Consider the following 72,089-nt stretch of genomic DNA (forward strand, 5'->3'; position numbering starts at 1 on the left):
CTGAGCTGAGTGCCCTCAGAAATATGACATGGTCCTTACAAAAGACCATTAATTTTATAACCCTTGTTAAAGTCCTGGTACATTCGTATCTGGTTTTAGAATCTTTACTGCATTCTGAAGCAATCCTTTTCCCTCAAAGGATTGGTTATTCTGAGCAAAAGGGTCTCTTAAAAAGAAATTCTACTAATTGTCTTCTTTATGAATTTGCAGTCTTTCCAGGTGGCCTTAGATTGGCCATTTTCACTAGCTAGGTTTCAATATAAGGTGGGTTTTTCTGCTCACCACTTAATGTTTATCGCTTTTTTGCTTTTGGTAATCAAATATGTTCATTTGGCCACATATAATATGTATTCCCAGAAAATAGACTACATTAAGATAAGGTTAAGAGTGAGGTACATGTGCTTATACTTTGACCGTAAGCTCCATGGGGCAGGGACTGTTCTTGTTACAGTGCCAAGCACAAGTCCTGATCCATGACTCTCCTAGGCACTACTGCAACCAAATAATAAGTAGGGATAATAAAATGATAGGGAGTGTTAGGATATAGATATTCAGGCCTGTCAGTAAAGGCCTATACTTTAAGAATTTAGGTATATGTTTATCATTTAGCTAGTTATAGAAGTATAAAAGAAAGAATCAAAATCACTGTCTGCCTGTGTAAGGGCCTTTTCTCACTGTGACAGTTTGAGGCCCTGTTCTTAAGCTAAGGCATTTGGCTAAGCAGCGGGAGCAGCCATAAGCTGGAAAGCGTACGGTCACGTCTTTACACATTTCAAACCAGTCATATTGAGATAAGGCAATCTGGGGCTGTTAGAAAGGTGATCCTATTATCACCTCCAGATAAAAGGAAGAGCCTAGAAGATGCAAAAGGAAATTTAGTTTGATAGTTGTCAATAGACATCGTTGGGAAACCCTTGTGTCTTTATAGATGTAGTTGTGAAATCCTCACTTCTGTATTGTTTTGTCATTACAGTTCCCACTTTGCTATTGTTTATTTGCATGGTCTCTGTCTGGTTCTGTGATTGTTTCTGTCTGCTGTATAATTAATTTTGCTGGGTGTAACTAATTAAGGTGGTGTGATATAATTGGTTAGCTAATCATGTTACAATATGTTAGGATTGGTTAGGTAAATTTCAGTAAAATGATTGGTTAAGGTATAGCTAAGAATATTACTATATAAATTAGGGGCAAACAGGAAGTAACTTTATACATATTTTTGCCTATTTTATTTTTTTAATAAGTTTTGCCACAGTTTACATTTTATTTTTATTAAAGCAAGGTCAAAAACCAGCATTTCTGACAATTTTCCCAGCCGCCGAGCACAAGTCCCGCTTCTACAAATCTTGCGCTATTAGCAATAAAGTTAGTTGGGATTCGAAAATAAGGAAAAAGGAACTTGGATTTAAGCTTGCTGGAAGTTCACCCCAATAAACATCGAATTGTTTGCACCATCAGACTTCGGGTATTGTTGGTCTCTGTTCATGCGAGAGGGACCAGGGAAGTGGGAGGGTGAAGGAATAAGTCCTCTAACAGGGTGCTGCAGTTATCCCCATTACAAAGCCAGGAAATTGAGTTAAAGATAAACTTAAAAGAAATCCAAACACATTAAGATATGGAAGTTTTCAGGTAAGACCTACAAAAAACTTTTAACTCTATGCTGTAGTGATACCATGTAATATCAATAAAATTATGATCAATATATTTTCAGGTCTGTGATCCCAGGTTACAGGCAAGTGAGTTTTAAATACACATTAGTTTTGTTCATATTTTTTTCCATACTAAAAAAGCCAGCATCCTCTTTACGATTGAGAGGGCATGGGAAATGCAGTAGGATAACGAATATTAGGTTGCTGGTGGAGAAAAAGTGAGATGATGAGACCAAGAAGGAGTGCAAGGAAATGAAATAGATTTGAGGGGAAAATGGACCCCCAGGGGTAAGGAATAGATTGAAGGATGGATGAGAGGGAATAAATGGTAAGGAGATAATAAAAATGAGAGATGCTGTCTTTGGACAGTAGAGGAAAAAGGAGAGACAGGAATATAGGAAACAAGACAGAACTGAGGAAAAAAGAAAATTATGATATTAGAAGGTGAGAATAAAACTGGGAGATGGAAGGAGAAAGAGAAGAGGGTAAAGACATGAGGAAAGAGTGAGAATAACAGAGATATTAACACAATGTTGAGGTTAGTTCATTTTTCTTTCTGTATTCATGGTGCTACATTTTTATTGTGTATTCCTGACCAAAAAAAAAAAAAAAAAAGGAACTGAGAGAACAAGTGAAAATCCACATAGGCCCATGACAGGCCTGGGATTTATTCCCATCACCTAACCCTTGAAATTCTGATAATTCTGATATATTTACCTTCAGAAAACTGGACAAAGCTAATGAAGAGGAATATAATCATCCTGGGTAACTTTGGCCTCCCTATGACACTAAACACAAGGGCCTAATCCCTTTGCCCCTCTCTCTTTCTCTTCAAATGAGCTCCGATTCACCTTGCAAGCTCTCATAACCACATAAGCTCCTCCCCACTGTGGTACTGGGGACTGGGCCTTTAAGCGCTGAGCTTCCTAGACAGACTTGATTCCCAACTCAAGGAGACAGACCCTACCAAGCTCTGATCAAGCTAGTGTGCTAAAAGTAGACGTGTAGCTGTGGTGCTGTGAGCAGAGGGAGGGGCTAGCTGCTCGGATGCATACCTAGCATCTCGTATGGGATCGTACGTGAGGTGGCTAGCCCCTCCCACCACTTGTGCTGCAGTGGCTACACTGTTATTTTTAGCCTGCTAGCTTGATCACAGCTAGTGCGGTGACGTCTGCTCGAGCTGGAAATCACACTTCCAGCTGGAAGTGTAGATGTACCCAGAGAGTCTGGGTGGAGCACTATTAAGCATTTGTTAGTCTCTAAGGTGCCACAAGTACTCCTGTTCTTTTTATTAAGCTCAGGTTGTTATGGACAATCAACAGGAACCTAACACAGATTAAAAGCAGCACTTGGAAGCACTGAATGATCACTGAACACCATGTGATACCAGGAGTAAAAAGGAGCTAAGAATGTGTCTTGAGGGGAAAAATGAAGTAGTTAGAAGCCCTGACCAGAGCTGAATCTAGAAATGTGGACTGGTGAAAGTTTAAACAGCATTTCATTCTGTATCTGTAAGCAATGGGTGCCAGTGAAAAGGAAGGTACTCAGAGGTTGTCTGATTTCTGACAACAGCTGGTTCTGAAGTACTTGAGGTGTTTAATAGTTTTCAGTTAACTCCGGCAGAGGAGGCTAATTATGCAATTGTACTACAGAAACTTGAGGAGTAATGTACTCCATGTAAAAATTAGATGGAATCATAAGAAATGATTTTAAGCAGCATACAAAAAGAAAGTGAATCCATAAAAGAGTTTGTAACTGATCTAAGGCTGAAGAGCCAGTCTTGCAAATCTGAGGTGAGGAGGAAGGAATATGCAAACTAGATGTAAGGGTAAATAATGAATTGGAAAAGACCCAATTTGTAATTACCAGGGAAAAGAGCATCCATTGTTGGGTTGATAGAGTTGACAATGGAGTCTTACGTTGATGTCGATGTACAAGGATTTAGCAGACACTATAGGTGAATGTGTATATGATAATGCACCTTGCTTCGAAGTGGTTAATGACAACATGGCAAATCTGCCACCACCTTGCTCTTTAGTGGGCTGTTGTTTCATAGTTGGTGGTGTCAACCTCACAAGCTTTTGAGTTTGACTTCAGTGTGTGTTTATATCCATTGTTGGATTAAAAGTCTGTCAAGCCCTTGGTCTCATCAAGAGCGTGCACTGTTTGGAAGGGCAGAGAACCAAAACAATTGAGGGTGAGTTTGAGGACATATCCCAAGGGATAGGCACTGCTCTTAACAGAGTATAGAATAGAGATGAAAAAGGCTAACCAGCCCATTATTCATGCCCCTAGGAAAGTTTCCATTGCCCTCAGGCAGAGGCTAAAAAAAGATATAGATAGGCTCATTGGTCTGAGAATTACAGAGCAAATAGAAGAACCAACAGAGTGGGTATACTCATTTGTCTCTGTAGAAGAATTAAATCAATATGTAGGAAGGGATCACTTTCCATTACCTACAAGGGGAAAAAATTGAAGGGAGTTGGCTGATTCCAAATATTTTTCTACACTTGATGTGTCAGTAGGGTTTTGGCAGATGCCCTTAGGAAAACAGACTACAACTTTGTGCACACTCAGCACCCCTTTAGGAGACAGTTTCCTCAGAGTGTCATTTGGGTTGTGTTTAGCACCTGAGGTATTTCATGGTAAATACAATAATTTTCAATTGTATAAACTTAGCGGATACTATGATTTATATGACATTTTGACCCTGGAAAAAACAGTAAAAGAGCATGACCAGAGGCATCTGAGCAGCTTTGGAAAGAACCAAAGCTAAACAAACAAAAATGTAAATTCTATGTAACAGAAATAACATGTGGGAGAGAAGTTATCCCAGCAAGTATCCCAGTAAGACTGAGGCCATCCCTAACATGCCTGCCCCAACAGACAATGAGAAGTTATAAAGATTCTTGGGAATGGTGACCTATGCAATCACGGAACCACTAGCAATTATCTTTAAGAACTCCCGGAGGACAGATCAGGTCCCTGAAGAATGGAAAAGGGCAAAGATAGTACCTATCTTTAAAAAGGGGAACAAAGATAACCCAGGGAATTATAGACCAGTTAGCCTAACTTTGATACCTGGGAAAATACTGGAACACGTTATTAAACAGTCAGTTTGTAAGCACCTGGAAGATGTTAGGGTTATAATGAATAGCCAGCATGGATTTGTCAAGAGTCTGTGCCAAACCAACCTAATTTCCTTCTTTGACAGGATTACTGGCCTAGTGGATTGGGGGGGGGGGGAGGGAAGGGGAGAGGAAGCAGTAGATGTAATGTATCTTGATTTTAGTAAGGCTTTTGACACTGTCCAGAAACATACATATACATTTTAAGCCAGATATAATTTGGCTATGGGCTCTCTTCTGAGCATACATCTTGGGGTGCAACTTGCTAGCAAATTTGCAGGAGCAATTAGCAGTGAAGAAGGCCAGGTGGGTAAAATCATCCATTCCTTGGCATTTACAAAGAGTGATCATTAAGTGCATTCAGGATTTGTAAATACAGGTCAGCACACTGACAGGCAGCAAGTAATTAAATTCATCTGTTCTGGCACTGCATAGACAATTAAAAGTGTAATCGGTTGTGGATTTTTCTTTTTCAAATCATAGAAGGGATTTTTTTTCTAGTGCTTTGTTTAGTCTAGTTTGAATGTATCTGCAATGGAGCTTCTACCACTTTCTTCTGAAGGTCAAGATTAATACAGCTCCCCATCCAGAAACTTTTCTCAAATTCAGCCAGAGATTTTCTTATTTTAATTCCATTACTCCAAGATATTGCCCTCCCTACTTGTTCCTGATCTAAGTAACTCCTTTCTCTTTGATGTTTATACCCTTCATAAGTATATGGAGGGGATGGTATGATGGGATAGCCTAATTTTGGCAATTAATTGATCTTTGACTATTAGCAGTAAATATGTCCAATGGCCTGTGATGGGATGTTAGATGGGGTGGGATCTGAGTTACTACAGAGAATTCTTTCCTGGGTGTCTGGCTGGTGATCTTGCCCACATGCTCAGGGTTTAGCTGATCGCCATATTTGGGGTTGGGAAGGAATTTTCCTCCAGGGAAGATTGGCAGAGGGCCTGGGGTTTTTTCGCCTTCCTCTGCAGCGTGGGGCACGGGTCACTTGCTGGAGGATTCTCTGCACTTTGAAGTCTTTAAACCACGATTTGAGGACTTGAATAGCTCAGACATAGGTTAGAGGTTTGATACAGGAGTGGGTGGGTGAGATTCTGTTGCCTGCGTTGTGCAGGAGGTCAGACTAGATCAGGGGTCGGCAACCTACGGCACGCGTGCCAAACACGGTACGCGAGCCGATTTTGAGTGGCACGCTGCCTGCCCGGTGAGAGGAGGAGGCGGAGGGGCAGGAAAGCACCACGCTGTGGGAAGAAGCGGGGGAGGGGGGGAAGCTTGGCTGCCGCAGGACCAAGTTTCTGCCTCCTGCCCCCGCAGGGGCGAGCGGTGGCGGGGGGTCCCGGCCCCCAGCCCCACTCAGCCCCCCCGCCCACTGCTCTCCCCTGAGGGGGCAGGAGGCAGAAGCTTGGTCCTGCGGCAGCCAAGCTTCCCCCCTCCCCCGTTTCTTCCCACAGCTTGGTGCATTCTGGCCCCTCCTCCTCCTCCTCCCCCTCCCTCTCCCTGCCGGCGATGGCCCTTGTGAGGGGGAGGGGGAGCGGAGCAGAGCCGAGCGGCAGCGTGCTCGCTGCTCCGTAGAGCAGGCAGAGAGAGGTAGGGACGGGGCCTTGGGGAAGGGGGTGGAACAGGGCATATCCCTTCCAGCCCCCTGCCATGAGCCGCTCAGGGCAGGGGGCTGGGAGCACCCCCACAAGCTGAGCACCCCAGCCCTCTGCCCTGCACCTCCACACCCAGCCTTCTGCCCTGCACCTCCACACACCCCCAGCCCTGTGTCCTGACCTCGAGTCCCCCCCCAACACCCAGCCCTCTGCCCTGCACCCCCCACACCCAGCCTTCTGCCCTGCACCCCCACACACCCCAGCCCTCTGCCGTGAACCCCCCCACACCCAGCCTTGTGCCCTGCACCTCCACACACCCCCAGTCCTCTGCCCTGACCTCAAGTCCCCCCCCCAACACCCAGCCCTCTGCCCTGAACCCCCCCCCACACCCAGCGGGCTGAGCAGGCTGGCGGCATAAGATCAGCATTTTAATTTAATTTTAAATGAAGCTTCTTAAACATTTTGAAAACCTTGTTTACTTTACATACAACAATAGTTTAGTTATATAATATAGACTTAGAGAGAGAGACACCTTCTAAAAAACGTTAACATGTATTACCGGCACGCGAAACCTTAAATTAAAGTGAATAAATGAAGACTCGGCACACCACTTCTGAAAGGTTGACTACCCCTGGACTAGATGATCATAATGGTCCCTTCTGACCTTAAAGTCTATGATTCCATGACATTCTCATAAGCAAACTAGGGAAATGTGGTCTATTTGAAACTACTATAAAGTGGGCATACAATTGGTTGAAAGACTGTACTCAGAGTAGTTATCAGTGGTTCACTGTGAAACTGGGAGGGCATATCTAGTGTGGTCCTGTAGGGGTCAGCTGTGGGTCTGGTACTATTCAATATTAAACTATTGACTTGGGTAATGGAGTGGAGAGTATGCTCATAACATTTTCAGATGATACCAATCTGGGAAAGGTTGCAAGCACTTTGGAGGATTGAATTAGAATTCAGAATGACCTTGATAAATTGTAGAATTGGTCTGAATTAAACAAGCAGGAATACAATAACGACAAATGCAAAGTAGTTCACTTAGGAAGGAAAAAAAGAAATGCACAGCTACAAAATGGGGAATAACTGTCTTAGTTGTAGTAATGCTGAAAAGGATTTAGAGATTGTATTTGATCACACTCCGAAAATGAGTCAGCAATGTGATGCAGAGGTGAAAAGGTCTAAAATAATTCTGGGGGTTATTAACAGGAGTTGTACTGTATGTATGACATGGGAGGTAATTGTTGCACTCCACTTGGCACTGGTGAAGCCTCAGCTGGAGAACTGTGTCCAAATCTGGGTGCCACAGTTTAGGAAAAATGTGGACAAGTTGGAGGAAGTCCAGAGGAGAGCAACAAAAATGACAAAACTGGGCATGTTTAGTCTTGAGAAAAGAAGATGGCAAGAGTAACCCGTTAAGAGTTCAAATATGTAAAGGGCTGTTATAAAGAGGACAGTGATCAGTTGTTCTCCATGACTACTGAAAGTAGGACAAGAAGTAATGGTCTTAATCTGCAGCAGGGGAGATTTAGGTTAGATATTAGGGTAGTTTAACTCTGGAATAGGCTTCCAAGGGAGGTTGTGGAATCTCTATCATTGGGAGTTTTTAAAAAGTAGGTTGGACAAACACCTTTCAGAGACGGTTTAGGTTTACTTGGCACTGCCCAGTGCAGGGGGCTGGACTTGATGACTTCGAGGACCTTCCAGCCCTCTATTTATATGATTCTATGAATTTAAAGAGGAGCTCTCAGTCCTATATGGGATTTTATTTAAAGGCACCAGGAAATGTTGTTAGGGATATAAAGAGGTCATTTAGGGATAAAAAAATCTAAGAAGGGCCAGGGACAATTTATACTGGCCTCAAATAAACAGCAAAATTGAGGAAACGGTTAAGGCTTGTTGCATATGCCAAAAATACAGGCCAAGTCACGTGAAAGAGCCCATGTTGGTGGCATGGGGAAAATTGGCCTCCTGGAACAAAGTAGGCATAGATTTGTTTGTTGTCTGGAAAAAAACTTGTTCTAGACTATTATTCTCTCTTCCCTGAGATAGCCTCACTAAAAGATACTACAGTTAAATAGGTGATTGTGCATATCAAATCTATTTTTGCTAACCTTGGTATACCTGACATAGTAATGTCTGACAATGAGCCACAGTTTAGTGGGCGTGAACCTGAGCTGAAGCAGTTTGCAGCAAAATACAGGTTTAGACATGTCTCCATTATCCCCAGTCCAAGAGGTTGGTGGGAAACAGTATCAAAATAATAAAGCACCTCCTGAAAAAGGATGCAAAGTCGGACTCTGATTCATATTTAGCACTCTCCGATCATGTAACCGCACCAATGAAGTGTGGATTGCATCTGCTGACAATTTGTTGAGCAGAAACTGAGATGTATACCTGCACTATTAGAAACTGATGTCAGAGTCACTGGGGCCTTGCAGATTTACAGAGAGACATATAAGCAAAGCAAAGCAAAACAAAACACAAACAAAAATCAATATGATTTGGATTCCCGGGAGCTGCCACCAATTCATGAAATGCAGATGCAGTGCACAACTTCATGAGATGCAATGATGGGAAACAATGGTTGCAAACAGCAGTGATATGTCAAGAGGTAACCTTGCAGCCCTATGTGACTGTCGATCCAGACGGACAAATACTATGGAGGTATAGGTGACTCCTTCATCAAATCTCAGAAAGAAGGTAGGTAAGAGGAACTGAATCTGCCATTTTGCCAGAGAGGGTCTCAGAAAAGCAACAACCACAACAGGTTGAGACAATGGAGCCTCACGACTGAACAACCTGAAAAAGTGGACATGCTGGCTCCTGACAGCAATAGTGCTGATGTTCCAAGCACCAGCACAGGGCACCCCAAAGACTAAATGACCATTGCTAGTAAGCTCAGTTACTAGATTGGTTAGAAGTGTTTGTGACTGTGTGATATATTAATGTTACTTTTAAGTGGTAGTGTTGTTAAGTTTTGGCTTGAAAGGGCAGATGTGATATTGGGAACTGTACTTTTAAGGGCTGAGCTTCCCAGACAGAGAGTCTGGATGGGGAGCCGTGAAGCTCTTGTAGTTATGCATGGATAGTTGGAACTGGACACAAAACAGAGCTATTGCAAGCAGTTTGAGCACCAGCAAGTGGGCAGACAGCTTCACTTACTCTCCCTACTTGGTCCCACACAGAAGCAGCTCTTCAGCACAGACGTCTTTCCAAGAAGTCAAACTTTTGAGCTGATGATGCTCTTGCCAAGAAGTTAATGCTTCCCAGTAGTGAAAAGGGGACATGGCAGTAGTAGGAGGGGCACATAGCAGTGCACACTGAGCCCTGGTCTACATTACAAATTTACGTTGATATAACTACATCACACAGGGGTGTAGACAGCTCTATGTCAATGGGAGAGCTTCTTCTGTCGACGTAGGTACCGCCTCTCGGGGAGGTGAAGTACCTACACTGACAGGAGAAGCTCTAGGTAGCATTTTCACTGAGCACTACAGCAGTGCAGCTGCACCGGTGCAGCTATGCTACTTCAGCACTGTAAGTGTAGACAAGTTCTGAGAGTACAGACTGGGAGAGAGGTTGGTGGAGTGGGGAAGGTGGGGATCAGTTGGTGCTAATTAGTAGAAAGAATCCTGACTTGGCCTTTCCTCACAGCATCCACAGACCCTTTCTCATTCCCCAGCTCGTGGCTCTTTAAGGGCTGCAGAATAACACAGAAAATTAGCCAGAATGCAAATGACAGCCACTTGGGAGCTGGCACTTTATTTAACGCTTTGGCCTTTTGCAGTAAACTAGACATTATCCTAAATAAATCAGCCTTTTATGGAGCCGGTATTCGCAACTGTCCTTAGTCTGCATGACTTATTAAGCTATGGAAATCTTACATTGGAATGCAGAGGTGGTATGGGGGGGACATATCCCCCCCCAGATTTATGTATGAGTTTATATGCCATACCTGAGCCCTGCTGCATATCACCAATTGTGTCCCCAGCCCCCTCAACAGTTCCGCATCGTCTCTGTTGGAACGAGTCTGTTCTAGTCAGCAAATATTAATTTTTTCCCCACCTACTGTTTCTTCCAGAGCCCAGCCCAGCATAGCCAAGGATTATTTGTGAGAGCCTGTCTGTGAAAGGAATCATGATACTACTGATTATGTTAGCAAAGTTCTGGGAATAGGGAAACAGATCTTTGGTCCAGGCAAGCTGCACTCAGTACGAGAGTGAACTGGAAGCAGGGACAAGGAGGGCTTTAAGCATCTTTTATGCTCTCCTAATCCTGAGTCTGGCCTGGTCCCAGTGTAAATTAGCCCCAGCTGCCCATAGTCCTAAAGGGACACTATGGCAGGTATTTGATGACTGGCACATAGGGATGCCCCATTCACACCTTCTTTCCCTGACCATGCCTCCCAAATTAGGTGAACTAGGAGCCACACCCCACCATTTCAAGGGAAATCCTCAAAGTCCCACTGACTCTATAGTAGTTCTATATCAGCAGAATAGAGTAAAATAGCTAGAAGCAGGGCTGAGACTCTGACCCAGGGTTTACTAGTGAATTTATACTTCCTCTTCTGGCACAATAGTAATACTTTGCACTTCTAAAGTGCCTTCTATCCTAGGATTTCAAAATACTTTAGAAACAATGACTTGAACCTCACAGCCTCCCAGAGGAAGTTAAATTGCACAAGGTCACAAAATGAACATGAAGAAGAGCTTGGAATAGAATCGAGATCTCTGTGCACCAAGGCCTATGCTGTATACACATGGACCACTTTTTCCTTCTGTGTTCATCTACAGCAGTAGAACAAAAATATTGAAGGGTCATTACATTAACAGCTGTTTTGAAATATAGAAATAAATGTTAAGTGTGTGTGTGTGTGTGAGAGAGAGAGAGAGAGAGAGAGATGAGGGGGATGATTTAAAAAATCAGGCATAGATTTAGAATCTGGAGGGAATTCCAAATGGATTACAGTATTTTAAAGGTAAGTCATATTTTGGTTATAAAAGCCCTTGTAAAATAATCCAAGTAAGCGAACAGGTTCTAAAACCAAAATTAACTTGAGACTGCCCTGTAATTGTTTGATGTCTGAGAAGAGTGGAATCATTCTGTGTTTGAGACTGAAATATAACAATCAACCTCTATTGTTACTGTGCATTCCATATGACAAACTATTCAGCAGCCAAAGGTGAAAATAACATTAGAAACCGAGAGCTGGAGTCGGTAGTTTTGTGGTTTAGGAGGGGAAATAGCAGTGGTAATTTTATATAAGTAAGTTTTTTTTCTCTCCCCACCCAGCATAGTTTCATCAAAGTATTTTACTATATTATCTCATGCTTTTCTATTATTTTCTAATATTGTACTGACTTGTCTGAATCACTTTGAAGACTAACACTGCATCCTTCTGAGACAAATCCAGGCCTCATTAAAATTCATAAACAGACAGTCTAAAGCTTTGAGAACTTTTCCATTGGCACTGAGAAATAAGAGTGTCCTTATTTATCCTGATAGCATATTATTTCAAAGGATACCTCACCCAGAGGCAACTTGGTTTTGATTGATAACATTTTGGGCTTTCTATGAAGGAAACTGATTTTCATTATGAAACTGTGTGGCACAAACTAGTCAATGGTATCTCAAATCAGCACCATTTCAGAGCATAATTGCATTCTTTCAGTCTGAAAAAAACTCGACATTCACATTAACTACAAGTCTCTGCTGACACAAAGTGCAACAGTCTGATCTTTTCAGGTAGCACATGTATATCTGGGACTCTGTTGTAGATTGTCAGTGCAGGTTGTATGTACTTTCCCTCCTGCTGTGACACTGTTTCACTGTTGAATCCAGATAAAACCATGCATACCCTTCTTATCAAGGCTCGTGTCCCAACTGTGAAATATATTTGGGGATGTTTCTCTTGCTATGCAAATTATGCACTAAGAATTGCAATGCTTCCCCAAGGCTGTGTTTGAATTCAATAAACAAATAAGACTGAAATAAAATAGTTTAGGCAAAGATCAAAATAACTCTTTGCTGAAGTTTTGCAAATCTCAGCAATATAAGGTCCAGTCGTACAAACAGTTGCTCACATAGGTATTGGGACCCTGATCCAGCAAAGCACTTAAACATATATTTAGTTGTATCAAACATCAACTAAATGATAAATGTGAAGTTTTTATTGTTTTTATTGGTATTTATTAAATGTGACATATCGTAACTTGGATATTACAAATGTGTCTAACAATGTATAGGTTTTTTCCAGTTTAAATTACAGTTGAGCCAAAACCGGAACCTGGAAGCCAAACTCCTTCAAATTGAAGGGTCGGGGTGAGATTCAACATAAATGCCTGGAATTGCACTTTCCCCTAGAGTTTGGGTTGTGTCAGATGGAAAACTATTTTCCAGTGTCAGTTTAAATAAGAATAGAAGTTGGGGGGAACAGCTATTCTTATGAGACTTCCACCCAAGATGGTGGAAATCTTGTAAGAACAGCTTTGCTCACAGGTTTTTTTTTTTTTTATTTTTTTTATTTAAGATGGCAACAGTATTGTGAGATCAGATGGTCTCATGAGATTTTGAGTGGAAAAACTTACATGATTACAGCAACCATAAATCCTAAAAATAATTCTAGCCTTGATTTGGTCTCTAACCTAATCCTAGCTGTGACCTTCTGTAGATCTGCACAGAACTTAGTTGGTCTGTCTTGCTGGGCTTTCCTTGGGGGGAGTCTCCCATATAAATACTGATCAGGCCCAGCCTTGCTTAGTTTATGAAATCCAATGAACTAAAACTCTGAGGTGGTAAGTCTCTATGACATCATTATTGTTTAAAGAAGCTAGGATGTTAACTGCAAGCAAAAATTAAATATAAATGTGTAAGAATGAGAGATCTTTTTAGAAAGCCACAGCTAATATTAAGCTAGTGATTCTTGAGTCTTAGTTACTGGAACTCAGTTATAAATGTTGCCTCTTCAATATGGATGGCCCTGTATTTCTAATAATGTCTAGCTTCTGTAAGCAAAGCACGTACTACTGATGAATGATCACTTTATAAAGAGATCCTTTAAAATACCACTAGCTCTATGACAGTGCAGTTTGTGTTTGAAATCTGCATTGAACACACCTTAGATTTGAAATGTGAGTTCAAATGTGCCTCACAAGTTTTTCATCACCTTGTATGCAGCAAGTCAACATGCAGATGGTGGCAAATTTCAGCAAATGGGTTGCCAGCCAGTTGGCCAGAGTTTGTGCTTACTGATCACACGTTTAGCTTTGACAGCCATTTTTTTCTGGCTCTCGGCATCTCAAAGAAAGCTTGCCACGTATTATACACATTTAAGAGCTAGATATCAACTCCATTTATTCTAGTGCCCTTGACTTTTTTGCCCACAGTTTTGGTTGGTACTGTACTGTTGGTACAGACAATCTTAAGAGCAATCCTAGTTGACACTATTTTGGTTACACATGCTAGTAAAGCAGTGGTTCCCAAACTTTAACAGCCCGCCAACCCCTTTCTCTAAATTGTGAAATCTCGTGAACCCCCTTCTAAAAATGAATATTTCCAGGATTTTAAATTTAAATTTCCTCAGTGTGATGGATGCGCTTGCTTTGCTCTGCATAGCTCTTTGAAGTCCGGAACCTTTGGAGAAAGATAAAGTCTCAGGTCTGGTTCGGCATCAAGTCTGTTTCTGTATTTCGTTTTCAGATGTGCATACGAGGAAAACACTTTCTCGCATAAGTATGTTGTTGAAAAAGGTAACAAAACTGCAGCAGCTTTTTCTGCCAGAAGGGGGTACTCGTTTCTTAAACTCAGCCAAAAGTTGATCAATGACAGATTTCTGAAACTCCTTCTCAGTTCGTAATCACAGGAGATCTCAATCAATTTCTCTTTTTCCTCAGTGTTCAATATCTGTGTTGAGAAAGTGGTATCATCAAAAGGGTTGCGAATCCAGTCATTATCGCCTGATATAGCTGGAAAGTAATCCCTGAATGTTGTGCAAAGTCCTTTTAGGTGTGCAGTTATATTGGTTTTAGTGCACTGATCCAACTGAAGTTTATGTTCTGCCAGGAAGTCATGAAGATTACTGAAACACTCAGTTTGATTGTTTTCCAAACAACTTTCCCAGAACTGCAACTTCTTTATCATGGATTCAACTCGGTCTTGCACATTGAAAACTGTTATATTGAGACCTTGAAGAGATAAATTTAGGTCATTAATTCTTGAGAAAATATCTGCTAAATAAGCTAGGCTCTGGAGCAAGACATTATTTTCCATACAGCTGGCAAGGTGGAAAGGGTGGCTGTTGAAAAAAACTAGGATTTCCGTTCTAAGCTCAAACAAGCGCACCAGGATTTTGCCCCGTGAGAGCCATCTAACTTCAGTATGGGTCAACAGACTATCGTGTATACTACCCATTTCTTCACAAAGTACGTGAAATATTCTGGAATTTGTTGGCCGTGATTTTATGAAATTCACCATTTTCACTGCATTGTCCAGCACTTCCTTCAGTCCCTCAGGCATGTGTTTTGTTGCGAGGGCTTGTCTATGGATGCTGCAATGAGTCCAAGAGACTTTTGATGCAACCTTTTTTGTTCGAGCTACAAATCCAGTATACTTCCCCGTCATTGATGTGGCCCCATCAGTGCAAATGCCTAGGCAACGGGACCAATCTATTTCCTTTTCTTGAAAATATGCATTAGTCAGATTGAAGATATCTTCTCCAGTTGTACGTTCTTCCAGTGGTCGGCAAAACAACAAGTCTTCTTCAACCAGACCTTCATTCACATAACGTACAAACAGTAGCAAAATAGCTAGATTAGCTACACCAGTTGATTCATCCAACTGTATAGCATAATATGGACTATTTTTCACTCTCTGTACAATTGTGGTCTCTACGTTATTTGACATGTCATTAATTCTTCGTGATAACGTATTATTGGACAAAGGTACCATATCAATCCTTTTTGCAGCCTTTTCTCCGAGCATGCAATGAACTACGTCTTTTATACATGGACCAATCAAGCTCTCTGCTATGGTATGGGCTTCTGATGCTTTAGCTACTCGGTAGCTCACGCGGTATGATGCTTCAAGTGCATTTTCATTATCAGTACTTGCTTTGGATATAAAACTGGTAATGTCACTTTTCCTCTCAGCTAATTTTCGCTTGAAAAAATCAACAGGCTTGTCGAGTTGTGCAGGATGCCTAGTTTCTAAATGGCGCCGAAATAGAGAAGGTTTGAGGCTGCTGTTTGCTAGAACATCACCACAAATCGCACACAGTGGTTTTGGACATTCTTGATCACCAATGCATGTAAAGCCATATTTTATATAATCATCATCATATTTTCTTTTCTTTGTAAGTGACTTTGCAGGACCATCATGATCATTAGACATAGATTTTCCACAGTGTGGACTTGAGGAAACACTAGCTGATTCTTGCGTCTTTACACTTTCCTTTTTCAGCCACTTATCCATTGAACTTGTGTACAAAAGTTCTAATAAAAACAACACAGAGAGACTGCTAACAACCAACAAACTAGAAAATGAGAAGATTCACTCAAGTCTCACTGAAGCAAAACAGCACTCCAGAGAGAATGACAATTACAGAGGTACCTTAACACTGCTACACTGGCTACAACGTGCTTCCGGCTGGTTTGGCTCCCAAACAGCTTTTCTTCCGCCACGAGGTTTCTCCCTAGGAGGGTGTCCTGCGAGGGACAAATTAGCTTGGACCACCCCCCACGTACAGCATTGCTCCTGCTAACTCTGCCCTCCATGCCAACTTCCCCTGTCTGACAAAGACAGGAGTCCGAGCTGCCACCTGCAGGTCTGGGGGTCTCAGCTGCCAACCTGCCCACCACAGGGCTCAGGCTACTGGCCCCGCACCAGGGCCTGGGCTGCTGGATCCACACTCCCTGGGGCTCCTGCTGGACCCCATTGACCGCCCCAGTCAACTGAGCTCCACTGAGCTTGTGCTGCAGGTCCCGCTGACCGCTGGGGCTCGGGCTGCCGGCCCCAACTGCCCGGCCCCGCTCTCCCTGAGGCTCGGGCTGCCGGCTCCCCCGCTGACGGGGGCAGGGCTTGGGCTGCCGGCCCCAACTGCCTGGCCCCGCTCTCAAGGGGCTCGGGGCTGCCGGCCCCGCCGGAGCGCTGGGGCTCGGGCTGCCGGCTCCCCTGCTGACAGGGGCAGGGCTTGGGCTGCCAGCCCCAAGTGCCCGGCCCCGCTTTCCCTGGGGCTCGGGGCTCCCAGCTCCGCCGGAGGGCTGGGGCTCAGGGCTGCCGGCTCCCCCGCTGACGGGGGCAGGGCTCGGGCTGCCGGCCCCAATTGCCCGGCCCCATTCTCAAGGCGCTCGGGGCTGCCAGCCCCACCGGAGCACTGGGGCTCGGGCTGCCGGCTCCCCCGCTGACGGGGGCAGGGCTTGGGCTGCCAGCCCCAACTGCACGGCCCTGCTCTCCCTGGGGCTCTGGTTGTCTGCCCTGCAACCAGGTCCCACCTGCTGCCTCCAATGCCGGGGTCCTCTGGCCACCATTAAAGAATTTTTTCTTGCGAACCCCCTGTAACGTTCTGCGAACCCCCCAGGGGTAATTGTTCGTGTATTAATATATTCAGGGCTAAATATCAAGAGAATAGTGTGCAAGTCACTTTATCCAGGTATTATGGGAGGATTTTCAAATATAGTCACCTTAATTGTGTCCATAAAATAGGCATGTGTGACAGGGTGTACCAGACCCTTTGAGGCCCTCTGGACAATCCTGTGGTCCTACAACACCCAGCCCCAGAAAAAGGCAGTAGAGTGGGATCCTTCAAACCTAGAGAGGCTGCAGGGGAGGCAGCCAATCAGAGCCTAGAAGGCTCATATAAAATGAGTTGCAGGGACTAGACAGCTTAGTTGCTGGCTGGAGCCAGAGGAGGAAGGATGCTGTTCCTGGCTGACTGAGGAAGCTGCAGCATCTGGACAGAGCAGTTGCAGGCTGGGAGACTCCACAGGTACAGAGATTGGCGAGAAACCCTGCCTAAGCAGGGTAGGACTGTGAAGTTCTCCAGGCACAGAGGCCTGGGAGAGAGAGCCCTGACAAGAAGGGCCAGAGACTTTTTAGAAGCTCACCAGGTGAAGGGGCCTGTGAGAAAGAACCTTGAGAGAACAGGGCAGATATTGTTACAGACTCTTTAGGCAAGGAGACCTGGGAGAAACTCTGCTTAAACAGGGAACAGGCTGAGGACCCAAGAAGCTGATGGGACAGAGTGGGAAGCAGCCCAGGGAATGCAACAATAGATACTAGCAGAGGAAGCAGCAGATGGCTGCTAGTTGTAGGGACCCTGGGTTGGGACCTGGAGTCTCCCCTCCCCCACCAGCCACAGGCAAAGTAGCCAAGGGCTGAGGCAGCAACAAGTTTCGTTTGAAGCCTGAGTAGGGGGCAAGTGCTTAAACAGACCCAGAGACAGGACTGAGGACTTTGTGGAGGGGCCAACCTTTCATTAGACAGTGTTACCCCAGAAGGGGTTTGTTTTCCGCTTGTTTTATATACAGACTGCATGTTACTCGGCCGGAGGGCTGAGTCACTGAAAACCCAGGGAAAAGGGAAACAGCCAGCAGAAGGCCACCCCTTTACAGCATGCAAATTCACAAACAGATAATTGCACATGCAAAATATGCAGTTGGAGGGAGATCCAAAATAGATATTATCACCCATGCCCATTTTGCACACACAAGTACCTTTTTGCACCCGCATGCATATATTTTGCAGATGCAATTAGGCACTTATTTTTCAGACTGTCTCTCTGTGTAATGGCACATTCATCTTTGGCATGGAAAAAACTATTTCAAAGAATGTATTTATCTCTGTTCAAGTTTTCTGCAGAAAGAGAACACTATATTTTATCAGACCTTTATTATATATCAATAAAACAACTTAAGGCCAAGTTTTTCAAAAACAGTTGCATAAAGTTAGGTTTCTAAATCCATTTTTAGGCACCTGAATAAGTGACTTTATTTTCCAAACTGTGGAGCTTCTAACAGTTCTCACTGATGTCAATGGGAGCTACAGAAGGTTCAGTACTTCTGCAAATCAGACCACTTAGTTAGGTGCCTAAAAATGGATCTAGGAGCCTAACTTTAGGCATCCATTTTGGAAAACTTTGGCTTAAGTATTTAACTTCAACTGAAAACTTTTATACATGGGGGAAATGTCATTTTCAATGTTGACAACTTTTATTTTTTTCCTACCTAGCACAAAGGATGTGCCTAGGATTTGAATGTAATGTCTGGGCCAAGCAATATTTTGCTTTGAGCCAACCAAATTGTGATTTTTTTCCCCATGTAATACAGTCTTGTAAACAGAAGATATTTTAAGTCTTTGCATACTGGGTCTGTAAAGTCAGTGAATATTTGATTAAATGGTTTTTCCTTATTGAAATATTCATGAAGCTAATTTTCAACAATCAACAAAATCTAGTCATGTTTTTGAAAAAGAAAACATCTTTCCATATCTGCATGTTGAATATAAATCACAGAAAACCAAAAATAGCAGGGATCATTTTAATTTTTAATATACATTTCTAAATTTTTGGTTAGAATTTTACTCCCCAGTTCAACAAGGTACATTAGCAAGTGAGTAATCTCATTATGACTATTTTGACTTTTGTGGGACTACTCACACGGTTGAAGTTAGGCAGGTATTTATGTACCTTGCTGAATCAGACCTTAGTGAATGTAATGCTCATAAATTAAAGTGAAAGACCAAGTGTAATAGGCTACTGGTTTCCATAATTTTTTTTTCAGAAAAGTTTGTTTTGGTGAAAAGGAAATATTATATTTTCCCCTGGGCACCTGTTTTTAATCGTCAGTTTCCCTCTTTCTTTGAGATTGACTATACAAGATTGAATTTGATGCTGAATCTGGAATGTTACCCTGACAGTAGCAACCACTTTTGTATGTGATTCTATACATCTAACCACTTGTCGTGGAAAGAATCACCCACGCAGTGATTTTAGTTCACAGACTCAGAGCCTGAGGCCTTTATTGCAATACATACCAAACGCGTTGGGGTGTAGTTTTTTCAAACTCACACACCTAAAACATCTCACAAGCTGCTTTTATTCCATTAAACCACAAGCAGGGTACAAACAATACGTCATGAGTTAAGAAATTGGGGACCAATTATAAGCTGGGCATGGGGTGAACACGAGCTCGGGGGCAAATCACAGGCTGGGTTTGGGGTGATCACGAGCTAGGGTGTTGGGGTTGGGGTCAGTCCTCTCACCCCCCTCCCTACCCTCTGACTTAATTTCCGAGGAGTGGGTGTTTGTTTGGGTACATTTCTCAAGACTCGGACTATGTCATTTTCCGGGGGATTTCGGTAAGGGCTTAAGGGGGGGGCTAATTTGCAGATAGCTGGACTATGGAAAATTTTTCAAGCAGCAAGGATGATTAACTGTCTGCAAAACAATTTCTTAATATCGAGCATATTACGTTATTTCCGTAGCTTGCGGTTATCATATTTCTAAAGCTTTGCGGTTTCTTTAGCTTTTAGCCCTTAAACTTTTAGCCCTTAAACTTTGTATTTTTCCTTCTTTGTTGCTACTTTTGACTGGGCCTAACCTTACAAACTGATTTGAGCAGTTTGGTTCAGGCTTTTAGGCCTACCCCATTACCCACGAAAGTCCTCAGTATGGCAGATTTCTAGGGGAGATGTTTCAGGGTCTTCAGGCCCAGGATCTTGGTTATCAGAAAGAAGGCCACCCTGCTCTATTTCCCCACACACTTTAATATCACAGAGAAAAAAATCATTTTAAATAAGAGCCCTATTTACAGACACATGCATAACTAAAATGAAAGAAAATTATTGCTGTTTTCCTTCTTTATCACATCCTGCTTTTTTATTGAAGATGCAAAATACAGGCTGGACAGATGTCCATATCAAAACCTGACTTACATATTTCCATGTCTATCAGGGTAGATCCTAGATGGTGTGAATCAGTATAAGTCCATTGAAGTCAATGAAGCTACAACAATTTACACCAGGTCTGGCCCATCAGATGTTTTGAAAATGCAATTCAGATCTGGATGCTTTAACAATTTTACGCCAAAGGAAAGTCTGATTTGCAAGGGATTTTCTCTTTTCATAGCTCTTGATGTGAACTAGGGAAACACACTTTGTTTGAACTCTACAAACTCTTTTCTTTTATCTTGGTGATTATAGATTAATTCAAATAAACAGGTTTTTTTTAAAATTCACAAGTTGGAAAAGCCAAGTTAGAAAATGAAACATTTCAGGCATTAAAAATAAAATGTGTTGGCTATAAAAAGAGCAGTGATAGAGAAAGTTAGTTGTGTAAACGGTCACATTAAACAAGCCACATCTAGAGCTAACTTGCTCCTCCTTAGATTCATAGACTCACTTGTGGGGGCTTTGAATTGGCAAGGCCAGACATAGTTGTTTAAACTTGACTGTTTATTTAAATGACTGACCTTTCTCCTACTTGGCCATTTTTCTAGTATTATTTTTTTATACAGATAAACTGTTCTTGTGTCTAACTTGACTCTTTTAACATTTGAAATGTTTTGGAACAGATCGTGTACAGCATAAACCTGATCATGCAGTAAGTGCAAAAATAATTTGGAAAGCGCACTCCTGGTCAGAGTGAGTCAGCTGCAAATTTGGTCTATTGACAGTGTTAGTAATTCTAGTAGAAGCAAATAGAAACCACTTGCACATAAACAGAGAGAGTGGTGAGGAGAAATAATCTAGGTATTTCAGATGTAAAAGTACAGTAAACCAAAAGTTATCAACATATTTTTTCAAGGATGCTTTGATAACTAGTTTTCTTCTGGTGAGAAGATTTCAGGCTGGTATATATTGTTTTCAGCGATGACTTTTTGTCCATCATGTACCCACAACTGTTTTTTTTTTTTTAATGTTTCTTTACTGTGTTTAAGGAACCCAGCCTGTAATGTAAGGTGAAATATGAAGTCCACAGCTGGATTAGCCTGCTTCTTCAACTAAGAGTGATGAATTACTTCTCTTCTTTCTTCTTCTGAATTTTTTTAATTTAAACCAAAATTATCCAACTATAGTTTTAATGTATTACTGTTATCAACAATCATCATCCTTTTTATTTTAGGAATTAAACCAGGTACATTGTCACTGGAAGCTAAGTAATTTGGGCCAAATCTTGCTCACTTTACTCTTGCATCCTTGATGTAATCCCAAATGGGTGGTGCCCATTGTCTATAAAAATGAGGCTGCCCTTCAGTAGAGAATCCTCAGTAATCCACCTTGAAATGTTATGGATCAAATCCTGTCATCCTTACTCAGGCAAAATCTCCCCCTACAGTCCATGTTAACTCTGGCTGAATAAAGATGTTTTGATAGGGCTCTGTGAAAATAAATTTTCTCTCTTAGTTGGTCTGACTGGATCCAGTTTATATTCTGTTGATTAGTTGATGCTGCAGTATACAGTATGCTATAATGCAGGGAGGTTTCTGGCTTTGATTGACTGTTCCTTGGCTCCTTGCTCAAAATCAGTGAGCAACCATTTAAGTCCTGATTTAGAGTCGAGTCCATATTCTGCATGCCTTCTGATGTAACTCATGCAGAGGATGTATTAGTAGCAGCACTGCAATGTATGACTAATTCTTTCTCTATTATGATGACTCACTGTTTGTTGTTCTAAGAAACAGTCATTTTAAGTCATGGTTCCCACTTTAGGTTGTTTTTTGTTTTTCCCCATATATATTATTTATCAGTCTAACCAGAGACAAGATATTTCTAAATAAATTGTCCTCCAGTATCTTTCATCAAGTATTGCCTGAAGAATTTTGATATGAGGATTTAAGAAAAGATTGTTGAGGTACCAAACATGATGATTTAGCATTTGAAAGACATACTCTCTCAAAGCTACAGTTAAAGCACAGTTGCCCTTTACTGTGTGTAAAGAAATGTTCTATCCAATCATGTTAATTAATCATGTCTTCCTTGTTTAACTGTGTCTAACTGTTCACCATTACATGTTTCATGTCATTATCTTAACTACAAACCCCAAAACTTCTGCTTTCTTGGTTATAGATAATTTAATCTGTGAAACAAAACAAATCAAATAGATTTTAAGGATCTTGGTGAAATATAGGTACATTCTTCTTTATTTAATATTGTTTGAGGATTGCTTTCATAGCCAAACATACAGCTGAGATACTTCAGTTTGCTGATTTTGCTTCTTTTTAAGACCCTGCAGTTGTTCTCTGTTTTATAGTTCACACATAGTATGTTTTACTGTGTCATTAAGCCCATGAAATAAAATTGTTGTATCCTACAGCAAAGTTAGCTGTTTTAAACAATGTTTCCTTTGAAAATGCCATCCAGAAGTACATTTTTGTGGCCTACATTTCAGCTTAGTGAAAGGATTGTTTTTAATTGTTTTGGGCTGTTTTAGTTAGTATAACTACATTTTTCTATCTTCTCCTTACCCCCCCCCCCTTTTTTTTCTGCTTAGTCATTACTTGTATTCTTTAAAGTGTGATACCTTTAATGTCCATGTGCTCTGTGATGCCTAAGCTGGCTGTGTCATTATTGCCTGGTAAAAAAAAAGAAATATAGATTTAAGACCTAGTCTAATCTTTCTATCAGATAGATATTGGCATGCACCTTACTTTGAAAAACTTCCTCCTTGGTAGCCATGACACCCAGTGATGACTTCTGGGGCATTTCAAGCAAATTTGGAAGAGCAAGTAACATAGAGACTAAAAAGAATGTTTCTTGATGTTTAGTTGCAGCATATTTCTCTGCTTAATGCCCCCTACAGCCTAGATAAGAAAAGCATTCTGCAAATACCCAGTTTAGGTTTAGGCCTGGTTATTCACTTTTAAGTGTGTTATGTATTTGTGTGTATATGGGCTTGTAGTGGAAAGAGTTAAATAATTAAAGTAAAATAATTAATCATGTAAAATAATGTTTTCTTTTAGTCTCATTTTTGTGTGTGTATATGTTCATACCCTTTCAATGTAAGGATGTCTTTTTGGGAAAGAAGCAAGGTTTGTTTAACTTTTGAAGGCCTCTTTTATATCAAGAACCAGAAGCTACTTTGGATTTCTCACCACCCACCCCTTTCCCCAATAAGATCATTTCATCTCAATTAACTGAATGAACTGAGGAGCAGATTCCAAAGGACAGAAGAGAAGAAATTTTTTTTGCCTGCAGGAGAGCAAGCCATTAGGTGCTATCCACCCAGGCAAGTACCCCTGTGAAGAGGTTGACTTGGCCTTCAGATCCTGTCAAGGAATTTACCCCTAGATATCTCCCAAGGTGTCATCAAAAGAGTTTATCCAGCAACAGGGTTTTTTGACAAAGTAATAGAGCCACCAAAAATAAGGAACTACCAAAGTAAATCAAGACTCTGGAGGCAACTGCAGACTGAAGCTGCCTTCATCATCTTTCCCTTGCTTGTCCCTTGAGGATCTACCTGATACGTCAGAAGAAAGGCTTCACGTTCAAGATACAAAGCCAAACAGGGTCAGCAGGTGAGGACTCCTCTTCATTCATCTCTCCCAGAAAGCATACTGAAAGCCCCTCATCTCCACCTCACACAGACCAGGTTTGGCTCAGTAGAGATAGCAGCACAGTCCAACTCTGTTGTTCTATGTGGGCTCATAGATTCCAGGATCTGTGGGTGCTCAGACTGACTAGAGCTTCTACAGAGTTTGTGAGAGTCCCACGGTAGGCCAAGATTCCTCACACAATGATGTTTGTGGGTGCAGACAAGTATAGGGTCACTCAGAATGTGGCATCTCTCACAATGAAAAGGGCAATAATAAAAATGCTACTGCCAGAAGTCATATTTATAAGCAATGTCTTCCTCTATTTTAAAGAGGAACTATGAGGTAGTGCTTTTAGGTGGGAGAGGGTGGATGTATTTCCCATTGTAAGAGAGCTATTCAAAGAACTGAATAGCTGGGTCATATAAAGATGCTTTACTCTGTGTCTGGAGAGCACTTAAATACTTTTTGTGAACTATTATTATTATTTATTATTTGTACTACTAGAGCACCCAGGATCCTTGGCCATGGACCTGGACCCCTCTATGCCAGGCACTGTAGAAGAACAAAAAGAGGGTCTCTGCCTCAAAAAACTTCAAATCTGACCATAAGACAAGAGAAAACAGATGGATACAGACAGAGCACAAAGAAACAATGAGACAATATTGGTCAGCAGGATAGGCTGTGGTCTCAGCACATTAGCAACCTCACTGTTATCAAGCTTTTTTGTAGGCATCATGGCAAAGGGTTGTTTTAAGGAGAAGGAAGAGGCTTTGCAGATGTCTAAGGGGAGCTCCTTTGGGACAGCATGGGGGAAAGCACAAAGGTTCTTGTTTAAAAATTTAATGAATGGGCGATGGAGGATAGTATCATGGGTTGTAAGGTGTGTTACCACTTGAAAGAAGTAGCTTGTGATTGTGAAGCAAATGCACATATTAGCAGTCAGCCTGTGTTGCTGGACTGGCTGTTGTTTATGTCCGAGCAACGTCCACAGCATCTCCAAAATCTCCATTCTAATCCCCTCTTAATACATTCTCTGATTGAGAAAAAAGCGTAAGAGAGCTTGTACATCACTCTCAAACGCAGCACACTGCTAAAGAGGAGGCTTGTGAATCCTATGCACTCAAAAGTTAAATAGATCCAAATCTGTGAATCACAGGAACAGTTACCATTTACTTCAGTTCGTATCCCTCCCGCTAATATACTCTGCTGTGTGAATGACAGAATGACTTTATCAGGAGAATTCTGTGTGATCTACTTTTGCTTTTCATGTTGTCTCCTGCTGCATATTTGAATATCTTAGAAGTAGGGAAAGTGAAAACATTAAGACCAGGACTGTGCAGCATTTAGAAATATTTCAATGTGTAAAATACAATTTGTATGGATGTCTGAAACAAACATTATGCCTGATGAATCTGCAGGAGTTCTCTGAATACATTACTAAATTGGCTGGCAGAAGTGAAGCAAAGCTTTGGCTTGTTTCAAAAATTCAAATACTTTTATTGAGAAGACAAAACGCAAAGTACTATATCACAGAGAAAAAGAGTAGTAACTCTTAAAAAGCAGTGTTTTATATTGAATACAGTATTTTGATCTCTTTGTCCTGGGCTTTTCTTATATCTTTCACTTCCCTTTAAAAAAAAATCCTCTCAAAAGCAAAAGAACAAAAATTACCTCCCAGTGCCTTTAAAAATAAATGTATCTCCATAACATTTTTGTGAATTGCAAGGCTTTGTTTGTGTAGTTCCTACATACCTCTCCAGCCCATTTGCAAGAGTCAGATAAATATTGAAAATTTTCTATGTTTGCATTAAGCTTCATTACATAGTCATGGTAAGTCTGCCAGGTCATCCCCAGGTCTCAATATCTGTTGTTTGGTGATTTGGATAATTTGGACATTACTATAACATGCAGCTTCTGTTGTATCCATTCCTCCTCCCATGGCAAAATAGGTAGTTTCCACACCTGATGTTATAAAAATTTTCCTGCTAATATCAGGTAATTGCACAAGTCCCAGTAGAAAGACAATATTGACAACTTAGGGTATTGTCCTAACAAGTAAATAGTGGGTTCAAGAGGGAGTTGCAAAGTTAATACCCAAAATGAATTATTGAATTATACTCCAAAAGATTTGAAATTGCAGACATGAATCTATAAATGAGCCTTGTTTCCCATACCCTGTCTAATACAGGAAGCAGACAATTTCTGACATAAAAGAAATCTACAGAGAGATCGTATTTCTTCTAAGGTTTCATTTGTGTCTTCATAACTTCATAGAATTAGAGACATTTATGCATGTTACTCCCTATTGGTATGAGAACAACTTTGTGTTATGGAGTGTACAGCTTTTTTCATACAGAAGACCCCACCGCAGTCCTAATGGAAGCATTGGTAATCTCACTTTTGTTATATGCATCATGATATTTTAAACACTTAACCAATGTTCCTGTGCTCTAGTTGATACTTCCAAATATGTATAAAGGTACTTTCATTCCACACTCTCTCCAGCAGCCATCTGACACATCTTTGTAAATTATCTCTACATAAGAGGTTATGTGATCACTGAAATAGTAACTTATAATTGTATTTTATTATACAAATATATAGAAGAGGAAGTTGCCATATGTCAAATAAGGGGTCAGTGGGAATTTCTGTATCTAAATTGCCTTTCCTGCTTACTTCTGTAATTAACTTTGTTCTCTGTATCAGGTTTAATAAGTTCACTATTGCATTTTGAAATGATGCCCTTGGAGCCTCTATAGAGTTCATTATCACCTTTTGGGTCTCTGTACATGGCCTGTTGACTTCCACCTTTCCCTCAGAGGTTTGAAATATAACTTGCAAAATTAAATTAAATTTAAATATTTGTGTTTTTCCTGTATTGGAAGTCCTTTGTAATGTGCCTGTGTCCAACCATTTCCTCCCCTTTTAATTAGCTGCTTTACTCTTTGAAGGCCTGCACTTTTCCATTTTCAAATAGCAGGATAGGTGTCTCTTGGAGGGAAGTTTGGATTGTACCCAATTGTTGTTAGAGTGGGAGAGACAGGTCTTGCTTTCATTTTTACTTTGTTCCAGATTGTTAAAGTAAGGGAAAAGATCAGAGGGGAGCTCTTTGGAGTAAGTGTCAGGTACTTTGGTAAATAAAAAAACATTTACCCTAGTGAAATCTCCTTTCTTCCTCCTTATTTAGTGTTCATTGCTATCCCCATTACATCTTGCTATGATCATCAATAGTTCCCCTGAAGAATGGAGCCAATTCTAGTCTATATAATATTTTTGATGAACCCTAGGGATCTTATTGCACCAAATCAAAAGTAAATGAATGACTGTAAAACTCTTTTTATCCTTTGAGTGGGATTAGCATTGGAAGTGTTTGAAATGAGACTGTAATTCCTGGATAGAGAGAGAGGTTATTTGTCACTGCTGTGATTCTACAAATCCACAATTGCTGGGATGTTTAAAGGAGTCTAAGGGAGTTAGGCACCCAACACCCATTGAAAATCTTTAGGCTACTTTGAAAATCCCAATCAGTATTGTAGTTTGTCCCATATTATTAAATCTCCCTAAAGTGTTTATAATAAAGGTACATAGTTTGTATCCTAAATGGTTACAGTTTGACAGAGTTATAAGCAATTGAAAACCAGGTCTTTTAATGGGAAGTGTCTGGCAACCTCAACTATAGGTGGCTCAGGGGTCTCAAACACGCGGCCCGCGGGGTTGTTTTCTGTGGCCTGCGAGCTCCTCGCGGCCCCCCCCCCCCAGCGTTTACCTAGAGCGGCTCCAGCCCGACGCGCACCGGGGGAAGGGCAGGCTCCCTGCCTGCCCTGCTCCCTGCCGCTCCAGGAAGAGGCCGGAACATGGAGAAGGGAGGGCACAGGGCTCTGTATGTTGCTCTTGCTTCAGGCAGCACCCCCAGCAGCTCCCATTGGCCGCAGTTCCCCGTTCCCGACCAATGGGAGCTGCTGGGGGTGGTGCCTGAAGCAACAGCAACACACAGACCCCTGTGCCCCTCCTCCCCCAGGTTCTGGCCACTTCCCGGAGCGGTGCGGGGACAGGCAGACAGGCGTCCTGCCCTGCCCCCAGTGCGTGTTGGTCCGGAGCCCGCCCCCTGAGCCCCTCCTGCAGCCCAACCCCCTGCTATACCCCACACCCCTCCTGCACCCCACACCCCAACTTCCTGCCCTGAGCCACCACCACACCCCTCCTGCCCTCCCTGGGGGCAGGAAGGGGGCAGAGTTGGGGTGGGGATTTCAGGGAAGGGGTTGGAATGGGGGCAGAGCCTCATGGAAGGGGTGGAGTGGGGGCGGGGCCAAGGGTGGCGGGGGGAGGTGTCAGTAATGCGGCCCTCGGCCAATGTACTAGTCCTCATGTGGCCCTCGTGGTCATTTGAGTTTGAGACCCCTGCACTAGCTCCACTGCCTATAATAACGTACCCAGCTTGAAGGTAATACGAGCCTCTATACACTTGATAGCAAGATTTTTTGCCCAGCCAGTCTTGCCATTTTTTAAGGATTTTTGGGATGACTTGCTTTATTCCATCTGTATTCCATTTCCCAGTAGTATGGTTTGGTTTTAAAGGGAGACAATCCAAAGCCTTCTGCCATTCTGGGCCTCACTGACAGTGAACTTTTGGTGTTTAGCTCAGTGAACTTTTGGTGTTTTCTTTTACCAATTATAATCTTTTAAAGCTGCATGTAACCTCTTTAAAAGATTGGGGGTTTGACTGGACAAAGGGTAGGGTCATCATCTGCATTATGCTGATATGTTCCAGCCAGCTACTCATTAAGCCTAACCAGTTTGAAAGGTCTTTCTGTATTTTATCTGATCAGGTTAAAAAAAAATGTGTAAAAGATGAGCTGGGTCAGGTGTAAGGATTATGCCCAGGTATGCATGTCTTTCACTGGTACTCTGAAAGGGCAGGTTGCTCTTAATCTTTATTTTGAAACCTTTCTCTCAGCTATGATCATGGCAGCAAATTTTTCAAAGTTCACTTTTAATCTCTGTTTTCCTACATTCCTATGCCTATATGGATACATTTACTGATTCTATTGCATTAGCCAGAGATAGCAACCATTTCAGCATATTTGGCTATATCTCTCTGTCGCATTCCTTGTACGTGTATCTTTCCCAAACAGGAAGGTTAAAAAGTACTGGGGAAAGAGTTCAACCTTGTCTGGGTCCTTTTCCCAAGGGGAAAATGGGTGTCGGGAGGTGGGGGGAGAGTGATCTTCCTTTGTTTATGAAAAATTGTGATCTCAGTTCCACACCTGGCACAAATGCAATTCTAGAAGTCAGATTCCAAACCCCATTGCCTTTCACACTTTTGACCTTACCTTTGTCCCTATTGACATGACACAGGCTGTTGTGTCATCTGACAATGTCACTATCATTCTTCCACTGACTGCATCCTTGACCTGTCAGATGGTATGTCAGGGGCCGGCCAGTAATAAAACCTACTTGATCCCCACTAATCAAGAACTTTATGCACTTTTCCAATCTGTTTGCCAAACTGAAAATATTTTAATATTGAGATGGCATGGCAACTGGTGTGCAGATTTCCTGGTTTACCTTTCTTCAAGATGACAATAATATTTGCATCAGATGTACTCTGTTTTAGCTGCCCTTGACTTAAAAACATCATTAAAGAGTCTAAATAGCACAGAAGAAGGTGTATCTACTAATAGCTTAAAAAGCTCAGCTAGGAATCCATCTGTGCCTGTGGCTTTTCCTATTGATACAAATTTAATTATCTGGCTAATTTCCTGAGGCAGAATTTCTGCCACTATCTAAGCTGCTGTATCTAATTTAGTAAGGGGTTTCCCCTTCAAGAGTGCTACAACTGAGGCATTTGGTTTGGTGGAGGAATGTAACTTTTGTTTAAAAAAAAAATCTATAATTTAGGTATAATGGCCTTCATATTAGCTAGATGAGTCTTTGCTTTGTCTGTATATTCATTAGTTCTATCTACCACAGTTGCTTCCACAACTATGAAATCAATGTTCTGTCTGCTTTACTAGTTTTTCTAAGAAATCTCTCTGTGAGATGGATGAGGTACTCTCTTTTATTAATCTCTGTTCATTTCCCCTCATATTGTTGTTACCAATTTTACTCAGAAAGTTTTTCAGGTTCATCACCCCAATCAAATGGCTGAATGGCATATTTTACGTAATACAGCTGGTAGTGGTATCATTTGAAACACAATGCTGGGTAATACAGTTGGTAGCTAAAAATAACTATGGGGACGATTGTCTAAAGCAGAGCATAACACAGAGGACGAATCAGTTGAGATGGAGGGATAGCTTTATAAAATTATACATAAGAACCTGAAAGAGGAACAGTGAGGGCTGTCAATAATGAGTTAAATTAATTCAAGAACAAGTAAGCTTGGGTGACAGATTCTGGAGAGGACAAGCCCATCACCATTTCAGGCAGAATTCCTGACCATGGGCAAGTAACTTACTATCTATTTGCCTCACTTTCTCCATCTGTGGAATGGGGGATAATTACCTCCCAGTTAATTGTGAGACTAATTCAATTAATTAGCATTTTAAATTGGATGAAAGATGCTATAAGAATGCAAAGTATTAATATTGGATTACATCAGAGTTTTATTCTGTTTTTGCTTATCCAGGTAAAATTCCATTTACTTCACTGTGAAGTAAAAATTGACTTTTTCTCATTATAAAATAATGGTGTAACTAGCCAAAGGCAACAGCAGAAACCAGCAGTCCAAATGCAACTACATGGATTTTGCAGATTTGTCCTAGTGTTTTAATATTCTAATTTTCCAAACCACTGTGTAGAGAATCCTGCATTCATATGATTATCCCTGTCAAAGCACCTGCCAAGAAAAGAGGGAGGAAGGAGAGTACAAAGACAACATAGTAGTAAACAAGGGATTTGAAAATGTGAGCAGGAAGGGAAGTAAGCATGGAAAATATTAGAGAAGAGGTTCTGAAAGTGGAGCTGTCAGTTGTACCTCCCTCCTGTGATACTACCTGAATTGCTTCAGTTGAAACTTAGTGCACAATGTCAAAGTATAAATAATGCATTTCCTGACTTCTTATGTATCTCAGAACTATTTTGTACTATCAGGCTTAGATCAGGAGATAGAAAGCAAACTGACTCAGCTGACTTCATCATGCACACTAGTGCTCTAAGAAATTGTGGCTGCAATTAAATTCAAGGAAACTGTATTCTGTAGCTAGGGGAGTTCAGTAAATACTTTACGGAGTAGCTAATCCTTCTTTTACTGATTGCTTCAATTAGTTTTTTACATTTTCAAACAAACAGCAACATTTTCTGTAGTGTCTAATTTAAAGTGTCTTTGAGCAGTACTTGGCAACAACATTATGTTGCAGCTTTTAGCAGTTATAGCTTTGTTTTCCATACTCAGCTATGGTGTGAAGCAACAGCCCCATGCTAGAGATGCTGCAGAGCCATATTCCCCCACTGTGGAACCCCTCAACAGGGTGTAGTGTGCGCTTCTCTCTGCAACTGACCAGTCCCAGATCCTTCTTCCTCCTTTTCCCTTTTGGAGTGGCTAGTGTTACTAGCAGTGTTGGTCTGGAGTATCCCTTGTACTATGGGGAGTGCATGGACTGGCTAGCCACATGTCTGCAAGAATACATTTCATTTTTGTATATAAAATGTACACTGTATGTATGTGTACATATATACAAACACGATCCTTTCTTCATCCTTTTTGTACTCAGTTCTTTGGTTAAATGTCTGTGATAGTCATTTTTCAAATAAATTACTGTGGTACAGCAGTGCAAGAGAGCAGCAGGAGAGTGGTAGATGGGAGGAATATAAACCCTAGGGCAAGGGTAGGCAACCTATGGCACGCGTGCCGAAGGCGGCACACGAGCTGATTTTCAGTGGCACTCACAATGCCTGGGTCCTGGCCACTGGTCCGGGGGCCTCTGCATTTTAATTTAATTTTAAATGAAGTTTCTTAAACATTTTAAAAACCTTATTTACTTTACATACAACAATAGTTTAGTTATGTATTATAAACTTATAGAAAAAGACCTTCTAAGAACGTCAAAATGCATTACTGGCACGCGAAACCTTAAATTAGAGTGAATAAATGAAGACGCGGCACACCACTTCTGAAAGGTTGCCGACCCCTGCCCTAGGGTGATCAAGGCCTTATTCCTTGGGGACTAGGGAAAGGTTCCTACAGGGTAATTGGAGTGCCTGGAGCCAATTAAGGCCCCGCCCAAGACCTAATAAACTCCCCCTGCTTCAGTCAGACAGAGAGAGGGAAGGAGAGCTGACTAGAGTTTGGAGGAGTATTGCTGTTAGCCAGGGAAGGGAAATCCTGCCTGAGCAGAGGGACTGCCCCGGCGCAGAGGACTAAGGGAAACCCTACCCAAGGGGGGAGAGGGTAAGCAGCCCGCAGAGCTGAAGGGGCTGGGACCTGGAGTAGGAAAGTGGACCTGGGTCCCTTCCCTGCTCCCCTCTCTTTCCCACCAGGGCACTAGAAGAGCCCACAATGCCCAAGAATAGGGGCAAGGGGCAGCACCCTTAACCACCACATCAAGAAAAACGTGGGACCCACCACAGTAGTGTTGGCCATTTGCTACACTACAAAATACAAAACATTAATATAGAGGACACAGCAAACTTCAGTCATCGTAAATTGTTGGCACGCAGCATGTTGCAACTCTTGCTTCTTAGAGAGCTTCATGAATTGTTTAAAAAAAAAAAAAAAAAAAGGAATTTCCCAAGCAAAAAAATATACATTTCCACCCAATTCAGTAAAAACATGCTGTGGCCTCTTTTCACTAGGAAGGCAGAGGAATATGGCATTTCACCCTTTTGACCTATTTCAGCAAAAATATGCCCATCCATGTAACCACATTTTAGTCTATTCTTGGTAAGCCTTCAACAGAGAGCCAAAAAACAATGAAGGCTGCACTGTGTGGGTCTCTTGCCTTTCCCATTGAATCTTGATTCAGAATAGACAAAATCCTATATTACCATTTTAATATTCTACCAAAAAAAAGCTATTTTTAATTTGTGAACTTCCATCTCAGGGATGTAAACATGACAGTCTCTTTAACATGCCTGGTGGGGAATTCTGCACTCCACATACATATATGACATAATCATGTGGTCATTTTACTGGAAACATTTTATGCCTTTCTGTTAGCATAATTTTCTGGTTCTTAAAGTATAGGTGTGAAGCAAGCAAATACTTAGGCATCTGACACATGCTGCCTGTTTCTTAGGTTGTTAGCCCTTCAGGGAAAGAGCCAGGTGTAGGTCTCTGTCTATACAACACTTAGCACACTTAATGCCCCAATCCTGACTGGGGCTTCTGGGTAATATGTAAGTTTTAAATAAGTATTTTTCTTCTGCAAGAAGTCCCTCCCCTGAGACATTAATGCCACACTGATGTCACTTACTGTTCTACACTTGATCACATCTGATCACAGTGTGATGCCTAAAATATACCTGAATGGCACTGGAAGCAAAGATGTGGCACTGGGTCTGACAATAAGAGTGACTATAGCTCAGGCCCAGCGACCTTGGGGGCAAGTCCTGGGTAAACAGTGGGCAAGCTTGGTCACAGTAAAGCCAAGGAGAGACTCTTGCTATCCATCTAGTCATCCACTTATTGTGAGAGGTAGGCAACACACCACAGTTGTATTAAACTCAGCCAAGAGTTTGATGGTTCTTTAGTGTTGGCAAATGTCAAAACAAAAGAGTTTGCATGCATGATATGTTGGAGGAGAGAGGCCAATTCCCTGAACCAGAAATCAAGCTGTTGGTTGAACCAGATCAACACTTTTGCCTTGTAGCAAAGCTCAGATGGGGCCTAATAGGTATTTTCTGCTTGTCGCAGCTGGCTATTGGTTTATTGTCAATCTACTTTGGGAAAATTCCATCACTTATATATTGATTGTAGCCATCTCTTGGCACATGGTCCGTTCCAGAGGTTATCACTGTAAGGTCACAAGAAAGTGCTTTTGTGATTTTACATCTTCTTGAGGGCAGAGGGAAGACTAACCTAGGCAAAATAAATGTGATGCAGTCATAATTGTGATCAGTAGGGGGTGCAAGAGCTATCAGCCCCCTGGTCTAGAAAGATAGTAAGCTTATGGCAAGGGGAGGCCCTAGACTAGCTGCCAGCAACTGGCGCCCTAGGCAAACCATGCAATCAGCGTCCCCTACCCCCAAACCTCCAGGGCAGATCTGGGCTGAGGTTTTTGGTAAACTGGGAAACATTTTGCCCCTTTTTTTCCTTTTAATGTTTAAGCATTTTTTTTAAAACAGAGGCTTAATTATTCAGTTTGTCCGTCCATCTGTCCAACCAATGTTTCTGAGATCAGATAAAATAGAGAGCCAAAATTTTCAGAATAAATTTGTACATGACAGCTAGATGATATTTCAGTCCGATTTCAAATAAAAATGCATTAAAAATGTGAATTATAATTTTTATTATTACAAATCCAAAATAATCTATTACACTATCCTGCTTTAACTGCCATTACCACCACATCCAATATAGAAAGAAATAAGAAAACTCTTCAATGAACTTTAACCTGTATTTGCAAAACACTCCGAATAAAAAACGCTCCGTGCTCTTAAAACATGACTTTTCTTGCTTTAAGTTTTGAAAATTCAGTCCCTACTTCTTTTAGATCCAATTTTCCAGCTATTTCATGCTCGATTGACATTGTGGCAAGTCCAACAAGTCTCTCTTGCACCATTGCTGAACACAGATATGTTTTTATCAATTTTAACTTTGAGAAGCTACGTTCCCCACTAGCTACGGAAACTGGCAAAGTTAAAAGAATGCATAGAGCTATAAAAATGTTTGGAAAACTGTCTGAGTTTATTTTCACAAACAAACTTCAGTACTTCTTCAGGAGTGGAATGTTTCTTACGTCGTCTTGAAAAAGCCTGAAGCTCACTACACAAATCTGTAGCATCAATGTCTTTTGAATTTTCATGAGTCAATGCTGACTTCAGTTTTATACAAAATTCTCTTATCTATTTTGCTGTTTTCTTTTGCAAGCTGTGGATATCATATAGAAAGCCAAATACTGACTCTAGCTGCTGCATCTGTTGAAATCTTTTGTTAACCGAGTGAATATCAGTATCAAGGACTGCGAAGTAGAAATTTACTTTGAACCTTTGTTTTGGGTTCTGAATGGGTGTGTCTCATCCTTCATATGAAAACTGCTGTTTCTTTTGCCGAATGCAAACTGGCTCTGGTTCAAATTCTGTCGGAAAGTCTATTTCTTCAGCAAGCTCGAGAGAATCTACCAGTGTTCTTTTGAACCCTTCATCACTTCTGAATTCCTCCAGAATATTTTTAGTTTGCTGCAGTTTTTGAATAGCAGAATGTATGTTCAAGTTATTTTCCTGAAGCTGCTTACTAGTGAGGTTAATCTCAAAAAGGATATTATACCACAAAATGAGTGAAGTCACAAATTTGAACTTGGAAAGGCCATTTGCAAAAGCTTCTGCATCTGAACGTGCCGTATTGCCAGATGATCCAGTAAAGGTAGTATCATCAGAAATTTCAATTAGGGCATCATAAATGTTTCCAAGTTCATAGCGAAGACTAAGAGCATCACTGCGACTCTCCCATCTTGTCTGACTAAGTGATTTCACAGTTAGAGAATTCACGTGGCGAGTCAGAATGTCCCAACAGCATGTTGAGCCTGAGAAAAACACACAAACACATTGCACCGGGTCTCAGAAACTGCTTGCCTCCAAACAGCATCTAGCAGCATCACTGACAACCAAATTGAGAGAATGTGCACTGCAAGGAACGAAAAAGGCCCTAGGATTGATTTCCATCATTCTCCTTTGCACACCATTGTCTTTATCCTTCATATTACTCCCATTATCATAGCCCATCCACGTAAGTTTTCAACAGATAATGACATTGTTTCAAGCTCTTGTAGAATAGTTTCAGTCATAAATGCTCCAGTCATCTCCTTCAGTGGTATGAAACCCAAAAAATGTTCCTTTATGAGCACTTCAACATTATCTTCATCTGCAGACTTTTCCATATCCCCAAAATGAATGATCATCGTCATTTGTTCAACATGCCTCACATCTGGTGTACAGTCCAGTATTATTGAAAAGTATTTTGCTGAATGGGCAGCTTCTACAATTTTTTTTTTATGGAGTTTGCTAGGATTTGAATCAGTTCATTCTGCATATTTTTTCCTAAGTAATGAACCTGTGTTTCATGATAAGTTATTTTACGTAGATGCTCCTTCATGACTGGATCAAACAAAGCTAGGTATTCAACAAATTTTAAAAGGTTTCCATTACCTGGAGTGTATAATTTTTCATTTCTGCTGCAGAATGCTAAATTTTGCCCACCAAGAACTCTCACTAAAGCAATCAGACGCTCTAATATTTGTGGCCAATATTCTTTTTTTTCCTTGATCACATGTAAATTTTCTTCATCGATAGTTTTGCCTTTTTTCAATCATAATTCAAATTCTTTCCAATTTTGAAAACATTCCAAATGTTCTGTACTTCTTTCATGTGAAGAGAGAATTGAAGATATGTTTTTCCAGTCCTTCGAACCATTTTCAGTAAGTGATGTACCAATTGCTTGATTTCTAACTTGCAGCAAAAGCAAAACACAGAGTCCTTCGACACTGAATATTGTAACCAGTTTCGATGAATTTCTTCCCCATTAATGAGTTTCCTCTTGTAATGCTGAGCAGAGAATTTTCTTTTATTTCCATCCTTAGGGAAGGGAAATTCATGAACTTGTTCGAGTCCATGTTCCACAAGAATTTGCCACACACTGTCATCACATCTGGGCCATGAAGCTGGGTCCCCATAGTGTAACTTGTTTGTAAAGTCCTCATCCTTTCTTCCTTCTACTTCATTTACTTCAATTTCTGCATGTCTCTCTGAAAGTGAATAAATTTTCTCCACTTCCATATCATTCTGATGCTGTGAGCTGCCTTCATCTAGAAGTAATTTTCCATCATCATGAGTTTCCAAACTGCTTTTTTGTGGATGTGAGCTACCCTCATCTCAAAGTAATATACCTTCATCTTGATGTTCCAAACTGTTTCCATGCAGATGTGAGCTAACCTCCTCTCCAAGTAAAATTCCTTCATCTGGATGCTGTGAACTGCTTCCAGCTTTATTTGGATTAAAGAGAAAATATTTCAGGAAGGATCCCTGCTGTTTTGCTTGGTCCTTTTCCTTCTCAGCCTTTCGTTTATGATACTCAGCTCCCGAGGGTTTTCTTTTTCGTCTTTCTGCCATGGGGCATTTGAATATTGTTTTGTACTGTGCTCCCGACTGCAAGCATTATAGTGTTAAGGATAGCTGACATATCACATGGTTGGCAATTTAAACCACATTGCAGCCATCGCAACACATCTTTTCACTGCTTAAAGGTTCAATGATTAGTAACATACACTCACTTACCTATTAAAACAGTTAGTTACAGCATTTACACGGAAATAAAATGACCTTTTTATATGTTATAACCTGACACTGGTTGTTTGGAACGTAATCCCCTTCCTCACGGTTACCCGCTTGGAGTGTGACATCATCATTTTCGTAGTCTATTAAGTGTTAACGCTGTTACTTTTCTTTTATGGACCTTATTTATTACATGTGAACCAGTTATAACAAAGAAAAGTTCATAATTATACAGCCTGATAATAACGCTAAGGTTTAATAACGCTTTTTGGATTTTGGATTTATAATACTGAAAGATGTTATTCTTTATTCTTTGGCACCAAGAAACACAATTTTCCACAGTATTCGCTGGATTCTTAATCATGTACCTGCGACGTGTGTTAAAATCACCGTTTGACTTGTATCAACTCATGAGATCTCCGCTCTACATGAATTTCTGGCTACGCGACCTTGATGTATATTCGAGTTAGGTGTCACTAGCATTGCAGCTCTTGCCACTGGCGGATGTGTTTCATTGTGGCTGAGTTATTGCTTAGCAAAATTGCGGAGTGGTCATCTTGATCCTATGTCGCAAATTGAAATTTTTTTTTGCTAAAATATTTATTTTTTGCAGTAAATAAAAGATTTGACATATTAATAAATTATCAGAAACGCAGATAAATGAATTATAATTCATATTCCCTCCATAGTGCACGGGAATTGAAATAATGACATCTTCATTATTTTATTTGTATTTTTTTCATCTTTTTCATTTTTCTTTCATTTTTTTTTTTTAAATTTGATTTTTTTCCTTGAGTTTGGTGCCCCCTTTAACTTGGCACCCTAGGCAACTGCCTAGTTCGCCTATATGGACGGGCCGCCCCTGCTCATGGCAAGTCTTGGTCTGATGGTCCTGACTTGTTTATCTTTATGGTATATTGTTAGGCTTATATATTTTCCTGGGCTTTTCCTGAAAGGGGCAGATGAGGGATATAGGATGGTTTGGTGATGGAGCCTGTTTTGCATGGAACTGCTAGAATAAGCAACTTGTATATTTGTTTAGATGGGGTCAGATATGCAGAAGACCAATTAGTCCTTCTGTTACAGCTATTAGAATCCTTTTTTGTATATTTTTATAGGGAATAGCCCTAGAGCCTTGAATGGGTGTTTTTAAAATAAATGTAAATTAAATAAATTGCAGGTCTAAGCTCCATCAGTAAAGTTCTGACATTTTTGGTTCCTGACTCACAATTAAGCTGCAGAACAGTCTATAGAAGCCTGTAGAAAAACCTCTGGCAAACCCCACAGAACTCAGGTTTTTTTCTGAAAATAGAATGCTTCTGTCTCTTTCCGATAAGAGTGTCTAAAATAAAAGCCAGTGGTGACGTTTACAATTGAATAGCTGTGTCACAAGCTCTACAATGCCACAAACCACAAATAATAATCCTAGGGGATAATAATCCTTTCTATGGGTTTCTTTCTCTCTTCTCTTTGTAAGCTGATGTCATCATTATGAATTGTCAGTTCCTGGGATCATAGCTAACGCTCTGGTGGTTTTGTTAGACAAATAATTCATGTAGTGGCAGAAGCTAATTGTTCTTTGGATTTGTCCTTCATGGTAGAACTTTATGAATAAGTTTGTCAGTAAATCTGAACGTTATCTGAATCTCCTGAGCTTGTCCTGTGGTGCTTCTAGCATTATTCCGAAGTAAAATCTCCAGTCTAATGAAAGTCACTGGGTCCAGCACTAGCGATTTCAGACTAAGGAAAGCATATAAAATAGAGATGTAAAAGTAAAGTATTAGCTTTCAGAAATGTTTTCATTGTATTACCATCGACTTTTCCAAAAGCTGTAGTAGCCTCTGGTGACCCAATTGCAAACTATTTCCATTGCAAAGAATAACAGGTGAGACCATCCTTTGTGAGCTTTTTAAATGTGTAGTTATGGAAATAGCAGAACATCTGATCAGGCACAAAAAGGCAGAAAGAAACATATGGGAATGTTACAAACTGGCAACAATATAAATTATTGGCTCGTGGGTGATAATCTTATAATTCTGATTTCTCTGCAGTCATCTTCAATCCCAGCAACCTCATTTTCAGCAGGACCCAGGCATAATGCTTTTCAATAATTGTTCTGTTAGTAGACTAGGTAATTTACCATTTCAGTTGGCCCTGCAGTGACTGAAATATTTAGGGGATTTGTGTAGTAGCAGAAATAGATAAGATGTTTGAGGCAAATGGTTTAGCTCGGTTTAGGAAAATCTCCATGGGATTTAAGGGGATGTACTGATGTAATACAATTGGTGGTTTTATTAAAATTCTTTTTGAATAACATCTACAGTAAAAGTATTACCATATTCTCATTACAAACGCTGTCTCCCCACCAAAGTAAAACCCCTCCTGAATGAAGAAGTGACTCAGAAGTCAGTCCAGAGCTGCACATAGTGCAGCAGCAACATGAATGCAGAAATATTTTGGAAGTCTAGTCATTCTCTCAATTGTTATGGATTTGTTTAACGCTCTAAGCACTGCAAAAGTGCTGATGGATCTTTGAATAGCAAGATCCACTAGTCTAAACTGCAGCTGTGACCAGTTTCATACCCTAATTAAGAAAAACAAATATGTTAGAATTAAGAGGATTGTGCAATGATCACCTGGTATATAAATGGAAATAAGTATTCATTGAATATATGATATACTGTGTGTGTATATACACAACATTTTTCATGTTGCAAAGACAAGCACTCAGAAGTTAGGAAATGCCGGAATTAAGGTTCGCTGTGCAACCTCCATTCAGCACCCTTCTGTATATTCATTATGATGCAGTCTTTAATTACATGATCACATACTATTATTTACACAGAGCCTCTGGACCTGCTTTGGGGATGAATCAGGGTTGTGCAATAAAGGAGATTTCTCTGTAGGACCCTTGCTTCATTGGTTGCAGAAGTTGGAAGGTGTATAGTGAATGTGGCAGGTGACTGAAGAGAAGAGAGAGGATGGTGTCAGGGTTAAGGAAGCTGAGTGCTGCACCAGAGAACTGGATTCTATTGCTGCCTCCATCACAGAGCTCCTATGTGATGCTAGACAAGTCCCTTAAGTCAGACTTTTCAGAGGGGGTCTTTAATTGTGTGTTCCTCCTTTTCTGGGTGCCTGACTTGAAATTCTGGGGTCTGTTTTGCAGAAGTGCTGAGCACTCTCAGCTTCAACTGAAGTCAGTGGGAGCAGTGCTTTGAACATTTTAAGTGCTATATAGTGCTAAGTAATTGGAAAAATCAAGTTCCAAGTTTCTCAAACTGGGCACCTAGAATTAGGGGATATTTTGGAGCTTTATCTCTGCTTCCATTCTCTATCTGTAAAATGGAGATAATACTACCCCATCATTTCACAGGGACATTGTGAAAATAAATTAATCTATATTTGTGAAGCACTCGTTATATTGATGAATGCCATAGAAAAGCCCATGAGGAAATTAATATTTGTGTCTTTTCACAGCGAAGTTTGAATAGTGTGCAGTCAACAAGGGGCTACACATTAGACAATGAGGAGAAAACAAAATATTGAACAGCTGCTCACTAAGAGAACACTCAGTGAGGCTGGGATCCTCTGGGAAAAAAACAGTCTGAGATCATGTAACTAAAAAGTATATCATAATGCATATGCACAAGGGGGCTGGATTAAGGTTACCCAGGCAACTAACTTTTGAGTGCTTGACTTTGCAATTTAATAATGTTCTTTTAACATAGTGTTGATGTTGTTTTTGTATGTGATCCATGCATAATATAAGGAGAGAGAGAGCGAATATATGACTACAAAGATTTTATTGCTATGCATTTGGAATGGCTTCATTATTCATTAATAGTGAATAATTGGGATCATATTTAGTTCCTTTGTTTATGAAGTTAGAAGCCTTGATTAACTAGGTCTAACTGTGCAGGAGTTGGACAGTCAAGAAATATGTAACATTTTTAGCACTTCAGAATATGACTGGAAAAAAGCTTTTCTATATATCAGTGCAACACACACTTTCACAATGTGACTCTGTCCCCCAAAGTGGCTGGATCATAGAATTTTGAGTCTGTTACAGCCTTTGAGCTAACAGACCTGCAATTTTTTTTAGCTCAGGCAGTCATGGGTCATGGTTTTGGGTTCAGAGGTTGCAGTGTCAATCCCCACAGATGACTCACCTGGGGGCCATCACTTAATATAAGAATGAAATTACTGTGAAGAGTGATATCTCTGAACCTTCCAAGTTTACAGTCCAATTGCTGGGTCCATTTGGAGGCTTGGGAATCTCCCTTTTCTCCTAATGAAAAGCTCTTGTTTCTGCCATTGATGAGGCACAAGATATCAGACATTAAATCTGTGTCTTGAACCCATTGGTGGAGAAGGGGACAAAGGAACTGAGGGAAAGGTGGGAAGTCTGCTGATCAGAAGATGATATCTTCTCTGCACTGACACTCACAGAACTCAGAGAATTGACTTTCCTTTAACCTCAATACCTGTTCAAAGCTTCCAAAGCCCTTCTAACAGGTCGTCTGATCAATCCATAGGGCTGTTCCCTCTCCAGTACCTTGAATCCTTTCCAACGTGGGGAATGAGGATCTGAACATACCAATCTTTCCAATGGAGCTAAATTTTACTTAGGCCAGCTTCTGGAAAGCACTTTAAAAAGTAACACCTGCCTGAATTGGTCTTTTAGATCTTTGGTGAGTTTAAAAAAAAAAAAGGGAGAGGAGGAATGGAAGAAAGAATGTTGCAAACTACATTATCTACAGGACACAAGGGAAGATTGAAATTGTATGTGAATTTACCAGAGGCAGCTCTCCTGTATACACATGTAATGGAGAAGGCATTGAACAAACTGATATTTATATGAATTTCTATTACAGGATGCAGAGCCCTCCTGTCAGCTCAAAGTCAATACTTCTCTTTACTCAATGGAAATCTGTTAAACAAAGTGGAGGGGGGAGCACCTTTGCCTCCTGTAAATGTGTAGGTTATAGATTAACTTCTGTGGAATGTTCACAAGGAAGTTACCAAATTTTCCAAACAGTGCTTACAGTAAAAGGGAAGAAGGCAACTGTTATCTGTTGGACTGATGCTGTGATATTAATTTGTCTGTTCAAATTCAGGAAATACACAGTACACAAATGATGAGTTTCATTGTCTTTGAAGTTTTCTATGTGAGTCATGGTGCAGATTCTACATAATTACATTAAAATTACAAGGACAGGTACCAGCATGTGAACAGGTTATGGGCAAGTATGTAGTTATGTGACTCTATCAGTTATACAAATAAAAATTAGCTTATTTTCCACACTGTGTCATGCTCTCTGTACGTGTTACATATTATTAAAATATGTAAAGATATTTTCCCATCATGAAGAGATCCCGCCAGCAGAATAATCAATGTACAAGCCTTCAAATAAATTTGCTGTAAGCCAATATTAGTAATTCATTTAATGTCTGGTCTTTGGGGATTCAGATAAAAAATTTAGATTGTGTCCAGTGGCTAGCAAGAGTGTTCTGCACTGCATGCAAACAACCTGAGTTGATTCAAAAATCCATTCTCACACTTCCTTGATCAGCAGAGGTTGAAAGTGGAGTGAGTGGAAGCTGTAGAGAAAACTGGTAGTGTAAGGATAAATAACAAGTTCCCCGTGAAGGAACAACAGTGCAAATGTTTGTGTTAAATCTGTAAGGAGGTCTAATGTAAATTAAGTCCTCACAGAAACCTGAGCAGACGCAGACTGAACCAAGCACTAGTACATTTATAAAAGTGCTATGCTTTCTCTGCTCACCAACCTGATTCCTGGATTCTTACTAAGCATTACAAAGACACAGGAAACAGAAACTTCACACAGTTTGGTTAAATCTTTTGGTGCATATCAGAACTTTTTGAAGTCTTTTACTCCTAGTCACACCAAACATTGCTTTCTATTGAGGGAAAAGTCTTACAGAAAATACAGAGAATGCTTCAGTAATCACCACTGCCTATTAATCTCTTTATTTATTATTGTTCTCTTTACTGTATGCGGGCTGTCTTTATTTTACATAAAAAAATAATTAATAAATAGCTGAATCTAGCCAATAAAAAGGATACAAATCATACAGAGATTGAAAGACTTAAATTTTCAGAAGAGGCCTTTAATTCTGGTTACTTACATTTGGGGTTTTCTCACTTTTAGACACACTATGGCGAAGAACTGCATGATTGGGTACCTAAAGCCCAAACCCATATTTAGACATCTAAATGCATGGCCTGGTTTCCAAAACTGCTGAGCAGCCAGCAGCTCTAACTGAAGTCAGTGGGAGCTACTGAGTGCTCAGCACTTTTGAAAAATCAGGCCACTTATATAAGCACTGAACTATGGCTTTAAAAGCCTAAGTTTAGGCACCTAGGTTGGACACTCTTAACCCTATTTCAGAGAGTAGGGTTTCAAAGACATAAATGACAGTCAGGTGCCGAAGTTCCTTTGACTTTTAATAGGAGATGGGGACCTAACTGCCCTATGTGCCTTTGAAAATCTCCCTAAAGTTGGGCACCCAAATTTAAAGACCACTTTTAGAAATTTGAGGCCTCCTCCGCCTCTCACTAAAGTCAATAGGAAGACTCCCTGTCCCAATCACTTCAAAGGGAGTTGGCTCAGGACTTTGGGCCTGAGTGTCTTAACAAAAAGGGTTAGTCCCCTTTACTTACAATAATAGTCAGTCTTTACTTGATGTATATAATTTTTCTGAACAACAATAATAATAAGTACAGTAGGAGCAATGTCCCAGAATATTTTAGTGTTATAGATGAACCTGATGTGGTAAATGTGATAGAGGCATAAGTTCATTTAGCAGCTGAGAACATGAGTTTGCAGAAGTACTTATAAATCTTCAGTGCACTGTCTTGTGTGACTGTCATTTTAAAGAGTGCGGTGTAGTTGTAACTGTGACAGTCCCAGGATATTACAGAGACAAGATGGGTGAGGTAATATATTTTATTGGACTAAAGATATTACCTCATCCACCTTGTCATTTTAAAGTTATGTATACTCTTAAACATTGAGAAACATAAATAGGTATCTTAGTATGATTTTCCACATCAATAAGGATCAATGAAGAGTGTTTTTCTCTTTATTCTTATACAATAGTTCACAATAAATGTGACCAAGTTTCTTAACTGCTGAGGTAGAGTCTGGTTTCTTCATTTCTGGTATTGAGCCAAATTCTAATCTCAGGCTTGCAGCACGCATTACCATGTATCTCCACAGACTTGTCCAGGTACACAGCAATTCATCCAAGATTACAATCTCACACACAAAGAACATTCTGGACTCAGAAAATACAGGACATACAAGTAGGTTAAAGGGGGGGGGGGGAACCAACATTCCTGGGCCTTTTTTAAAGCCCCAAACCATTGAAGTGCTGAGATCACAAGATCAAGCCGTGAGTGAGTACTCACAATTTTCAAAAATCCTGAAACTTTTATTTATTTAGTTGTTTTTTTATTATAAAACATTTACACCTCTTTTATTATAGCATATCAACAAACTTTAAGAAGTAGGGCAGGCTGAAGAGAAATGTAGTCATTCAAAAAATAGCCTCACCCAGGTGTAGCATTTACGGCATCACTTTGTAATTACAAAATTAGTCATCGTGGCTTAAGTGAATTTAACGTTGGCTGGGGAAAGGTGCTGGATTGACAGCCCTGCAGAGCCGAGTCTGTTCTTTCTCCGTAGATTGGATACAGTGTGATCAGTAGCAATGCAAGTTTCCCTACCCCACCTTGCCAGGGTTTTTTAGCTCTAAATTTGAATGACCACCTCAAGAGATTAGATGGTTGTTCAGCCTCCCTGGCCTCTTTGCTAATGTAGGTGCCAATTACAGCTACGAATCATAATAAAACTTAGCACTTATGGAGCTCTCTATTTCTTCAAAGAGCTTTATAAACATTGTGGATGAGATTGTACCCTGGGCCTGCAAAGGTGCTCATGGGGGATATAAGGTGCAATGAGTGACAGAGAGTCCTGTGGCACCTTATAGACTAAGAGACGTATTGGAGCATAAGCATTTGTGGGTGAATACCCACTTCATCACTTCGACATGCATCTGACGAAGTGAGTATTCACCCACGAAAGCTTATGCTCCAATACGTCTGTTCGTCTATAAGGTGCCACAGGACTCTTTGTTGCTTTTTACAGATCCAGACTAACACGGCTACCCCTCTGATACTTAAGGTGCAAGGAGTTTTCCCATCTATGGTCCTGTGCCAGAGCCAAACATAATCACAGTCCGTGCACTCACTGAGCACAAGGACTGGGGGAAGTAATGTCCCTAGTCTGCGGAGATGGAACAAAATCCTACCTCCCTCCCCTACTCCCACCCACCACACCAGATGTTGGCCAGCTATAGAAAGGGGCACATGCTACACTATTTTAATGGTGGTGCAGCACCCACCCTCCTACTGTATGCTGGCAAGCTTGAGAAGGCCTTGTTATTTGTTGCATACTGTAGAAAGTCCTGCACATTAACGCTTGATTTAGAACATGAGTGTGCAGGAGGAAGGGAGGTTGAGAGACCTGGTTATGGATGGGCGATAAACAAAGGATCTTGGTATTTCCACATATAAGGGGAGGAGATTAACTGTTTTGGTTTTAAATCCACACTCCAGTTCATGTTTGTTGATGTTTTCATAGAGCATAATTTGCAACTGGCAAGTAGAGCTGTGCGAATAATTAATTTTTCAGTTCAGTGGCCAAACTGAAAAATAAAATAAAAATTTTGGATTGACCCAAAATGAATGTTTGCTTGTTTGATTGGGGAGAAAAAACAACCAACCAACAATAGCCCCCACACCCACTCCCCCTGAAAAAATTAGTTTTCGGTCAAACTAAACATTTCACTTTGTTTTCAGTCATTTTATTACAAGCAAGGAAATTTGGAAACACCATTCACAAAATAGGAGGAAGAGGAGTGCTACTGCCCCCCTTATATCTTTTAGGCTAGGTCTACACTACCCGCCTGAATCGGCGGGTAGAAATCGATCTCTTGGGGATCGACTTATCGCGTCTCGTCAGGACGCGACAATCGATCCCCGAATTGACGCGCTTACTCCACCAGCGGAGGTGGGAGTAAGCGCCGTCGACTGGGAGCCGCGGCAGTCGATTTTGCCGCCGTCCTCACAACAGGGTAAGTCGGATCTGATACGTCGAATTCAGCTACGCGAAATTTGCGTATCTTAAATCGACCCCCCCTGTAGTGTAGATGTAGCCTTAGCCCAATGGTTAGAGCATTCACCTGGGATGTGGGAGACTGGGATTCAAGTCCCCAATATGTCTGATTCAGAACAGGGATTTGAATTTAGATCTCACACATTGTACTTGAATGCCCTAAACACTGGATGATAGGTTATTCTGTGGTCTGGCTCTTTAAATCTCTCCTTTTGAAGTTGTTCAACTTTGTATAAATATTGAAATATTCATTGGTATAGGGACTGAAACAGAGGTCCCCTGCCACCCCAGATGAGTGCCCTAACCACCAGGTTATGGAGTCATTCTCTCTCTCTCTCTCTCTCTCTCTTTCCGTACGTGTGTGTGTGTGTGTGTGTGTGTATGGAAACACACAAAATATACAGTTTATTATGGCACAAACTGTGATCTTAAAATGACATTGATACCTATTACAATAGACACTAACATTTCTTATTTTGATAAACTTTAACCACTGACCTACATTTAGAATGAATCTTAAAAGCTGCTGGGTAGATGCCTCCACTAAATATCACCTGGAGTCCAAAGTTACAGATAGAAAGCTGGCAAGAAAAAATCACTCAGAAATACTTAATATCAATTGCATCTGTGCTAATAACAGTGATACAGTTCCAGAAAGTGTGCATTGCCCTGATATTACACATTGCCCTTAAATGCAAAAATATTGGAACAAATTCAGCCCTGGTGTTAGTAAATTCAAATCCACTGATGTCAGTGATGTCACACCCATGTTACCATTACAATATGTTTAAATTATGCCAAGAGATTAAGAGGGTTTTACTTAAATTGATGTAAACACAGGAAATTCAGTCTTAGGGTTGAACTCACATTGCTGAGACTTGGGTGTTAATGAAGAAAAAAATACCAGCCTTAATTTTGAAAGAGGGCAACATACACAGCAACTGCACAAGATTCCAACCTAGTACTCCCTTAGGTGCTAGGCTATGGGGAATGCTAATGTGGCTTGGGATGAAGTCAGACTCCTATTCCCCTTCTGCATATGCTGCCTTTTACAGAAGGACTCAAAGGGGAGCAAGAGCATGCAGCTCCCTTTTAAAATAGCTGTGTTACAGGGTGTGTTCCAGAATGTGTGTGCCCCCACAGCTTCCTCCAAGCCAACCTGGTTTGTACTGTCAAGATTGCTCAGGGACCCGCCCTACAGCTTGACCTGCTATACTCTCTTCTCTCATAACCTCACCTGGCTTAAGAAACAAAGCCTGTATTTTGCCCTGAGTGTCAATTATTTTTCTCTCTATTTTGTATTATGTTTTTGGTGGGGTGGGGGATGTTTGTTTTCCTAAAACAGATACAAATATTAGGATGACAAATAACGTAAATAAAAAGGGCTGTAAACACGTTAAACTTATATGTAGGCAATTCTGTAATGACTATTACTGGTATGTAGGCAACATACTTGAATAATTTCATTAGTTAATTATACATTCATAACTGTTTTAAAGGGTGTATTATTTATACTATAGGCATTTATATCAGGTAATTATGTTCTGAAGACGTGTTATTTTTTAGCCATAATCTCTGTGATTCCAGGATAAAATATACAGTGTACAAACAGGTGATCCAATTATATTTCAGCTGGGTTTTTTTAAGTCAAAGTGGACGGAAGAAGCAAAGGTTTAAACCAAATCTGAATCCAGGACTGAACTTCACTAACAGTCTCATGGTATTGAGATCCATGGTTTTGGTTCAAAATTGATTACATATTCAAAATATTTTGCTGTCACAAGAACAGACAAGTTTCCTTTCTATATTTACCTTATGATTTTAAAATAATCAAATCATTTCTACAATATAATAAAAACCATACACATTTACATTTCATATGTAAATTTATATGGTGGAGAAAAAGGAAAAAAATCTGTCTTTAAAAATCAGTTTAATCTTATCTGGGACTACAAATGCATTATGCATTAAGCAAAATTGCATGTTTGTTGCATGGTATCACTACCAGAGTTAAGGTTGTCTGTGTGCCCCAAAAGTGAATTTCCTTGCCCTATCCTGTTTGGGTTTCTTTAAGTTTAACTTTAGCTCTGAATTTCCTGGGTTTATAATGCTTGTTTGGGGGATAATTACAACATCCTTGTAATATTTATCTTTTCTAAATTTCTCAACATACCCTCAATCTTAATTCAACAATTTTTTTTCCTGGACTAATATGTTGTATAATGAAGTAACCAATTAACAAGTTGTCATTAAGGTTGTGTATATTGTAGTTTGTTTTTAAGTTCTTTGATCACTGTGAATGATACTGGCAACTTTGGTGCTGGGAATTCCAGTGCAAAGTTGAATGCACTTTGTGCACTTCTTTGCATAGTCAAGAACTGAAAAGGGTTGATATTGGCCTTTGAAATGAGTGAAGATCCAGAATGAGGGAAAACTAAGAGAGAAGGAAATGATCAACCAGACCCTAAGAAGAGGAATTATTTGACACATGAAAACTTGCGTGAGTTTATGGAAAGTCTAAGAGGCAGAAACTAAGGCAGCAGACGTGCCTAACATCAGGGCTGATAAGTCCCTGCTACCTTCAGTGCCATTTAAAAAAAAACAAAAAGACCCTTCACTAAAGATGCTGCAGATTACAATATGGTGTATATGTGGTTGTAATAAATTGTACTGGGATTTCACCACCACTTTTGTATGCTCTCCAGACCAGCTTATTTTCTAGGCCAGATTGTGATACCCTTACTTCCTGAGTAGTACATCACAATCTGGTCCATAATACGGACCTGCCAAATGTCACGCAGCTCTTATGTCACTCACACATTTCACAGGTCTGTCACATGTTTCTGCACAAGTGGTAAAATGTCACTTCCTTTGTGAAAAGAACAGGAGTACTTGTGGCACCTTAAAGACTAACAAATTTGCCACAAGTACTCCTGTTCTTTTTGCGGATACAGACTCACACGGCTGCTACTTTGAAACTTCCTTTGTGCTGACTCTTTTCCCACACAATGCCCTGTAGCCAGGGAAGGTGCACTCAGCTACAAGCCAAGAGCATATGTATGGTTTTTAATCTCAGGTTTTCTATGCACAGTTCTGATATTTCTGTGTATTTCAGGACCTTGTTAAGCAAGGCCTCCTACCCCAGCCTTGGGGGAGGCAGCTATCATTCATCTGTTTTATAAAGAGATGTTGGACAAGAGCACTGTGGCCAGAATTGGAAATAGAATTTATTTCTCTAAATCTCATTCACTTTTGCCATTCTGCCTTTTGGAGGAAAAGGTCAAAATTATGCACATTTAACCCATGCTAACACAGTGTGGGTCTTTGTCCCTATAATGGTTAGACCACATATAGAGGTTCATAAGTCTGCTACTATCTCCATGTTAATGTACGTAATCTTGTATCTCAAGTGGTAGAACCTTATGCTCATAGATCCTGAGTTGAGTCCTTGCAGACAACCCAAACAGAGTTGTTTCTTTTGGCTGTCGTTTTTCTAACCACTAGACAATACTCTGTTCTCAGACCTATGAATCCTGATACCCAACTTTCTAATACTCATTCACAAATAGTGTCGCCCTCTCTGTAGTGTTAATATTTGATTTAGTTTATATTTTAGTGAATGGGAGCTGTCCCTCCGATATGGCAGAGTCTGAGTGTGTTGGAGACTGAGTGCAATTTTTGGGAGATTATGTCCAGATAGCATAAAGCTCCTGTGACAGCTCCAAAAGGTCAGAACTTATTTGAACAAACTTAACTTTCCAGAAAACAAATGTCACCTTTAAAGGTGTAACATTAGCACTTATTAGGGGATTAGATGCTTCAGGACATTGCTAATGAGCTTCAGAGTCTTTTGCCTGTAGATTGCCAGTATGAAGTCAGTAGGGTTTAAAAGTTGTTCCCACCTTTTTGGTAGCCAGTATATGAAATGAGTTTGGTGGGTCTCAGTTCCAGCTTCCACACTGTAAATTCACCACCATGCTTTGCACTAAATGTCAGACTCAGCAGAGAGGCCAACACATCATGGCCCATGTAGACTGAACTTACCCCTAAAAATAGTTCCTTTCCAGATCAGAGCTGATGCCTGCAGACAGTGTGTATGAGAAGCTTGCCCTGCTGCTTCCCTGTAGATAAAGTGAGGGTTCATTCACCATAGCTGCCTTTCACCAGCACAAAATCTACACACAGCTTTTATTTAAAGAGAGTATGTGGTTATATTCAAATCAGCTTATTAAATAATTGTCATAAAATGTAACACATGAACTTGCATCAAACACAGCACCTATGCTATTACTGTACTAGTATTACTTCAATTAAGCTTCACTGATTTATACCAGCTGAGGATCTGGCGCACGTAGTGTATTGTACTTATTGGATGATCTACTCTCTTTGTCTCCATCAATCACTGAGAAATACAGGCCAGATGTATATTACATGTACATACTGCATTTATTGGATGATCTTCATCATGCTGCTGTCAGTTCAACAGTCTGTTAAAACAACCCTTGCAAACAGTCTGCATTCTGGAGTTAGTCAACTGATTGCATGCCGGCATTTAGCTTCCTTGATAAAGAATAAAGGAGGGAATAATATAAACAAGTATGCTTGATTACTCTCCCACCCTCCTTCATCCATTTATGAATCATGTTGGATTAACAACACATTTCAGATAAAGATACTCAATTATATTAGTGTTGCTTGCTCACAGGTGTTATTTTAAATGGTATAATATTAGTTACCCGTGTATAGTGCTCATCCTTCCCCTGCCCTTCCTCAGACAAAAAGGAAAGGAAAAACTGTTTTGTGGCAACTGAAACCAGCTCTGAGTTTATGCAGCAGATGTTCACCCAGCCACGCAATGTAGATGATTTCATATATGGGGCGAGTATACTCCCCAATCAGACACATGGATTTTTTTTCTCCAGCACTGAATCATCACTTCTTGACTGCATATTTTTTAGATTGGGAAAGTAGAGCACTGAAGATACAATCGTGATCTTTCCTGTCTTTAACCAGTATGTTTTTTATGCCCCAATTTCAGGCTGAATTCTTTTTTTTTAAACCCTATCTTTGTAACTCTTAGTATAATCATAAAAAGACCGTTGTTAGCTTTATGATTAGTGCTTTAATCATTTTCTTTAATTACTTTATTTTTCCTAACTTCCTACTGTTTAAAACATTAAAAACTGAAAATTATAAAGACAAAACATTTTCTGCCAAACTGGCAAAGGAAAATTCAACTTGTTTTTCTAATGCCAATTCAATTAAATTTCTTAGGGAAGCAGTTACTCTAAATGCATGTTTAAAGAAAAGTAAAACTACAGGAATCACAAGACAACTTAAAGTCTTTGTTTGGTCTGTGTGAGCGAGTAGAAATTATTTGCTTTGTTGTCACTCTCTGTGAAAACACAGTAACTCTGCACATATCTTGTTACTCTACTAATAGAGCAATGTTCATAGGAAACTATGATCAGCAACGAGGCTATGATTAAGAAACACAGACACCTAGAAACACTAAATAGCATGGGGTGATGAAGGTCAAGATTATTGACATGTTCTTTGTTGTGGAGATGGTAGCACATTTTGTGTCTGTAGTACATTGTGATATTGCTCTGTCATGAAACAATGCTTTCTATAATATTCACTCAGATTTCAGGCTTCATTTCTGTCATCTTACATTACTGTGCCCAGCTTATGATTGGAGATGTACAAAACATACAAATTTCACACTGCAAGCAGTTCATGAACCATTGGTACCATTACACCAGTGGCTTCCAGCCACACTGGCACTAAAATAGTGTAGACTGAATGGTATTTGGCATGTATCTATTCTGTTTGGAGTTCTTTTGTATGTAGACATGAGGTGTTTTACAAGTGTGCTAGGGAGCCAAAGTTTTGATAGAATGATAAATTTATCTAGTGTAGACAAGGCATAGATCTGCCTAGCTGTAATAAGGATTTATAGGCCTTGCAACCAGATGTAGAAAAAAAAACACCCTCTCCTCCTGTCTTTTTTTTCTCCATCATTTTCTTTCTCACCCGCTCCCCAGCCTCCTCTATTTTTTACCAACTTGTTTACTTTTAACAAAAATTTAAATTTTACTTTACTTTGTGGCAGTTCTGTAAGCAGTAACACTGATTTTTTATTGTTGTTATTTATCAGGTACTCACTTGGGGATCTCCAGGGAAGATGACAGAACCGGGGGAAACAGATCAGACAGGTGAGGCACTGAGATAGGGACAGCAGGAAGGAGAGGCCAGCAACAAGATCTAGAAGTGACCCTTCTCGATCAGTCACCTGAAGCCAAAGGTACTGAGCAAATGTTGTCTTTTCCCAGCTAGGAGTCTCACCATAGTGCTCCACACTCACTCTGTGCTGTACTAAAATTGTACTGTATAAGAGGATAGTGCATGGCAGCATCATATTGCCCTAGATTTCTGATGTACCACATCCAAAGTGCAATGTGGCATAGAACAGAAAGCCACGTGACTCCTGACACTGCTTATATGCGTCAAAGACTGTAAGTAGCTCAATTTTTAAAATTATATATAAATAAATAATTATATCATTTTCTGGCTAGTTCATCTTACATTTGGCAGGCAGTTAAGGCCTCCTAGTAAGTCCAGGCAGAAAACTCTCTATGGTTGCCCACTCAATAGCAGCTCTGACATCTGCTGTCGTACCCACTATTATTTAGAGAGGGAATCCCACATGATTTTAAGAATTTTGTAATCAATCCTTCACAAGGAGGGGCCTATTTCTGAAGATTTCTTGAGCCAGTAATGTAAAATTGTTTTAGCCCAACTTGCTGCAGTTTCAATAACAAACAAACCTAAACTCAGCTGTACAAATGTATGTCTTAGAACATCATGCAAAAGGAAATGGAAAACTTCAAAATTCATATATGGGTAATAGCTATAATTTTAAAATAGATTTCATGTGGAGAAAATGAAAATACCTATGAGACAATGCTATGAAGAACTTTTAACAGTTTTTAAATTCAGAAATATAAACGCCTGTCATCTATAGGAATGTATGTGTGGTACAAATGAACAGGACATAGAAATATTTCATGTTACCAGAGCAGAGATAGCCAGATGGTATATGCTGTTGGACTAAGCTGGGTACAGTGCTACATAGGTTTTTGTGTAGGTGACTTGGTCCAATGCCCACTAAAGTCAACAGAATGGATCCTACTGACTTCAGTGATTGTAAGAGCTTGAAGAGGTTTGTTGTGAAAATTATAGGAAGCTGTATACAGGTGTAGTTCCCTGAGATCTGGGGTAATGTGGTGGTGCTGTTTTTAAAAAAAAAGATGTACAAGATAAATATCAAACCTGTAGGTGACTGGCAATCTCACGTGGACTTCCTGGTGAAGGAAATAAAAATCCATGTCTAAAAAAGATCAATATGTGCTGAGTTTGTGATAGGAACATCAGGAAAAGAGGTAGAGAAAAAAGGGTAATTAGTTGGAAGAAATATTTGAATACCAAATTGACTCTGGTTCAAAGTTCAGTCTACAGTAAATAAGAATAATAAGAATCCCAACTGAACAAACAGTGAGGTAACAATAATCGAGAAACAGTTTATGACTGCCCAACCCATTTAGCATCTGCTCTCAGGAGTCCATAATAAAAACTTTGGTGCTAGGTTTCTCAAAGGAAAACTGGAGCTCATTCCCTTCAAATGTGAAACACCCACTGTTACAGCACCCAAAGAGCATTAAACACACATTTTTGAAGTAGGCAAGGCCTTGTCCTTACTGTGAGTGGTAACTATTTTCAAACATAGGTATGAATTAGCACTATGATAACAGTTTGTATTCATATCTAGCATGATTACAACTTGTAGCCTATAGCACAGTGTGGGCTAGCACAGTTTTCCCTCCAAAAATCCCTATTAACACTATGACAGTACCATGCTGGCAAGATTTTGTCACCATGGGTGTTGCAAACAAGGTTCAAGATATAGTGTGGAGAAGCCAAACATGGTTCAAGATGAAGAGTGGTCAGGACCTTAAACTGTACCTCGTCAACACAAAAATAACTATCACTGTTATTGGACTAAGCTGTGAAGAAGTAATATATGAACCTGAAAAAGAGCATCCTTTTCTGTTAAACCCCTGATGCGTTAATGGAATTATGCCTTCATGTGTACCATGACACAGAGGTATTTCAGTTCTCCCACAAGGGAAATTCCTGCTCTTACTCTTGGGAGGTCAGGAGAACAGTGACAGCTGCATGTCTGACACTAAAGATATCCTGCACAGTAGGATGATTTGGTGGGGGACACTTATTTTCTGCTTTGAACTGTAGTGCAGTGTAGCACATGCTAGCAGGTGCCGCACAATGCAGCGTACAAGTCAACCAGCTGGGTACCTGGTGATACCCCTAACCAGCAGACCACAGTGGGCATGGTAATGAAGTTCCATGTAAAGTGCACTCTTGAGCACTAGAAATGTATTCTGACCTGTTTCTGGGTGGTTGCATTGTGTGGTGGAAGAAATGCCCTGTATCTTTTCTTTTCTCCAATGCACCTGACACACCACAGGGCATGTGGGGAGGGGGGGTTTAAAAGCATATTTAGTTAACAAAAACTAGACAGACTGGGGCTGATTCACTCCTAGCATAAGCCAGGTATATTTGGCTTGTTGCCATTTTTTTTAAATAACAAAACTATCCAGTGACAAACATCACACTTGTTTACTAAAATAGCTTTATTTTTATTTACTGCAAATATTTTTAAAAAGGGAAGAAGAAGAGGAAATAAAACTGGGGAAAGAAATCTGTTGATCTTTAAGCATCGGTATAATCGTACGACAAATGGTATTTCTACATCTATTGTTGTGCTTTATTACTAGATTTGTTTTTCTTTCAAAATTGCCTGTAGCTAATTCTTTTCAAAGAAGAGTGCAAGTAAGATTTATGATTGGAATAAACTGACTGAATTTAATGGGGACAAGTCATGAAGCACAGCTATAAAAATGAATACAAAAATTGGAGGATGGGGAAAATGTCCAAATTTCATGGAAAACTAGATATTCCTCAAAATTTGTCCCTTTTTTCAATACTAAATTCTGTAGAAGATCAATCCAATTTTACAAAGAATGCTTGCAAACATATTACTAGTAGGGAAAATTGATTGGTTAGGAGATTATGGAGCTAGAACATACAATTGAATCTCAGAGTTATGAACACCTCTGGAATGGAGGTTGCTCGTAACTCTGAAATGTCCATAACTTTGAACAAAACATTGTGGTTGTTCTTTCAAAAGTTTACAACTGAACATTGTCTTAATGCGGCTTTGAAACTTTACTATGCAGAAGAAAAATGCTGCTTTTAACCATCTTGATTTAAATGAAACGAGCACAGAAACAATTTCCTTACCTTGTCAAATCTTTTTAACTTTCCCTTTATGTTTTTAGTAGTTTATGTTTAACACTGTACTGTATTTGCCTTTTTTTCCCTTTTTTTCCCGTCTTTGCTGCTGCCTGATTGTGTACTTCTGATTCCAAAATAAGGTATGTGGTTGTGACTGGTCAGTTTGTAACTCTGGTGTTCGTAACTCTGAGGTTCTACTGTACTTAGTCCTGCCATAAGTGCGGGGGACTGGACTAGATGACCTCTTGAGGTCCCTTCCAGTTCTATGATTCTATGATAATGAAAGACATGGGTGAAAGACCAGCAGCAGCTGCACATAAAACAATGACTTATGATTCTGTATTCTTATTGCACAACATAACTAAATATGGGGAGAAGCAGAAGGGATTTAGTCATAGATCGAAATTCGGTCTTTGAAGTAGATGAAGCTTGATCCATTAATTGCTTTGAAAATTAGGACCAAACTGGTGCCAAAAGTTGACTGGGAGCCAGTGGAGAGAGCACAGATCTGATGTACCCCCAGTGGCCTGAGCCATGGAGAAGATGGGAAGCCACATTCTGTACCAATTGGAGACTGTGCATCGTCTTCACTGTAGCTTCATATACAATGAATTACAGTAATCTAGCCTGGAGGTGAGATGTGGCATGGAATACTGTGGCCAGGTCTTTACTGCTTCTTTCCTAGCAAGTTGGAAGTGAAAGAAGGCATTTTTGAAACTGATGCTAACTGGTCATCCAGCCTTATTAAGGAGTTAAACAGGACCCCAGGACTTTGCACTGCTTTGATAAATGGGAGGTGTATACCTTCAGTAGATGCTGGAGACAACATATTGGCCAACTCTTTGAAGAATTTTCCCTTTCTGACCAGCATCACTTTGGTCTTACTTGGGTTCAGGTGGAGCCAACTGCTCCTCATCCAAGAGCTAATTTCCCTATCTCCCCCAATGGTCTCATGTAGTTACTGAAGAGAAAAGGAGATAGTATGGATCCTGGCAGGCCTCCACAAGTGAGGAGAGTCTTTGGAGAGCAGTAGTTATCTGTCCCCATTTTCAGAGTTCTGCTGGGGAGGAATGATTGGAGCCACTGTACTCCTGCTGTGACATGTAAGCATGCTCGTAGTTGTGGTCTACTATGTCAGATTAGATCTATAAAACACTACAACAGCTGTGCTCCTGTGGGACAATGCAGATCTCAAAGCCCAGGATGAAACATGTGAGAGTGAAGAGCAAAGCATTCTCTGTTGAGCTGTTTGGCTGGGGAACAATCTTCCAAAGGAGAAGAACAGGTAAATCTAGAGTCTGGCCTTCTTTTGGAAACATTGCAACGTCTTCAGCTTTGAGAGATCCTTTTCACTATAGGTGATTATCACATTTTGAACACCCCTTTTATTCTCATACTCCTACAAACTCCATATGGACACATGCAAATAGAATATAAAATAAAATAAAACCCCCAACCCCAACCAGAGTTTTGACCCTGAAAAGTGAGAAGTGCCAGAGACTCCATGAAGTCCATTAGGTACTTTGCCATTGCTATTGCTTTTACATGGAAGGCACTCAGATACAACAGTGATGGGCAGCAGTATAAAACCCTAAGATAGATAGATAGCCGTGGAAGATTGGATGCATGTGAAATGTAGTTGCCACACCATGGAGGATCTCTGCCCCCTCAGCTAAGAGTCCATGAAACAGTGATGCTTTTCTAGTGAATTAGTCACAAGCAACTCCAGCAACTGGATATACAATCCAAAATAATAACGGAGAAGGGAGAGAGAACTATATTGAATTACTTAGATTGAAGAGAAAACTAATGTATATTCCGAGTAAAAATGGGCCAGAACCAAAACCTGATATCTGAACTCTCTCAGACCTTGGAAAATATGAACCTGTATGTGAACTTTGTGATTTAGGACTCTCTCTAATTCCCTGCCTACCCAGAAGTAGCCAATGCAGGGCTCGTTGCACTGGGATGGGTCCACCCCTCCCCCAACGCTCCCCTGGACCCAGCACTGTGCAGAGGAGACCCACCCCCCCTCACTCTAGGGGCAGTAGAGCTGAGGTAGTGCCCTCCTGCCATGTGGCCCGGGGGAGAATTGCAGAGAAGAGCCCAGTCTGAGACTCTGGCCAGTAGGGTCAGAAGCAGCCAAAGGAGGGAACTTTCTACAGTTGATTGAAATTTCTCTGGCCTATGCTGATTGGTTGTTTGCACCAACCATCTCCCTCCTTCAGTCTCTTCACCTCAGCTTCATGCACACCTGCACCTCTTAGCCTTTTCTTCCATGCCCTGTCCCCCTCATCCCCCCCCCGGCCTTTCACTTTTCTTTCAATTTAGGTGATACCCTGCTAACTGAACCCACTGTGTGTGTGTGTGTGTATGTATGTGTGTATATATAAAATTTGGAACGAACATGCTGTTTGCTGCCAGTACATTATTCACCTTGCTTGTGTGTTCTACCCCTTTCCCCACCCTGTGTCTCTCTTGTCTATTTAGATTGCATGCGCTTTAGGCAGGCACTGTCTACTACTCTGTGTTTGTACAGTGCCTAGCACAGTGGGAGCCTATTTCTCATTGGTGTTTAACCACTACTATAATAGACATGATTAATAGTAATAATAAAATTCAAGTGAAGAGTCATTACATTGCCTATGAAATCTTGAAAGTTAAAAAAATCGTGACAGACTTCTCTGTTGGGTTTCCTGTTTACCAAATCTTGTTTTGAAATACCATGTCTGACACCCCATGAATAAGTTCAGTTTGTCAGGGTTAGCAGAACCTTATTGTGGCTCTCAACCTGACAGGGATCAAATGCTGGTTTTTAAAATGTCTGACAAAGACTTAAAAAAATAGACAAACACCCAAGAGCAGAGAAGGAAGCTTAGAATGATATGAATTTCAGTTCTTTAACACGTATAATGTTTTCCATAATCTCATTTTTCTGATTAAGGATTTTTTATATCAGTAATTCATACTACTAATAATCAGTGGCCTGATGATAGGTCTAATATGAGTGGACTAAAATGAATGATGCAACTCATTATCATGAACATTTGCAAGGCACTTTAGTGTATGGAATTATTTTTTAATTGGGTTATATTCAGTCCTTACATACAAGAAACTCACTGGAATTTTGCATTTTGAGGTAGCAAAAAAACAACCACCACCACCAAAAAACCAACACTTTGGTGGCAAGAATCAGTATCAATCATTCCTCCATCTATGCATGCCTTTTGAATTTGAAACACTGAGGTCTCATTGAAGATGATGCAATATGGTCCATTTTAACCGTGCCATTTTCTATCAGTTATTTCCTGAACTACTTCATAAGTAATGTGCCAAATCCTGAAATCCTTACTCAGTTTTTACTTGCTCCCCACTCAGGAAAAACTCAACGGGTTGCTCAGGAGATAGCCACAGTGGGACTGCTTGTGACCCCTGATCACAAGGAGGAGTGGCTAGCACAATAGGCAGTACTCAACACCACAAAGGGAGATTGGTCTGGCAAATGGGGAACATGACCAGAACCCTGTACACTCATGGTCATCACAAGGGAAGTAGCAGTGGAGCATGCTATTCCTTTCTAAGGTGCATTACTTGCAGCATCTGAGTGCACTTGCTGCAGCACCCGAGAAGCATTGTTGCCTATCTTTGCCTTTTGCAGGCATGAAGGCTCTAGTCATTACCACTTTGTTGCTGAACCTCCACACCCCTATGCAGCTCTGGCTGTCACAGCCAGAATTTAGTCCTGTTAAATATTTCTGAATTTTTTTTAACATAGGTTAATTGTTTTCCTTTTATTCTGGGCCTAACAGGAGGAAATTGATCTGGAGGAATCATTGCTCCAGGCCTAGAACCAATAACTCACAATATGGTCCATTATCTCATGATACCACATTACAATCTGCATTATTGCTTAAAAGAGGGCATCTATGGAATATGTGCATGTATCAGGGAATCTCTTCACCAGGAGAATCCATCTGTGATGAGACAGATTCTAAGTAGGTTTTGTTAGTTTATACAGCCTCTGCTCACTCTTTGGGTTTCAGTTTCAGGGCAGATTGAAAACAACATGACCCCTCTTATGTAAAGGATTCTTTATCCCAAATCTTATAACACTTGAAAACTTCCTACCAGTCACACTGAAAAAGGCTCAAATTTGATTAAGTTCTCTCTGTACCTATAAAGTGAACTTTTCCCATTAAAAACCCCTTTAGCCATATTCCAGGAAAAGTATAAAATGTGGGAACTGTTTGATTGCTGACTCTACTATTTCTCAGAGTGCTTTTTTTTCTAATTGTAGCCATACTTTGTTATATTGTCTGAGAACTAAAATAAAAGCATTAAAAGCCCAAGAATACAGAATACTTTTAAAGTATTAAAATAAGGAGCAACGTGTATACCTAAAACCTAGTATTAAATATAGAAAAACACAGCTGTGCCCTTAGAACTGTCTAAACGCTACAGAGCCAAATTCTGTGCTGACTTACACTTTGAACAACATCAGATCAGTGGACAGAATTTGGTCCTTTAATAAGAAATAAACTCCATTCTTATTCCTTCCACATTTATTCCATGTTAAATGTGTCTCAGGGAATCTTGGTTCATCCATTCCTTGTCTTTCTGACAGACTTTTCCTCTTGGTCTTGTGTTTGGGAGAATATGCCCTTTCTGGGTCTCTTTAGGATTAATGAACACCAGGTGTGAAATTGTGGCTCCACTGAAGTCAATGGCAAAATTCCCATTGATTTCAAAGTAGCCAGAATTTCACCGTAGATCGTTACTGCTCTCCCTCCCCCCACTCTCCAAGAAGGTTTATCTTTGAGTCCCTTATCTCAAAACACAATCCCACTGTGACACCTCCCTGGCCTTGAGCAACAGGCAAACACAACTCTCAGATGAATCCTTCTCTCCAGCTGACTCCTCCTCCTCCGTGTAAATTTTAGGAAATGCATCCTGGTGGCATACCTTGACAAGTCACCATAATGTTTTCCTGTTACTTCTTTCAATTTAGCCTAGCTTGAATGATAGTGGCCATGCTGCATTTTTCACTCAAGCTGCTATGTACACAGTGGTACTGCACTCAAGCATGTGTGGCACAAGGACTTCTGGGGAAATATCCCATGGTACTTTGCACTGCAGTAAGTTGAGCTGCTCTATGCATTCTTCCCCTGTGAATTACGGGAGAACTTGTCTGTCCTTTCTGTGCACATGGGAGCGGGGGCGGGGAATTATGAGAAGGTATTGGATGACTTGAGTAGAGTTAACCTACATACACTCCAAAGAGTGGTCAAGTTAGCAGCTGATGAGTTGTCCTAACTTGAACTTCAGTCTATACCCCCTGATGTGCCAAACAACTCAAACTAAAAGCATCACCACACTTGAGTTAAGGGATTTTGTGCAGGGGTGAGAAATGAGTTAAGGGAAACAGTCAAGTAAAAACCTGAGTTAACTTTGCAGTGAAGACAAGTTAGAATATCTCAGATTGGAAGACCTGTTGGGGAACCTTGGTTCATCCATCCCTAATCTTTCTCAAAGACTTTTCCTCCTGGTCTTGTATTTTGTCTCCTCACTGAAAGAAAGGAAGAAGTCTGAATAAATAGGATGCTTCTAAAGTAGCTTTGAGTACAGTGTGCTGAGGATAACTAACTACATTGGACTACATAGTCTCATTCTCATTCCCTGGTGCTGTGCAAATCTCTTATGCGTTTGTCATTTGTCTCTCGAGTGACATTTAGTGGAAGAACAATGGATAAATTCTCAAGTAAGTCTCTGTAGTGATTATTTTTCTAGAGCTCTTTTCTGTGGTTTAGCTAATAATTACTACTGGGTACATTTTAGGTTATAGGACTGTGTGTGTGTGTGTGTGTGTGTGTGTGTGTGTGTGTGTGTGTGTGTGTGTGTGTGTGTGTGTGTGTGTGTGTGTGGAGCAGGTCTGCTTGGGACACAGTGAACAAACTGAGCTATGTCTTTGAACAAATATATGATAGCTATGTGTTCACCTAGACAAGCCAGGGTGCATTTCAAGAGAGTCTGGTAGCCTGGGTGAGTCAGATAACTGAGAAAGCTGCCTTTTTCTTACACTTTGGCAACATTTGTCATGGCAGTAAAGTCTCATTGAGTTTAACTGAATTGAAAAAATTGGAGGGAAATCTGACCCAATGCTTGCATTGGATGGGGGGTGGGAGGGAGAACAGTGAAAGGTGAAAGAGTTTAGAGGTTTGGAGCCCCACATTTTTGCATACTTGTGACCTTGACTCAATGGGATTTCCTTAATAAGAGAGGGTCCTGTGGCACCTTTAAGACTAACAGATGTATTGGAGCATAAGCTTTCGTGGGTGAATGCCCACTTCGTCAGACGCATGTAATGGAAATTTCAGAGGCAGGCATAAATATGCAGGCAAGAATCAGTATGGAGGTAACGAGGTTAGTTCAATCAGGGAGGGTGAGGTCCTCTGCTAGCAGTTGAGGTGTGAACACCAAGGGAGGAGAAACTGCTTCTGTAGTTGGATAGCCATTCACAGTCTTTGTTTAATCCTGATCTGATGGTGTCAAATTTGCAAATGAACTGAAGCTCAGCAGTTTCTCTTTGGAGTCTGGTCCTGAAGATTTTTTGCTGTAAGATTGCTACCTTTACATCTGCTATTGTGTGGCCAGGGAGGTTGAAGTGTTCTCCTACAGGTTTTTGTATATTGCCATTCCTGATATCTGACTTGTGTCCATTTATCCTCTTACATAGTGTCTGTCCAGTTTGGCCAATGTACATAGCAGAGGGGCATTGCTGGCACATGATGGCATATATAACATTGGTGGGCGTGCAGGTGAATGAACCAGTGATGTAGTAGCTACAGAAACTACAGAAGCAGTTTCTCCTCCCTTGGTGTTCACACCTCAACTGCTAGCAGAGGACCTCAACCTCCCTGATTGAACTAACCTTGTTATCTCCATACTGATTCTTGCCTGCATATTTATGTCTGCCTCTGGAAATTTCCATTACATGCGTCTGACGAAGTGGGCATTCACCCACGAAAGCTTATGCTCCAATACATCTGTTAGTCTTAAGGGTGCCACAGGACCCTCTGTTGCTTTTTACAGATCCAGACTAACACGGCTACCCCTCTGATACTTAATAAGAGAGGTTACTGTTGAGCAATAGAAAGCATTCCTTCCAGTATCTACCACGCTAGGGACTGTCTGCCAGTAATATTCTCGACAGTCCACAATGCTAGAGAGTCAGATATTTCACAAGGCTTTAGCTAGGCTGGCCAATACTCACATGAAGCTTTAACACAATAACAATGAAACAGTACCACAGAGATGTGCTGCACAAAACAATAGCTTCTTGTCTTTCTGTTAACCATTGCTGCGTGACAACCTTTTTATAGCTCTTAATGTCTTTAAGGTTACTACTAAATTTTCACTTCATTGGAACACATTTACAAACTATTTTGCAAAGTACAGAGGCTTCAACAAATGACTCATCAACAATTACTGTAGCAGAAAATCAAATGTCTTGATATTTTAATACCTGTTTTACTTTTCTTAGTTGGTATGACTGATGTACGGAAGCACTAGAAAATATTGTCTCTAACCAATATTTCCCAGAACATAATGTTGTTAGACAAGCTGTCTCTCCGCCTTACTTCAATGGTCAGGGATAAAAAGCATCCAAACATTTTGGTGCAAATGAAAACACATTTATTTACTATGGGTTCTGTACTATAAACCTTTATTCACATGAATAATTCTTAATCACTCGAGTAATTCTTATTCTCACACATAATATCATTAAAGCCAATGGGATGACTCATGTGAGTAAAGATTGGCAAGATCAGTCCTGATAGATACAGAAGAAAAATAGTGGTAAGTGCCAAAATATGTCCAGAGCTCAGAAAATAAGGCTATCAGAAAATAAATTGAAAAATATGATGAAATACATAGGTTTAACAATCAAATAGGTCTTTCAGTCATCATGCCCATAAACAGGGTAAAAAGATTTAACATAATGCAGCCTCAGGTTTCTCTCAGATCTCCTATGAACATGGTCTGAACCGCAATGGAAGTTACCAATGGCAGAACTACATTTTTGTTAGGTGAGTGACCAGTTTTGATGGTCCACCTTTGAAGCTTAATGGAACTTGAGTGTTCTCAGATTGCTATTAGAGAAAGTATGGTTTCTCTAACACACCACTTGACAAAAACAACAAGGAGTCTGGTGGCACCTTAAAGACTAAGGTGCCACCAGACTCCTTGTTGTTTTTGTAGATACAGACTAACACGGCTACCCCCTGATACTTGACACCACTTGACAGAGGGGTTGATAGGACTTTATAATGAACTTTTGTCCTCAGCCATTGATTTTGTTGTTCTTAAGGGTCCTCTGCTCAGGCTTCCCCCTCTTAACTCACTTTGGTGTATGGGGAACCTGTGACACATGAAGCAAGAAAGTAGATGTCTGGAACAGTAATGGCAGAAGTCTTGGGCCAAATCTAAATGATAGCATCTAACACCTTCCAGTTCTCATGTTGTGTCTTCGCTGGAGACAAAGAAGAGAGGGTTTTTTGGCTTTATCATAGCTCTGCAAAATCTTGTTCAGGTGGTGAATAACTCATTTAATCCTGGTTAATGTCTTTTCAGCTTGAATTTTAGACAGTTTCATTCATGGAGGCACTAGGAGCCCTTAATACTACGACCTGTGCATGAAGGCCACGAGGAAAGTATTGTGTTCATTATAAGCAGAGATTATCACTTCCCTGAGGGGAAACAATTGTTCCCCCCGTTCTCACTTGGCATTGCCAATCTTGCAAATTATTGTCCTGTGTCTTATCATCTATTTTTTGTTAACATCATTCAGAGGGTTGAAGTGAGACAACTATAACTAGATGCTTCAAATCTCCTTGAGCTTTGTCAGGCTGTACACAGATCAGGGTCTGATAACAGGGCAGGAAGACTGTACTTGTTGCATTAGTTGATGATTTCTTCCTGACAGTGGATGAATATCAGGTATCCATGATGATATTATCAGATCAATTTGCTGCCTTCTGTACTATTGACCATGAGGTATTGCTGATTCACCTGTGGACTCTTGGAGGAGTGGAAGGAGATGTCCACAGGTGGTTTATCTCTTTCTCTCTGAGGGTAGTTTTCTGAATCATTTTTTCCAAAGGAGTTTTTATTTAGTATTCCACAGGGCTCCATCTTGTTATTCCTCCTGCTCAATAATATGTACGGGGGATTCTGGTAGTGTGGAGGCATTCATAGCTGGCTAAGTGTCACAGCTTGTGTCTATATGTTTATGCACTCTTTAATTTGGAACATTTTCACATGCTTCAGGGTCTTCCAGAGATTATTCTGTCTGATATTAACAATAAACAGTAAAACATATTTCTGCTTTCAATGTCACTGGCAATAGTAGGTCAAAATCTTAGGTGGTGCAATGTTATTTGCATTAGCTGCACATGTGCTCATTAATTTGGAGCCTTTGAAAATACTTCAGTCCTTTACTGTGGTTACTGTGGTTATCAAACTATCCAGTGAAATACAGATACCTCACTAAACTTCTGCTGCTTCTGCTGTTTTGCAGAATCCTAATGAAATGTGCACTACATGGGGCCTTCATATTGAAGAGAGATTTTGAATAAATTAGCATCTGTGAGTGACACACAAAATCAGAGGAAGGTAGATTTCTTTTACTCTGATTTTACTTTCTCATTATTTTCTGAGTAGGGCAGTACCCTAAGTTGCTCTAGTGGTAGATCACTAATGGTTTTGGTCCTATTAATTCTGCACACCTCTTTTTGTTTCATTTGCTCAACTAATATATATGCCTATAGTACAAGCTTATTTTTGCCTTATATCTGTACTTCAGTCTTTGAAAGTCATTCACAGTTGTCAAATTTGCTTTTGCACTTGTGTGCAGTGTAAAGGTTATGAATGATCCATTAACCTAAGATGGCTGCTGCTGTGTAAATAGTATCATGCAAATTTTCCTTGCACTTATTCCGTGCACTTATTGTGCAACTTTTGTTATTTCTTCACACTCAACAGCTCCAATAAACATTGCCTCATTTATGTTTGCCTCAGTTACAATGTGAACATCTATTCCTTGAGTTTTCACTTAGCTAGAGTACATTACAGCACAAATGTTTTTCCAGTGCAGTTCCCACAAATGTTCCCAGATGAAGGGAACTATTTTGATTAATACTTTGATTCACAGTTCTTTCAGTGAAATGATTTGCTGCTTTCTTTAACATACTTCTTTTTACTGGCTTAGTTCTTTGAACTTTATAATATTTTACTTATAATCATATATGCTATGGGCATATGTAATTCCAGTAACTGCTTCTTTTGAGAAAGAGACATTGAAACAGTTGGTCAGCATGAATCATTTTTATGCGCTGAACTCCTAAGGCATCAAGGATATCAGCACATACAGGGTGTTTTTCTGTGTATGGATCTTTATGCACTTACACTCTTATGGATACAAAGACTGTAGTGAATAGAAAGCAAAGGTGATAGTAAAACAACTAGTAGTTATATCCCCAGATTTTATTAATTTTGTAAAAATGTAGCCCTTAATTTAAAATAATTAATTCAATTTTACAATATTTCACAATCCTGAGAATTATTTTACTACTATTGCCCTCCAAGCTAATGAATATTTGTAATATTATTTTGTGCTGTTTAATGGGCACAATTAAAGGCAAGGGATGAAATCCTGCCCCTATTGAAGTCAACAGGAATTTTGTCATTGATGTCAATGGAGTCAGGATGTCCCCTAGAAAGTCAGATTTGGAGGTTAAATGAGAGGAGGTGTAAATTACATGTCTGCAAGTGGGTGTAAAGGTGTCAAAGGAAGTTTAAGATGGTGCCAGAAAGTGTAAATTACCATCTTACATCCTCTTGTTAATTGCATTTTCTGCTACATCTCCTCTCTTCCAGCCTCTCTCTGGGTAAGTTACATCAATTTAGTTCAGTTAAACTCTTTAGGCCAAATTCAGAAGTAATATATAAAGGGGTATAAGTTACATGCTGGTAAGTGGGAATTGAAGTTGGTATAATTTACACACTAAAGATGTCCAGAAGAGGGTGTAAGTCATATAACTTTGACTCACCTGTGAATTTAGCTTAAGATTTCCTGACCCAGTTCATCTCTTCCCATAGAAAAATCTGAGAGATAATTTCGGCAAGGTTCACTTCATAGAGTTCCTCACCAGTCATTCCAATGAGGGGAGAGGGCGAGCATGTGTGTGTGTTTGTCTGCCCCCAAGGGATTTGTTGTGGTGCTCACCCCAAAACTGGTGCATCTTGAGGCATCTGTAGAAAACCAGGGACATTTATTCACTGGCCTGGTACCTCTGTACCAACTCTAATTCCTACTGTCTCTGGCCCACTCAGTCCCTAGCATCATGGCTCCTTTGAAGTTCCAAAGTCAAGTCCTCCCCTAAAATCATAGTACTGTTTAGGATTCCCTGAGGAGAGGGGTTTTTGTGCAGTATATTTACTACAGCTTCATGTTGTATTGAATTTTGGGTTTTTTTATGCCCTGTGGGTCAGGAAAGGAGGGGAGATGATGTGTGTCTTCTCAGTCATAGCCCCATTCTGTCAACTCCTTCCCCTTGTATGGACTCCAGACCCACAGAGTACCCTTCACAGGGTTTGTAGAAGGGAAAGGTGCTGTGGAAGTGGCTCCCTGCATCCTCTTTCAAGCAGGAGGGTTGAGTTCTACATACCAGAGATTCCCCTTTGTGTGTGGATCTTGGGGAAAGATCCAGGTACAAATTGGTAGGTGATTATAACTAGTGTTAAAAAAATATGAGGAAATAGGAAACTAAACTCCATTTGGAATACTATATCCAGTATTCCCCACCCACACAGAAGGATATTATTGCCTTGGAGACTGATCTCCAGATCTCAAGAATCTAAGTTACAAAGGAAGATTAAAGCACTGGCTTCATCCTCCTTAGAAAAGAGAAAATCTTAAATTGTTAAAACTATGAAATGTCCAGGATTCACAGGGATACATTTTTTCACAGTGAAAAAGGGCTATCCTTTTTAGCAAAAAGCTCTGTGTAGTTTTAGTTTTTGTGAAAGATGCTGGATTTCACACACCTGAAGCTCAACTATTTCTTATCAGCACAACATGCATAGCATGGAGAGTAATGTTGGCCATGCAAACTTCCCCACACAGCTCTACCACAGTGCCCCAGACTTGACCTAGACAAACCAACTCTAAATATAAGTAGTTCCATCTTCATGTTCAATCTTCATGTTCAATGCTAGATCTCTCTTCTGAGACTTCCAACAGGATGTCAATTATCTTGGTGGTTTTTGTGACCCACTGGCAATTGGAACTGAAACAACCAAACTTTTTATACAGCCACCAGGTGATAGCAATGTTTGGTCTCCATTGGCCTTGGCTGTTTGTAAACTGGTTGTCTAGAAATGGGAAGGCTTTATATTTAGTTGCAACACCCTGACCACAGACCCTAGAAGTTAGAAAACTGGGAATAAAAGAAACTTGAACAAAAACAGTTAGCACAAAGATTAATAAGCATGTGACATAAATTACTGGGGATGTAAATGTAAAAGAACTCAAGACACCTTGTTTCACTTCTGAGGGAGGGCATGAATGAATATGATGAGAGGTGGAATTAAGATAAAATGCTGATTCACAATTCACTTTCCTAAATTTGCACAATGTTAAGAATGTTTTGCATCAGACCTAACTGCTGACAAATACAAATTTAGGATGGCAGAATAAGATAACAGGAATCTAGTCAGGATTATAATATTTTAATAAGAATCTTAACAATGAAATCAAAAATCATTTTTACTCTGGACATAGAATTTTTAAAATAATCTTATCTTTGTTGTCTTGAGGGAATTTAGCTTTTGTTGGGGAAAAAGGCAAAAAGAGTTTCAAACCCATTGTGAGTAAAAGAAGGGAAAACATGTCATACAACACCTGACAATACCTTCAAAAGATGACCCTGGAAGCTTAAATTCACACTTTTGCTAGATACTAAGGCTATTTCTATACTGGCACTTTGTTTGCTAAAACTTTTGTAACTCAGGTGTGAAAAAACACTCCCTTGAATGACAAAAGTTTTAGCGATGAAAAGCGCCGGGGTGGATGGCGCTTCGTCAACGGGAGAGAAGCTACCGCCCCTCATTGGGGGTGGTTTTATTTTGTCACTGGGAGAGCACCGTGGTAAAGTGCACAGTGTAGACATAGCCTAAAAATCATGCACTTCATAGAGATACTGGTTTTATGTCTCTTTACAACAATGGGTAACCAACTAATGGTCCTTTGTCCTATGTCTTGCAGAGGTGCTAATGGCCCAGTTCATTTGAATGGTGCCTTGCAACATGTTAACTCCTATGCTTAACATTCTGTTCCACCTACCTCTATGTAGGTCAACAGTTTGTCTCTGGATATGTCTATACTTAAAACGCTACAGCAGCACAGCACTTCAGTGTAGGCACTGAAGTAGGAGGGGTTCTTCCATTGGTGTATGTAATCCACCTCCCCGAAAGGTGGTAACTAGGTTAACGGAAGAATTCTTCCATTGACCTAGTGTAGTCTACATGGGGAGTAATGTAGTTAAATGAACCTAATTATCTAGTGTAGACCCAGGCCTCTGTTTCTTCCACCAACAGAAGTCAGTCCAATAAAAGATATTATTTCACTCACCTTCTCTCTCACATGTCAGACAATCAAATGTCACTTCACCTTGAATGGTCCCTTGAAATATGTGCTAAACAATCTGCAGTGAGGTTCTTACCCACGAAAGCTTATGCTCCCAATACTTCTGTTAGTCTTAAAGGTGCCACAGGACCCTCTGTTGCTTTTTACAGATTCAGACTAACACGGCTACCCCTCTGATACTTGCTCCACCTTGTCTCTGTACATTCAAACACATTCTGAGAGGAGAACTGGATTTCTAGCTGACCACGTGTCATGTTCTAACATGGAGGTTAAACAAAAGTCATACCAACACCAGACTAAGGCCTTGTATATACTTACACGCTTACACTGGCACAGCTATACCGATACAGCTGTGCTGCTGTGAGAGTGCTTGTGTAGCTACGTTATGCTGATGGGAGAGAGCTCTCCCATCGATATAATAAAACCAGCTCAACGAGCGGCAGTAGCTATGTTGGCAGGAGAGCATCTCCCGCAGACAGCGCTATGAACATGAGTGCTCAAGCCAGCAAAATTTGTATCACTCAGGGGTGTGTTTTTTCACACTCCTGAGTGACAAAAGTTTTGCTGACATAAGTGCTAGTGTAGACATGGCCTAATTTATTTAGTGTTCTTTTTTTAGTACCCTGGGAAGAAAAGTAGAGGTATGACAAATGTTAGACTGTAGGCAAGCACCCCTTCTGAACCTTTGTGAGCTGCTCTTAAAGGGTGAGAGGGGGCCATTCAACTAGAAAATAAATAAATGTGTGATGATTAGCTCTATACAATATTTCCTTATTTTGGGGGATTTTATGACTGGGATGAGAGGAGAAATTTAAGTCAGTGGAAGAAATACTTACATTGTCCTTGAAGTTCAGGGAAAGAAAACACTAGCTGTACTCTCATGCATACAGTATATGCTCTGTAGCCTGTAGCACAAAATGTCAACTGGCTAACAGCAGGGAACACACCCATTAAGGAACCAGGGTAGCTTCAGCAGGCTTTTTGCTAGCCAACGATTAAGTATAATTCATTGGAGGATTATCCATACTGGGACTAGGTGACAGATATGTACCTAAAAACAGTTGTGCAATGACTTAGAAACAGGGTCGGCTCTAGGATTTTTGCCGCCCAAAGCAAAAACAATTTTGGCTGCCCCCCCCCCCCGTTTTTTAATTACCCCACCCCCGGCCCCGCCTCAACTCCGCCCCTTCCCCAAATCCCCAGCCCTGCCTCCTCCCCCCAGGCTCTCAAGCCTAGGAGGGAGGGGGAGAAGCGGCGCCCGCGCCGCGGCCACTCGGAGTCTCCCCCTCCCTCCCAGGCTCTCAAGCCTGGGAGGGAGGGGGAGCAGCGGCACGCAAAACAGCTGTTTCGCGCGCTGCGGCCGCTCGGGATCTCCCCCTCCCTCCCAGGCAGCAGCAGCGGAGGTGAGCTAGGGTGGCCGCGGCACATTTTTAGGGGCAGCATTCTGGCGCCGGCCATGCCGCCCCTAAAAATGTGCCACCCCAAGCACCAGCTTGTTTTGCTGGTGCCTAGAGCCGGCCCTGCTTAGAAACTATAATACTTCTAGCCACTTGCAAGAGTTTTTATTTTTAATTTCTTAGCAGTTACACTCCACCTAATCACGCTGCAGATCAAACAAACTATAAAGTTGCAGTGTTTTATGTTCTATTTCAGGTATATTTATCACTGACTATAAGAACAAGGGCTTTGTTTTTGTTCAGATGTTCGGGTAAATCTTCCTCCGAACATGAGACAAAACTCCTCCCTACAGAAAGAGGTTCTCAGTCCCGTGAACATCAGAAAGTCAGCCCCCCTCACCCAGTCACCATACACGCCCAGTCACCATAAATACACTGCCACACCGAGCTACACTCGGCAAAGGCTCTCCGGCACACTCTAGACACACACCCCTGTTCACTACACACCCTCACTCCACAGCCCCACAAACACACAGTAGGGACTTTCACACTGCAAACATGCACTTCCACACTGCACATCCATAGACTGTCCTTCCCCCCAGTTCTACCCATACTCACATGCCTCACTCCCCTGCACATCTTTCTCTTTCATTTCCTACAAAGGCTTCAAAGTTCTTCACCTCGCTGCTACTGCAAGGACTACAGCCTACAGTCGCAGGGAAGAGACTCGGGGCTCCCTACGTGTTTGGCAGGCTTCTTGCAGTGTGCGTGTGCGTAGTTTCTGCCACCCTCCCCGCTTCTCCCGGGGCTGCTGGGGTAGGACAAGCAGGCGGCGTGTTTATTTGTGCTGTCCAATGCAGACAGCCAGCAGGGCATATTTCGCCTCTTCTCGGTGCTCCTTCACGCCTGCGCCACAACATCTGTTTGCACTGGAGCTCTGTAAAAGCTACAGGGTAACTAAATTGCGGCTGAAAGTGTTCCAGAGTCAATAAGCGAGAAACACAGAGAAAGTCTCCACCTTAACTCTGGCCTCTGGCTCTCCTTTGGGTAATTACGTAAATGTCAGCAG

General features: G+C 40.7%; 1 protein-coding gene across 1 annotated transcript; it reads right to left on the bottom strand.

Moving 5' to 3' along the window:
- Positions 1-13,965: 13,965 nt before the first annotated feature.
- Positions 13,966-37,175, bottom strand: LOC135879866 (zinc finger BED domain-containing protein 5-like). The gene is made up of 5 exons (XM_065405901.1): positions 36,953-37,175; positions 36,704-36,871; positions 35,417-35,593; positions 22,901-22,951; positions 13,966-15,875 (listed from the first exon to the last, which is right to left on the bottom strand). Exons 1-5 carry the CDS (start codon positions 37,173-37,175, stop codon positions 13,966-13,968), a joined length of 2,529 nt encoding a protein of 842 aa, XP_065261973.1.
- Between the last annotated feature and the right edge of the window lie 34,914 nt (positions 37,176-72,089).

This window comes from Emys orbicularis, chromosome 6 (genome assembly GCF_028017835.1).
Source record: "Emys orbicularis isolate rEmyOrb1 chromosome 6, rEmyOrb1.hap1, whole genome shotgun sequence".
Lineage (NCBI taxonomy): Eukaryota > Metazoa > Chordata > Testudines > Emydidae > Emys > Emys orbicularis.

Excerpts from the sequence above, each read along its gene's own strand:
- LOC135879866 (XM_065405901.1), bottom strand. The coding sequence starts at position 37,175 with ATGGCAGAAAGACGAAAAAGAAAACCCTCGGGAGCTGAGTATCATAAA. Across the intron at positions 35,594-36,703 it reads ATGGCCCAGATGTGATGACA|GCTCAACATGCTGTTGGGAC; the intron begins GTGTGTGGCAAA and ends TGTTTTTCTCAG. Across the intron at positions 15,876-22,900 it reads AGAGCACATGGACATTAAAG|AACTTTTGTACACAAGTTCA; the intron begins GTATCACACTTT and ends TGTTTTTATTAG.